At 58.6% G+C, this 60,948-nt stretch overlaps 3 protein-coding genes across 8 annotated transcripts; 1 reads left to right on the top strand and 2 right to left on the bottom strand.

Moving 5' to 3' along the window:
- Window positions 1–861: 861 nt before the first annotated feature.
- MRPS2 (mitochondrial ribosomal protein S2) lies at window positions 862–4,078 on the bottom strand. Its single transcript, NM_001098877.2, has 4 exons — window positions 3,960–4,078; window positions 3,772–3,867; window positions 3,218–3,347; window positions 862–1,909 (listed from the first exon to the last, which is right to left on the bottom strand). Exons 1-4 carry the CDS (start codon window positions 3,997–3,999, stop codon window positions 1,294–1,296), a joined length of 882 nt encoding a protein of 293 aa, NP_001092347.1. The 5' UTR covers window positions 4,000–4,078; the 3' UTR covers window positions 862–1,293.
- Window positions 4,079–4,146: 68 nt separating this feature from the next.
- PIERCE1 (piercer of microtubule wall 1) lies at window positions 4,147–10,556 on the top strand. 3 transcript variants are annotated; one of them, XM_010810613.4, is made up of 3 exons: window positions 4,147–5,149; window positions 6,099–6,177; window positions 10,255–10,556. In XM_010810613.4, the coding sequence occupies exons 1-3, from the start codon at window positions 5,007–5,009 to the stop codon at window positions 10,363–10,365; spliced, it is 333 nt and encodes a 110-aa protein (XP_010808915.1). In that variant the 5' UTR covers window positions 4,147–5,006; the 3' UTR covers window positions 10,366–10,556.
- Window positions 10,557–14,211: 3,655 nt separating this feature from the next.
- Window positions 14,212–22,661, bottom strand: PPP1R26 (protein phosphatase 1 regulatory subunit 26). Of its 4 annotated transcripts, none has more exons than XM_024999728.2 (3): window positions 22,492–22,661; window positions 20,449–20,569; window positions 14,212–19,636 (listed from the first exon to the last, which is right to left on the bottom strand). In XM_024999728.2, exon 3 carries the CDS (start codon window positions 19,199–19,201, stop codon window positions 15,680–15,682), a length of 3,522 nt encoding a protein of 1,173 aa, XP_024855496.1. In that variant the 5' UTR covers window positions 19,202–19,636; window positions 20,449–20,569; window positions 22,492–22,661; the 3' UTR covers window positions 14,212–15,679. The 4 variants fall into 4 exon arrangements, with proteins under 4 accessions (XP_024855496.1, XP_005213589.1, XP_010808947.1 ...); XM_005213532.5 differs by lacking the exon at window positions 22,492–22,661 and adding an exon at window positions 22,122–22,211; XM_010810645.3 differs by lacking the exon at window positions 22,492–22,661 and adding an exon at window positions 22,112–22,198.
- Window positions 22,662–60,948: the final 38,287 nt, after the last annotated feature.

The following is a 60,948-nucleotide window of genomic DNA, read 5'->3' as shown; positions in this document are numbered from 1 at the left end:
GGGGCCGTGCGGGCCTCCAGGGAATGGGGCGGTTGGGCTGCTCCTCCCGGCCCAGGCCCACATCTCAGCTGCCCGTGCCCCGTGTCGCCTTCCCTAGATGCCCTGCTTCTGAAGGGTGCAAGGACCCTCTGCCCTGGGGAGGCCTGTCTACGGCCAGTGAGCCACCTCACATTGCACTGGCCCCAAGGGCCTTGGCTGTGCAGGCTGGCACCCCCGGGCAGAGAGACACTGTCTGTGCAGAGCTCTACCACCGAGCTCGGGCACGCGCACCCGCACTCTGACGGAGGCGCTCTGCGGTGGGAGAGCCCGTCAGGGCCCCTCAGTCTGCGGCCTCTGAACGTCTCCATCTCCTGCTCCCGAGTTAAAGCAGCACCTGCCAGCAGCTGCTCTCAGGCTGCCACGCGACTCCCTCACCTTCCGAACGGGAGACCCTTCCAGAAGACACCGGGACCTCCACTGTGCACACCCGCCTCAGACAGAGTGGGCCCTGGGGCGTCCTGCTGCCCCCGTGCGCGGCTGTGGCTCCCAGATAGGCGTGTGTCCATCCACCCCACCAGACCCTGGGCAGCAGACAGGCTCCTGGGGCGTCAGGGGTCCTGGGAGCCCCACCCCCCGTCCAGGAACGCAAGTGCTGCCCAGGGGGGTCCCCTGATGAGGAGCATTAAGAGGTCCCTGTGAACAGGGGCCACCCACCCCGCCCACATGGAGGAGGCCTGTCCAGGGCGTGGGGATGTCACCAGGCCTCCACGCCCCGCTGAGCCCACGGCCACAAGCCATGGGTCCACCTGAGGCTCAGAGACCCGGGGACGGCAGGGCCTCGCATGCCCTGTGGGCACCGATGCAGAGAGACGACAGAGAACAGACTGTGGGGCCAGGGCCCACCCTGCCCGGACCCAAGCTTTATTTCTGCGGCAACCATGTTGTCTGCTTTGCCCAGCCTGGCCCAGCCCAGACGGGATCCTCTGAGGTGCTCACCCTGCAATCTCACGTTACAGAACAGCCCCTGAAACCAGGTGGCCGCACACCCCGACCCGGGTCGTGAGAAGGGTCGACCTGCTGTGCGGACGCGCCTAACACGCGGGCTCATCTCAGGGTGGAAACAAGGGCTTCACGCTCCAGGGACACAGTGTTTTCCGAGGAGTCTTTTTCGGACAAGCCCCTTGCCGGGTAAGCCCCCCGGGGCGGCCACTGCTGAGTGCAGTTCCTAGCAGCAGGGGCCCAAAGCCTGGAAGGTCTGGAGGCCCTCCCAGCTCGGGACAGGCTGCTCCTTCCTCTGGGAGGAGGCTGGGTGGGTCAGGGGGAGTGGCCCATGCCCAGCTGGGCCTGCGCTCCAGGGGAAGGTGCTCCCGGGGCAGCAGGGTTGGCCGGGTGGGGGCCCGGGGCACCCTGCAGCCGGTACAGGGCCTCGAGCTGCCGGCGCTTCTCCTTGGCCCGGGTGACCGCCGTCTGGAAGAGCTGGCAGAAGAGCTGCACGGCCGGGGGCGAGTCGTCGTTGCCAGGGACGGGGTAGGTGATGAGGCAGGGGTTGCAGTTGGTGTCCACGACGCCCACGGTGGGGATGCTCATCTTGGCCGCATCCCTCACGGCCACGTGGGGCTCGAAGACGTTGTTGAGCGTGTGCAGGAAGATGATGAGGTCCGGCAGGCGGACCCGGGCGCCCAGCAGGAGGGGCGCGTTGGTCAGCAGGCCGCCCTTGAAGTAGCGCGTGTGGGCGTACTCACCGCAGCTCCGGGCCGTGCTCTCGATCAGGTGTGAGAACTGCCGGGCACGGCTCACGAACAGGATGATGCCCCCGCGGAAGGCCACGTGGGCCGTGAAGTTCAGGGCGAGCTGCAGGTGCGTGGCCGTCTGCTCCAGGTCAATGATGTCCTGGCCAAGGCGGCTCCCGAAGATGTACGGCTCCATGAACCTGCCGGACACACGGCCAGCGTGAGCTGCCCGGGCCACCTCCCCCGACCCCTCCAGGGCCAGTACCATCTGCAGCCTTCCCCGTGATGACACAGTGAGAACCCGGCCCAGGAGTGACCACCAGGCGCAGTCAGAGGGCTGGACCAATAGGGCAGGCTGGGCTGTAGGCCGTGTCCACGTCTCGGGCAAGACGACTCTACCCTCTGAACCTGCACCTCGCCACGACCCTAACAGAAAGGACCCAACAAGGACGTCTGGATGCTCACACGTTGACATCCAGTGTCCTGCCCGGGGCTGTATGTCTGGCAGCCACCCTCGTTATTACGGCTTTACCGTGGAGACCACCCAGGGCCGGGGCACCAGCAGGGCGGGGGTGCCGGCTGGAGCAGGAACCAGCCAGGCCTCGGAGGGGAACCCTGCGGCCCAGACCTGCGGGCCTGGACAGAGGGGCTGGGTGCCAGACTGTCCCCTCGTGTTCCGTCTTCTCCCACCCCGTTCACGTTCCTGCTCACCGCCGTCTGGATTCTGTCCTCCCCGCAGACGCCGCCCAAGGCCCCACAGGCCCAGCCTCCCTCAGCGCGGGAGACTTCTGGGAAGAACCCCCAGCAGCACACCCTCTCGCTTCCTGGCCCCTCCTCCTCTCCCAGACTCTGGGGTTCCGGTCGCCGGGCTCCTGCCCAGGACCTCCCCCGCCCCTCTGCCCAACACGTCCTCTGAAGGCCCTGGTGTGGTGCCCCTGGTCCAGGCTGCTTCCTCCGAGGGCACCTGTTTGACACTGCCCTGGGGTGACCAAAGCATCACCCCGCTCGGGACCCAAGCTTCTAATGTGAAGAACGCAGACACCCGCTCTGCTCGGCTCCCCTCTGATCATCCCAGGCCCAGCCACTACTGTGGCTCTGCCCAAGCAGCTGGGCCACCGCCTTCCCTGAACTTCTGCAGCGCCCCCCCAGTCCACTCTCAACCAGGCCCTCACAAGGGCCACCTTTAAGGACGGCCAGTCACTGCTCCTCAGCCTGCCCTTGGGACGTCCCTCCAAGAGGGTGGCCTTGCCAGCGCCCATCCATCGCCGGCTTACAGAGCTTACAACCAGCCGCCCTGCCCCTGCGGAGGACCATGAGCCCCACGGGAGGCTTTGGGGGGAGGAGCAAGCTGATTCTGAGAATAAGCACCCGTCCCTTCCGGGGACTCTACGATCCCATGCGGAGGGAAAGGGAGATACACTCTCTGAAAACAAACTGAAGAGGGGGACCCGGACCTCAAGGCGGGGCGCGAGCGCCCTGGCCGAGCCACGGCCACCAGGGCATCTCACCTGTGCCGGCAGCCGGCCTTGTGGCCCAGATGCACCCGGGCGTTGAAGAGGCTTCGCACGGAAAACAGCTCCTTGACGTTAAAGAAGTCGGAGTGCTTGAGGGGCTCGCTCAGGATCCGGGCGCTGCGATCTGGGCGGGGAGGTGGAGAGCATGCAGGCCCTGGGTCCCGGCACCCCAGAGCCTGGGGCCTGCGGAGGGCGGCGGCAGATGCTGGGGGCCCCCGCGGCCTTGTGCGGAGGCTCGGGGCGGGGAGACCGGATCTGACCATGGCTTCGCTCCCGGGTGAACCCGGCCAGGTGCCCACTCGGAGAAGAGGAAGCCGGCTGACGTCTGTGTCTGCGGGCCCCGTAGTCCCACGGCCGCCCGCAGAAACTCCCTCAAGGCAGCAGTTCGGGGCCGGCCGGCCTTGGCCCGCTCGGCGGCGGGGCGGGGACTCGGAGACCTCGGCAGCGCGTGCGGCGCGTGGGGCTCTCCCTCCCGGGTCCGGGCCCGCGCCCCCCGGGGCCGCACGAAGACCCAGGCGCCCGACCCCCCGGGCCGAGGGCCCACTTACCGCTGTCGCGCTCGGGCTCGCGGGCGGCGGCGGCCGCAGCGCTCCCCAGCGTCCTGCCTCTCTGCGCGGCCCGGCCTCGGGGCGCCGCCCGGACACCTGCGCGGACAGCGGACTCAGGGCGCGCTCCCCGCCCCGCCCGCCCAGCCCCGGAGGGGTCCCCGCCGCTCCCGCCACCCCGGACCCCTCACCCGCTCCAAGCAGCCGGGGCAGCACCGCGCCAGTCGCCATGGCCCGGATCCGGGGCGGACGGACTCGGAAACGGGCGGCCGGAGGGACGCACGCACGCACGCACGCACGCACGCAGGACGGGGCCCGGCGGCGCAGCCGCACGAGCGGCTCCTCCTCCCGCCGGGTCCCGCGCCGCCCCCGCCGCAGCGCCGCCCGCAGACCCGGAGGTGCCACTGCGCCGCCGCCGCCGCCTCGTCCGGAAGCCCGGCGCGCCCCGCCGGCCGCCCAGAGTCCGAGCGCGCGGTCCCCAGGGAGCCGTACCCCGGGCCCGCCCGGGCAGAGCCGCAGGGAGGGCGTGGCGTCCAGGGCCGGTGGTCCGGTCGGGCGCGGGGCCTGGAGGCCCGTCTCCCCGCCCCGTCCCCCGTCCCGGCGTCCTCGCCGCCTCCTTGCACGGGGCCGGGCGGCCGAGGAGCCCCACGCAGTCCGGGGGTACCCGCCGGGCAGGGGGGCCGCGCTCCCGTCCGGCCAGTTGTTACAGCAATATGTGGCTTAGAAGGGCTCCATCAGGTCAGTCCAGTGTGCTGTCCAGCCTTAGACGCAGCGTACCGGCGAGTCTGCAGGCGGAGTGCGGGGGTCACGGCGCAGCCCTGCCCGCGCGGTGAGCGCCGGGTCCCCGCAGCAGAGCGGCCTCGGAGCACCGAGCCCCACTGATGAACCCGGGCCGGGGTCTTCGGTGCCCCGAGACCCGCCCCGCGTTTGGGTAAACGTAGCGTGCGTTCGCGCCGGTGGCTTCAGAGCACAGGGGCCTCCGGACTGCGGCCCCAGCAAGTGATCCCTTATTCTCACAGCCAGGCCAGGGTCTCGGGGCTTGCCAAGGAAGGTTCTAGAACTCGGACTTCTGCCCAACCCGCCGGCGGGGGCGGGGGTGGGTGGCTCCCGCCCGGGGGTTGCGGCGCCTTTAAGGACCCCGCCCGCGCATCGGGTGGCCGGGCCGTCGCTTAGTAACAGGACGCCGCGCCGCCGCCCGCTCCTTCCGTGCCCCCAGAGCGCGGGGCGACCGAGGCGGGATGTCGGAGGAGGACCCCAAAGCGTGCGCGGAGCCAGAGGAGCCCAAGGCCGGGCCCCCGCCGGAGAAAACCAGCGACTGGTACCGCGTGAGCGAGGACCTGCCGGCCAGGTTCAACAACCCGGCCTGGTTTCGGGGCTACAGGTGAGCACCCGGGAGTCCGCTCAGGGTCTGCCTTGCGTGCAAGGAGGAAAGACCAGTGCTCCTGGTCCGGCGGGCAGCCAGGTGCCCAGCTGGGCCTGCGCTCTGCTCAGCCCACAGGCCCCAGCCTGACCCCAGAGTCGAAAGCGAGGTCAGCGGACACCATCACGGGACCCTGGAGGGGCAGGTGGAGGCAGCGGGCCTCCCGCCCGGGCCGTGGGCGGGGCGTGCCCCGAGGGGCGTCAGCGCGCGGGCACATCGCGGCCACACCCCCTAGGGCGAGGCCGGCCTGCTGTCCTGTCCGAGAAGAGGAGAGGGTGGTCTGCTGGAGATGCGCGGGCGATGCGCTCATCACCGGGCTGCTGAGGGGCGCGCGCCCTGCGGGCTCTAAGACAGGCTGAGTGCCTTTCCTGACCCCCACTTAGCCCCTCTACAAGCCCCCGGGATCGGCTCTGTTAGCATCTTCATTTCCCAGCTGGGAAATGAAACTGGGAAGTAGAAAGATATGCTCTTGCCCATAGTTAGTATGAGGCAGAACTGGGGTGTCGGAGCCCACAGCCCCTCAGTTACACGGCTGTACCACCAGCTGATATCAGGGCTGGAGACAGCAGGAACATTTTCTCCTGGAGGCTCAGAAGTGGAGGGGCACCACGCCCCTGGCCCCCCAGGTCTGGACACCCCCCCAGGAATGACAGCATGGGCCAGGTCTTGCTGGGGCTGAGGGCCAGCACTTTCCACCTGGGAGTTCTTTATGGCTTTGGCAGAGGTCAGCAGAGGGGTCAAGGGAGGCTGAATGAACCTGCCAAGAAGGCCAGCTCTGCACCCCAAGGAGCCCAGGTTCACGGCTGCATTGCATGCCTGCAAAGCTCTGTCAACCTAATACGGTAAAGCTGTGGCTTGGGCAGACTTAGAACAAATGAGTGGAAAATAAAGTGTTCTTTTCATCTGCCAGGACCAAGGAGCCCCCCTCAGTGTACAGGACCAGTAACCAAGCTTATGGTAGCAGAGCCCCCACTGTGCACGAGATGCCGGTAAGGAGGAAGCAAGGAAAGGCTCTGGAGGGGGGTGCGTGCGTGTGTGTCCGGAGTTCCAACATCACAAATGGAAAGGGATCACCCCACATCTTTTTAGAACAGGACAGGGTAGAAAAAATGAGTGAATGAATTTAGCAAACACGTTTTAAAGGCTGGGAAAGGGGCATGGTGGGCTTGCTTGCATGTATGTGCTTGCTCAGTTGTGTCCAGCTCTTTGGGACCCCATTGACTGTAGCCTGCCAGGCTCTTCTGTCCTTGGAATTTTGCTTGCAGGAATATCCTGGAGCGGGTTGTCATCTCCTCCTCCAGGGGATCTTTCCAACCCAGAGATCCAACCCGGGTCTTTTGTGTCCCCTGCATTGGTTGGTGGCTTCTTTACCATCTAAGCCAATGGGGAAGCCTGTAGACTGGTTTACAACATCCCAATGCACTGGCCCCATTCATTCATACGACGAGCCAGCTCTTATAGGCAGTAGATTTTGAGGCAGATAAATGAAGGACTACTTTCATTTTGGAGTAATACCTAACCTGTGACCCTAAGAGGCAGCACTGGTGGTGAAAGCTTAGGTTCCAAAAGGACTGGGGTCCGTGCACCTTTGGGGAAGCTGAGTCCTTTTTGATTGACTTCACATGGCAGGGGGCCTCCTCGAGTCCTCCGATGGCCCTGCTGCGTCTAGGAGAAGGGCCAGTGGGCTGGTGTGAGCCACCCATGGGTACCCCAGACAGTGGACCACCCGCCTGGGGGGCCACGTTGGTTTTCTTCCAAAATATCCCTCATTTTTAAAGCAAATCGTGGTTTATGTTTTTGACTTAAACTCTGCTGGATCCTTGTTGCTGCATGGGCTTTTCTCTAGCTGGGGTGAGCGCGGGCTGCTCAGGGCGGTGGCCCCTCGACGCGGAGCACAGGCTCTAGGCGCACGGGCTTCAGCAGTTGCGGCCCCGGACTCTAGACACAGGCTCAGTAGTTGTGGATCATGGGCTCAATTGCTCTGAGGTGTGTGGGGTCTTTCTGGACCAGAGAGCGAACCCATATCTCCTGCACTGGCAGGCGGGTTCTCTACCACTGAGCCCCTAGATACTCCTCATTTAAAAAGAGCTGGATAATCGCTTCTTTACTTACTTCGCGTGAGGGAGTACAGCTCTTAACAAAAAAGAGATTGTTTACCTACAAAGTTTCCAGAGCACTAAAGGTCATGCTCCCAAAGCCAAGGTATCAGGTGTTTCCATGCAGAGGGCCCCCATGCTCACTAACACAGGCCCGGACGTTTTGCTTTCGTGCACAGGTCTTACGAGGCGGAGGCAGTGGGGCCTGAAGCACGGGCTTCTCATGAGGCAGGTTTAGCAGGAGCTTTTCTGCTTATTGTCGACCTGCTCTATCAGGAGCCTGGTTTCCAGTTTCTGGCCTGAGTGTGGCTGCTGGGCTCATTGAGCAGGACTGTTTCCTTCCCATGTGGGAACAGAAAATAAAAATGCGTGTTTTGCACTTTAAAACATAGACTGAAGGGAACTATTCTTCCTGACACCGTAATGGTGGATTCAGGTCGTTCCTTATTCAGTTGTTACAACCCAGAACGTACAGCTCGAAAAGTGGACCTGAGCGTGTGGTGTGGACTTGGTTAATGAGAACCCGCCCACACTGGCTCAGTCACTCTACACGCTGCGCTGTGAGACACACACACCACGGCAGCTGTGTGCTGCAGGGAGGCAAGTGGGAGCTGCTGCTCTGAAAAATAAGTGCCCGGGGATGCCCTGGAGGCCGAGTGGTTAGGACTCCATGATTCCATCGCAGGGGTCGAAAATTCGATCCCTGGTCACGGAACTGAGGTCCAGCAAGCTGCACAGCATGGCCCACAAACCAGCAAAGCAGAACAAAACACGAAACACCAAAAACAAACACACACACACACCAGGCCAACAAAACATCTAAAAAACCTTCCAGAATACACCGAAGGCCATTTTTCTTTGCATTTGCTTCCTGTCGAGGAGACAGAATATCAGGGGGGCTTCTTGACACAGGGGCACTCTAGAATGGGCCACCTGTCCCGCAGTGGTCCAGGCCCCTTCCGTCAGAGGCGCCCAGGTCACCTGGTGACGCTGGGTTGCTGAAATGACCACTGCCCCTAGGTGCCCGCACACACCGGCAGCACCCCCGTGTCCAAACGGCAACCCCGCCCCGCAAGGGCAGCCCCTCCTGAGCCCCCTCTGCAGGTGCGCTGGGGCCCTCAGAATGGTTCTAAGGTTCTGCAAAAGATTCTGATTCCCTGTCAAGGCTGAAACCTACTCAGGCCACTTCTCTTCCGTAGAAAGCTCAGGTTCAGAGAGGCGCATTGACTTGCCCTGGCTGCACAGTCGGCAGAAGCAGAGCTGGGAATGGCTTCGGCCTGACACCCTGTAGCCAGACCCGGGATGGCACTGCCTCGCCCGGCTGTTACAGCCCCCATAGCGGCGGAGGGAGGCGCCATTCGTCATGACTCCCTGGCGTTAGGCATAAACCGGGGCGGTGCTGGTGGTTCAGTCGCCCAGTCATGTCCGACTCTTGTGACCCATGGACTGCAGCCCACCAGGCTCCTCTGTCCGTGGGATCCTCCAGGCAAGAACACTGGAGTGAGTCTCCATTCCCTCCTCCAGGGGATCCTCCCGACCCAGGGGTCGAACCTGGGTCTCCTTCATCGCAGGTACATTCTTTACCAACCGAGTCACCAGGAAAGTCCAGGGGCAAACGAGGCCATCCTGCAAACCTGCTCCCCCGCCCCGCCCCGCCCCGCCCCGGCCTCTCTGTTTTCTAGTTTTAGGAACAGTGTTTTCTCCCAAATCCTTATTTTCCTTTCACAGGCGCCTGATGACCAATTGCTCGAGTGCCACCACGTGCCACTAACCCGTGTCCCCTTCTCACTTCCAGAAGGTGTTTTATCCAAATTCGTATAAGTTTTCTAGACAAGTTGCAGTGGGCGGAATGTTCCAGAACAACACGCTCAATGTCTACATGGAGAAGAGCATTGTGACAGGTCCTGACAACTACATCACCTCCTATGACCGGCTCAACTTCCACCCCAGCTACAGGGTCTGCAGGCCGTCCATCTGTGACTGAGGGGCCTCCCGGCTCCTCTGGACGGCTGTCCACCCTAGTCCTCGATGGTTCGCCCAGGCGTAAAGGGACGCACTTGGCCACTTTTCCCGAAAACACTTTTCCTTTCTAGATAAGCAGGCAGACGGGGCGGCGATGCTCTGCTTTCTCTGTTTTACGCCTGAGACGAAAAAGAGCTGATGGCTTGACTTTCCATTAAAACTCTTGCCACGGCCTCACTTCCTGACTCATCTGTAACCCGGGCGCAGGGCGCTGGGCATCCTGAGACCCCGAGCTCGGCCTGGATGCTGGGAAGGCCTGCAGCGCTCCACCTGCATCCTAATCTGGATGCATCTTTGTTTTTATGCTTATGACACATTGTGGGGGTTTTCTGTTCTCAAGTAGCCTGCTGGGCCGCGGGGGGAGGGCTGGACCCCCTGCCCAGGGTATGGATGAGAGTCGGTGAGGGAGCAGGGGCGCCCTGGAGCAGGGAAGGCTCCAGGTGGGACTGGGAGAGCCCAGGCCAGGCTTGGAGTGACCCTGAGCACTCCCTGGCCATGAACAAGGCCCAGGTGGAGGCAGAAAGAAGGCTGGCGAGTGCCGCTCGTTGCTGAGGGGCGATGTGTGTGAGGGGGCTCCCTGCTTGTGTTCATCCGGGGAAGGCCGTTGGGGTGATAACCACATGAGGCTTCCCAGGTGGGGCTCAGTGGTAAAAAATCCTGCCAACGCGGGAGGTGTGAGAGATGCGGGTTTGATCCCTGCGTTGGGAAGATCCGCAGGAGGAGAAAAAGGATTCTTGCTTGACAAACCCCACGAACGGGAGCCTGGCGGGCCAGGGTCCATGGGGCTGCAGAGTTGGACACGACTGAGCCTCTGAGCGGTAGCTACGTAAGTGGATTCCTATCTATGTAGTCACTTCTCAGTCAACATTTACCATGATTTAGACCGTCCTCAGTTAGCATTTTCGGGGGCTTCCCTGGTGGTCCAGGCGTTAAGAGTCCGCTTTGCAGTGCAGGGGACTCGGGTTCTCTCCGGCGTGCCCCAACCCCGGAGCCCACGCAGCACAACTGGAAGCTCTGCGAACAACCCCGCCAGAAGTAAGACCCGAAGCAGCCGCGTAACTAAATGTTAAAACCGTTTTCTCCGACAGAACGTATGTTCCAGACATCAGTCCCGCTTCCCTTGTGACCGCTCACTGCAGGAACCCTGGGAGGTGTTGGGACTGGAGAGACGAAATGGTTAGAGGCTGTTGACGCTGCTTGTTTACCGAGGTTTTTATCCAAAGAAAGTTTTTACTCATGTATTAATTTGGGAGGAAATGAAATACCGTGGCCAGTTATCTCTTCATTAAAAAGTTTGTGAAGCAAAAGTAAACATTCCAGCAACATTCTTAAGCTTCCGTTTGCGATGGAAACGGTTTCTAGAGAAAATCCGTCCCTTTAATAGAAGTGATACAAAGCTGAGGCTGGAGCCAGGATCTACTGATAGGTCGTGTCCTTTTCCTTTGCTGGAAAGCCAGCACAGGCTCCAGGCATCAAACTGAAAATGCATTTTTCACAGCTTATCACTAGAAGTGTCAAGACACTCAGAATGCTTCTGCATTCTACCTCTATTGAAATACAAAAGGGGGGATAAAAAAGGACGCATCATCAGTCCAGTTTTGAAACTCAACAGAAGAGAAGCACCGCCTCCTCTGCGCTGGCCAGGAACACGGAGTCCTCAGGGCGGCCGTGGCCGTCAGGCCCCGGGACCGTCTGCCCCGCAGCCTTGACCGTGAGCAGTGCACTCCGGGGCGGGACAGCGTGCAACGGTCAGGGCCCAGGCTGGGCCGGCATGTCGAGCCGACGTCCGCAAACACAGCAGGTGCCAAGTGGGCCGGTGAGCTTCAGCGAGTTAGTTCCAGCATCAGAATCAGGCAGTGAAGTGCTTTCATTAATCCTCACAGCCGCTCACCAGTATTCCTGTACCAGTTGCTAATGAGTTAATGGGAAGTTAGACTCTTGTACGTTGAATAAATGTCTGGAAAGGTGGACGACAGAAATACCTTCTGTATCACACACACACCCGTCTTCCTGAGAAGTCACCCACCGCCTCTGGCGCAGGCTCCCAGTCCCCACGCCCTCCTGGGGCTGGGCCCCTGCAGACGCCGTTGGCCACGCGTCCCCCACCCGTGTGCTGTCTCACGGTCTTCAAAGGGCTTCGACGGCCTCGCCTCATCGACGCTCGTGCCTGCAGCAGGTCTTACTCCACCTCCCTCTGTGGATGGGGAATTAGGGCCCCGAGGGGCTGCCCTGTCGAAGGCCCTGGGCCCCCGCCTTGGTGGTGGAGGGGGGAGGGTCCTGGGAGGGACGAGGTCATCAGCGTCGGACCCCATAGACCCGCCCTGACTTCCTAGTGTTTGCACGAGTCATGCAGGAACTCCAGTGATGATCATGAAATTTATCCTTTTAGTCACTCAGTCGTGTCTGACTCTGCAACCACAGACCATACTGCAGTCTTTATGTGCTGGGGGAAGGGAAAAGAGTTTGGATCGACAGGCTAATCTTTCGGCACAAGACCGTGCCTTCTGCCCGGGGTAACAGCATATGGAATGGCTGGTTGAAAAATGGGAAGAAAATCACACCCATCACTCTTCTGACCGTGGTGCTGAGATCTTTCAAAATCGTAAATCCAATCAGAGCAGTTACGGGAAAGGCGATCGAAACACTTAGGATAACAAACACCAGTTTCCACTGATCATTACATTAACTGCACGGCCATAGAGGAACCCTGTCTCCAGTCACGAGATGCTGTTATCGGGCCTCTCTGCTCCACTCTTAAATGAAACGTTGACAGTTTCACAGCACTTTGCTCATCGCTTAATTTAGCTGCTGAGTCGGCCTAAAACTAGGAACTTCTTACTCTAGAAGTCTGTTTTCATTTGTTTCCCTGTTTTTCTTCAGTGATATTTCACCTTTTATTTACAGTTAATTAGAATAAATGGTTTCCAGTACATAGTAAAATATGTTGATGTTGGGAAGACAAATCCCTCTGTCCAGCACACAAAATACCAGAGATCTCAAAGATTCAAAATAGAAATAATGTGTTTCCCTCCCCGGCAGCCTTGCCTGGTGCTGCCCTGGAGGTGGTCTGCAGACAGCGAGGGTGGGCTTGGTTGCTGTTTCTCCCCGTCTACACCGGCCCTAACATTAATTTTGAGGAAGGGGTGGGGTCAAGGTGGCAGTGCTTTTTACATGAGCAGATAAAGTGCTGGTATTTAAACTGAGTATCTGCGGCGTCCCTGGCGGTCTCGTGGTTAAGAATCTGCCTGCCAGTGCAGGGCACAAGGGCTGGGCCCCTGGTTCAGGAGGATCCCACGCTCCACGGAGCATCTAAGCCCGGAGCTGCAGTGCCTGAGCCGGCACGCCTGGAGCCCAGCTCCACGGCAGGAGGGGCCGCTGGAGCAAGGATCCTGAGCTCTGTGACCAAGGGGAGACCCCGCTCGCCGCCACCAGAGAAGCTGGTGTGCAGCAAGGGAGACCCAGCAGAGCCGAAATAGCAACAGGAATTAAAAAGAAAAACTAAACTCAGCGCCTGGGTAAACCTGCCGACAACTCGGATTCTGAGCGACAAAGTCAGGAGCAACTTCTCTCAAGGAAGACCCCGTCCTCTGTGTGGACACGTGGGTGGTGAACATCAGACGCTCACCCTCAGGGCTCTCCCCTCCTTCCACCCCATTCCCGCTGTTAGGGCTTCTGAAATGGGGTGGTTCCTGCAGAAGCCCGGAGCAGCAGACACCTCCAAAACCGGGTCTCTCCCCCTTCTTTGCGTTAAGGGGAGGGAACCTGTGGCCCCAGCATGCAGCGACCTCCCTTCACTGGGAAGCGAGAGGGGCCCTTTGGGTCGGACTTCCCTGTAGGTCCCCACCCCTTTTTAAAAAATCATTTCTTTCTGGCTGTGCCCGGTCTTGGTTGCTGTGCAGGCTTTTCTCCAGTTGCAGGGTGCGGGGGCCGCCCTCTCCTTGCCGTGTGTGGCTTCTGTTGCTGAGCATCGGCTCTAGGGCGCTTGGGCTTCAGTCGTTGCGGTTCCCGGGCTCCAGAGCTCAGGCTCAGTAGCTGTGGAATCCGGGCTTAGTTGCTCCGTGACAGGTGGGATCCCGCCAGGGAGTGGACCTGTGTCCCCCGCACTGGCAGGCAGATTCGTGACCACTGGGCCACCAGGGAAGCCCTCCTCTGCAGGTTGCAGTACTTTCGGCTTGCTCTGGCCACACGCCCTCCCAGCCTCTTCCTACGGGTAGGGGTGCATTGGCTGCCCGGAGCGCTGTGACCTGCGGACGCGCGGTGGGGCTGGGACCAGCGGGGGAGCTGGACTGGGGCTGCAGATGAAGCCGTCCCTCCTCAGACGTGCTCCCGCCGCCACTGCAGCTCCCCTCTTGAAAGAAATCGACTAGTTTTGGCTGTGCTGGGCCCGCGTGGGCCTCCCGTTTCTGTGGTTTCTCTTGATGGGAGGCACAGGCTCTAGGCATGCGGACTCAAACCCGTGTCCCCTGCACTGGCAGCTGGGTTCCACCAGGCAAGTGCCACTCCAGCCCCCTTTGCAGACAGGCTGCAGGGGACCGCCCACCTTGGCCCCAGGGTGCGCCAGAGTTGACCATGTCAGTGGAGAGGGGGGAAAGGTGGGAAAACAAGAGCTTTTATGCAGCCTGGCTTGTGGGCAATCCAGGGGTGGGCCCACGCTATCATGGCTACGTCCAGTTTGTTAAAACCAGGCCTGGCCTGCACTGCCCAGGAAGCAGCCAGAACAGGGAGGGGGAGGCGGGGGCAGAGGAAGGTGGGAAGGGCCTGGGGGACGGCGATGGGGCCAGGAGCAGAGAGGTGCCCACGGCTCAGTCCTCGATGGCAAGGGTGGAAGCCCGGCAGGTCCTGGACGCTGGGTTCTCACGTCCACATCCTGCAAAGGCCGCTCTGCAGAGGACAGACCACATCAGCTGAGGTGTGAGCAGCGCTTGATTTATTAGCATTAAAAAAACCCAGTTCATATATACAAAACAAGCTGATTTTTGTTGTCAAGTGTTAAAAGCACTCCTTTAAAATTAAATACAATTTAAAGCATGGATTAATGAGTTGATTTCCTGGGAAGCACTTCAGTGAATGAATATTTGCCAATGGAAACATCAGATGCACACCACGCGGGCACCAGGGGGTCATGGGATCCACAGGGCTGCTCATCACAGCGTCTGACCCCAGACACTGTAGGTGCCACACACGTCCCCGGTGGGTATTCCCGCTAAGACCCAGGGCGGGGGCACGACCTGTGAAAATTCACTTGCACGTTAGAATAACGACCAACTTCAGCTGCAACTTAAACCTCGCCCCAGGCCCACCGCAGCTGCACCGATGAGCCGTGACAGTCGGGGCGGCCGGTGAAAGTTCGCTGGACAATGTTGTGTGAACGTCCATGCTCGGCTGTGGGCCCCGCGGCAGCTGTGAAGCAGAAGGCACAGGGCACCAGGCTCGACCCAGCTGTGCGCGGCCCCGCCAGGCAGACACACAGAGAACACGGGGTGGACGGGCGCGCCAGCCCGCCAACGGAGCCCACCCACAACCCGCCCAGCCCCCAGCAGGCATGGGGCTCAGTCCTCAGGACTCCAGGAACCAGCCGCTCCATGGGCACTGACGAGGGTGAGGACACTGGAAACACATGGGCTGGCTGAGACCGGCCGGAGCTGTGATTAAACGTGAAGAACGGCAGCTTCCGTGTAAAAAGTGGTTTACTGAGCTGGTGGACTCGTGTCAGAACTGAGGAGGCCTGGACACTGAACAACAGAGGCTCCAGGTGTGAACGGCCGGCTGGCGGTCTCACTGGGGGTCTCCGTGTGCGCCCCGGGTGGCTGGTTTGCTCGCCAGCCTTTGTGCTTTGAAACGCTTTTCTGCTTGAGGACCCCATCGGGCCTCCGTGGGGGAGGCAGGGGCCCTTTCATGTGAGAAGTGCTGCCCAGCAGCGCCCTGACAGGGACTGCTGGGGTGTCTGGTGAATCTCGGGCAGGGCTCCGGCTGCTGCCTTCCTGAGGCTGGCATTGTGGTCGCAGCAGGCCGTGCCCACCAGCGGTCAGCCCCGAGTGCGGGGACGCACAGAACCGAACGTCCGCTGATCCAAGACTTGTGCGGAGACCACGGAAAACCGCTGCGAGGAACGCCCTGCAGGATCCAACCGCGGCGTTCACCAAAAATAGTTTCTACAGCACTTTAAATAATTTACAAAAAGGCTACAAAAATCATATTTACCAGGACACATCTGTTAAATAAAAACACGGTTTCACGTTAGTGTACAAATGTACAGGCTGCACAGGGACCTCCAGGGCCCCCGTTCCGTCAGGAGCGTGGCCGCGGGGCGCGCGCGCACGCCGAGCTCACAATTGCGTCAGGAGCGTGGCCGCGGGGCGCGCGCACGCCGAGCTCACAGCTGCAGCACCGGGCCCTGGGCCGTGGGCCCGCCGCCCTCCTCCACCGACGTGTCGCTGAGCTCGCTGGCGTCGCTGCCCAAGGCCTCCGGCTCCTCGTCGTCTCTGTCCAGCCCCCTGCGCCCGAACCGCAGGTCCAGGACACTCTCTTCCGGCCCCGACCCCCTCCTGTCGGACAGGCTGAGCCCTGCCCGGGGCTTCCTGCAAGGCCAGCGGCCGCCTTCCTTCACCAGCAGGCGTGGGCTTCCAAACACCGGGTTGCGGGTGGCCTGGGCCTCCCGGAAGGCCGAGAAGGATGGACCCTGCAGCGGCAGGCCCAGGCCGGGGCTGAAAAGGCTGGCCTGCTTGGCGCCCCAGGGCATGCTCTTCCCGAAATGGAACAGCTGCGTGGAGAGCAGCGGTGAGAAGCCGGCGAAGGGCAGGCCCCTCCGGGAGTCTGTGGCGAGGCTGGGTGAGCCCCGGGCCTGGCCCTCCGGCCCCTTCTCCCTCTGGCCGCCGAGGCCCCCTCTCCACGCAGCCACGTCCCTGCCTTCCGGGCCCAGTACCCAGGTGCTCTGCAGCCGGCTCTGGGGGCTGAGGTCGGACCAGGGCAAGGTGAGGCCGGCCCGGGGCACCCCATCCCGCTGGGAGCCCGGGGTCCGTGCCAGTGAGCTGTGGCCCTCTACCCGGGCACCAGCCTCTGCGTGGCTTGGGAGCTGGCCGAACGTACCCTCTCCTGTGACTCCCTCGGGCCCCCTGGGGCCCGGGTCTCTGGGGGCACAGATGTTTCTCCTGGGAGCCGGCGACCCTTTGGCAGGGGTAGGCCCGCTGGTGCTCCTGGGCGGCGCCAACTCGCACCGGGCCAGGGCGGCCGGGGGGCAGGGCTGCTCAGGGTGCGGGCTGCTCCCCCCGCCCGGAGCGAGGGCTCTTCCCGGACCCCGGGGTCCCTCGGCCCCTGGCGGCAGGCCCCCCCTGACCCTCTGGCTCCGCGTGCACATGCCTGGCTGGGCAGCTGGGCCAGGGGGCGGTGCTTTCCGGCCCGGGAGCTCCGGCCTGGCCCCAGTTGGCGTTCCCAGAGTGGCTGGGCCCCCTCCTGGAATTTCTGATCCGCTCACGGACTCCTTGGCCTTTTCGGCCAAAAACTTCCTGATCTCCAGCTCGATGCTGTCATCGCTGTCTATGGAGCTGCTGTCATCAGACAGGGAGCTGGGGCTTCTGGCGGCACCGGGAGGCTCGCGGGCTTCCGACTCCCTGGAGAACAGTCCCCTGGGCGCGGCCCTGCCCCGGGTCCAGGGGGCTGAGGGGCCCGAGGGCGCATCCTCCAGCCCTGAGCCATCCGCCTTTGCCCTTGATGTTTCCTGGCTGGGAATGTGCGGGGGTCTCCCCGGGGTCTCCCTGCTGTCTCTTCTGGACTTGGAGAGACAGCTTTTCAGCAGGTGGGGGCTTCGGTCTCTCCAGTCTTTCTGGAAGCCCCCCAGTTTGTCCAGGAACTGCGTCTCTGTGGTGCTGAAGCGGACCCTCTTCTTGCAGCTGGCCCGGGGGTCCCTGTGCCGCTTCCGGAGCCGCCGCTTGGAGCGCAGCAGGTCCTTGATGGCCGTGTCCAGGTCCTCGTCACTGTCTAGCGAGCTGCTCTTCTCCTCGGAGCTTGCCTGCACATCCCCGCGCCTCCCCTCGGCCGTCTGCCTGGGGCCTGGCGGTGCGGCTCCCAGCGGGTCCGGGGCCCCGAGCTCATCGCCCGGTCCGCCCGTCTTGAAGGGGAGAGGCGGCCCGCGGCTCTCGCTCTCCCTTCTGGGGGCCTCGGGGGCTCGCCCCTGGCCAGGCTGCACCCGGCCCTGGCCGCGCTCGGCGTCCTGGGCGTCCTGCATCTCGGCCGTGTCTCTGGGCCGCCTGGGCATGCAGGGCATCCTGCTGCGCCGCCTCCTGCAGCCCGGGGACGGGTCTGGAGTGTCGGGGGCTGGGGCGCTGAGGCTGGGCGGCAGTGGCGGGCTGTGGGCGGGCCGGGCGCAGGTCTCCGTGTGGGGCAGCGGGCCCCCCGACTGCGCCTTCAGGGCCAGGAACGTGCGGATCTCCCGCTCGATGCTGTCGTCACTGTCCACTGCGCTGCTGTTGCCGTCGGGGCCCTGGCGCAGCGGGCTGGTGGGTGGGGGCCTTTCCCCACCATCCACGGGGGCTGGCAGGATGGTCTTGGAGATGTCCAGGATGGCCTCGGCGCACATCAGCTCGGCAGACGTGTCTGCCCGGCATGGGGACCCGTCCACGCCCAGGCTCTCAGCAGCCGCGCTCCCCGGAGGCACGGGAGCTGTGGTTTCCCTGGGGGGCCTGGGCGGGTGCTCAGAGTCCGGGCCGCCCGGGCCGAGGTCTGTGGCCTTGGGGGCCGCTGGCTTCTTCTTGCCGGGGGTTTTGCTGAGGGCCTCTGGCCAGGGGCCCCTCAGGCTGTGAGCAGGGGCCACGGGCCCCTTCTCCTCTGTTGGCAGGGGCCCCTGGTGGCCCCGGACCTCCCTCCGCCGCTCCCGCTGGTACAGCCGGATGGCCTCCTCGATGCCGTCGTCGCTGCTCGAGTCGGGCTCCTCGTGTACCAGGGCCACGCTCCTCGGCTGCCTGCCCTTCCGTGCGGAGCCCGCGCCCCTGCGGACCCTGCCTTTACCGGGTGCGGCCTCTGCAGGGGGCCCCGCAGTGGCAGCAGCAGCCGGCTCGGCGGTGACCTTGCACCTGAGGCCTCTGGGCAGTGCGCTGGCCTTCGCTGACCTGGGCAGCTTCCGGAAGACGAACTCTTTGCCGGTGCCCGGCAGGTCCTGCTGTGGTGCCTTCAGTGGTGGCTCTCTGCCAGGCCTGCAGGTCGCTCTGGCCAAGCTGTCACCGGGGTCTGCCTTTCTGTCAGCAGGGAGGTCACCTTTCTGGGTCTCGTGCAGCCTCTTTTCGCTCAGAAACTGTTCGATCTCTGCCTGGATGCTCTGTTCGAAGGAGTCATCACTGCTCACGCTGAGCGGGGAGGCGGAGCCCTGGACAGGGCTGGGGCCAGCTGCAGGGTTTGGGGGACACGGGGCAGCTGGGGCGCCGCTCAGAGCTGGCTCTGGTCCGCACCGACGGGCCGCGTCCCCGGCTGCAGGCGGCGGGGCGGCCCCGCTCTTGGCCCTCAGGTACTCCTGGATGGCTTCCTCAATGTCCCGGTCCACCGAGTCGTCGCTGTCTGAATCCGGCACCAGAGGCCCGAGGTTGGAGGCCTCCTCCTCCTCCCGCTTGGGATCAAGACCCGTGGCAAGACCATAGGCCGCAAAGGCGGGGCTGGCAGTCGGCAGGGAGCCCCGGCCCCTCTCCGCCCTCTGGCTTCCCGGCCGGGCATGGTCGCCGCTCATGCCCAGGGCTGCCCCGTCACCCTGAAGCCTGCTGATGGCCATCTGCACCTGGGCGCTCGCCGCCACTCTCGAGACGCCCTCTCTGGGCTCCGAGAAGCATCGGGGAAACCTACAGCTCCCGGGCGGGCCGAAGGCCTCCCACGCGGACCGCAGGGCCAGCACAGGAGGTGCGTTCATGAGAAACATCCTAGCAGGCAGTGCGCAGAGGCGGGGCTTTGCTTCTCTGCCTGCTTCACATCCTGCAGGGGGCACGCCGGGCGGGTGCCCCGGGTCAGGTCACAAGGGAGCCGGAGGCCTGGCGAATGTCCGGCCAGCCGCGGGCCCCCGGGCCTCAGCTTCCTCAGCTGTACAGGGCGGGTGGCCGAGGAGACTCATGAGAAAATGCTTCCAAGTCCCCTGGGCCGAGCTCGTGGAAGCTGACACGGGTGTCCTTCTTCCGTCATCCCTCTGTCCATCTTCTCCGGCGAAGGAGCAGAGGAGGGGTTTACCTTCCGAAGTCGTCAAGAGGGGGCGACGGGACGAAGGCGCAAAGCCTCTGGGCGGGTGGAACTGTCGACTACTGGGAGTCAGGTTCAGCGGCACATCACGGGTTGGTTGGCTCTTGACACGAACTAGCAGCTCCTGGAAAGAGAAGTTACGTGATGTGAGCACCTGACACCTTTGGAGAGTTATTTACACAAAAGCCTTTTTATTGGAAAAGGTTGAGTGTGTAGTTGCCGGATGATCTCAGGGGACCGTATGACTATTTGCATGTAATTAGCACAGACACTGCCCCAGTCACATGCCCTTCCTCACGGTGTGTGGCTTCTCTGCTTTCTGCATCTCAGTCCAAACGTGGCTGGGACGGCAGAACCGCTGGGCTGCCCTTGGGAACACAGTGAGGACTTGCTCCCAGAGGCCTTTACACGGGAGGTCTGGGACCACCGCCACGGAGGGGACGTAGCGCAGGTTGTACACAGCGGATTAGAAAGACGCAAAATACACCATTAACTGTCAATTCCGAACACGTCTCTCCGACCTCTCCTGACCCCCCACAAACTGGGACGCAAAGCGACCGAGAGTCAAGAGGAGAGCTTGGCAGCGCTCCCGGAAGCAGGGAGATGGAGTTCCAGCCCCAAATGGTGCCGGGCAAGGCCGTTGCTGCCTGGGAGCCTGGGGGTGGGGGTGGCCGGAAGCGGCCCGGGGGTTTGCTTTGCTTCCCTGCAGATCCTTCTCCCAGAGGAGCTTCCTTCCTGACGCGCACAGAATCCTGTGTTTACATACCACAGCCCTTTCCAAGAAAGCCTGGCCCGGCCACCTAGGCGCAGACGTGCCCAAACAGGTGTGACCAGCGATTAACCAGAGGGTGTGACCAATTCAGAAGGAAGTCCTTTGCTATGGATATTTACGCTCAAAAAGTGAAACTTCAACGTCAAAGAATTTGCTACAATTACCTGTGATTCTCTTCAAGTCCAGGTTCAGTGTAATGTTGGCAGAACGGTTCAAGGACTGGGTCTTCATCTCCCTACGTGTACTCTGTAGCATCTTGGGCCCACTTTTTAAACAGACTTTTGACTGTCAGGATTAAAGAGAATCAGAGACTTAATTCAGAGGCTGAAACTATAGCTGGTAAATATTTGGGGGGAAAGAAAGTGCATTAATTTAAGGGCTCGAAATTCAATTTTGGAAGAACTTACCCTGAGGCCAAATACAGTTAACCACAACAATTAATCGTTCCAACTCCCCTGAGCCATTGGTCTGATGTACCAGGACATGCATAGCTGGGGACGTGAGAAGCCACTTCAGAGTCCTCAGATGGAGCCCCCACGACAGCAGGTGGTCTTTCCCGCAACACCACCCTCCAAGGAGATCCCCTGCTAAGGACAGTGGGGGCCAGCAACGCCGAGGGGGAGGGCTCTTCCACCCGCCTGTGCCCACCTCACTGTGGTCATTGTTCAAGCTGCCCTGGTGAAATAACACAGCACACAAGACATTCCCATGGGCCTTCTCAAGAGTCTAGATCAGGAATATTAACTTGCTGAACAGCAGTGCCGTCTGAAGAGGCGGCCTGGGGATGGATCCCAGTGAACCTGGCTGCAGTGACTTCTACTCCAGGCAACAGAGAGCGTGGGAGGGAAAAACGCTCCTCTCTACTCCGCACCTTGACTGTGGTCACTGCTTCTAAATGGTGTCTCAAGTTCGGACTCCCAGGGAGTGGTTTTCTGAACTGTCAAGATTATCTAGCCCAAGAATGAGGTTAAAAATTCAGAGGGTGTCTCCAGCGACAACTTGGCTTGTGGCTTTAAAACAATGGTCTACATAAGATGAATCATTCTGGAAAACTCCCCTCAACTGTACCTTGGGGGACTCCGGGCTGAAGCCAGGGGGCTCCCACTTTGTCAGACTGCCAGCCTGCACCCCAAGAGCCCCAGAACCAGGTCTGGAGGGTGACTGTGGGGGCCCCAAAGCCGCGTGGTGCCAGAGTCTGAACCGTGCAGGGGGGCCCTAGGCCTCTCTGTACACCTCCTGTCTCCAGGAGGGCAGAACCTCACTAATGCTTATCCCCGGACAAGCCTGGGTCCCTGCACGGATGCCCAGCACAGCTCTGGGTTCCCCACAATGCTGTGCACCCCTGGCTGGTCCCCTAGGGTAGGGAGCTGAGGGTCAGGGTACAAAGCCCAGGAGGGCCTCTCCAGATTGCCGGCCTTAAGTGGGCGTGGGCTGGAATTTCGGCCGGGCTTGCCAGAAGGCGAGGCTTGACAACACAGCAAGGACGGCTCCAAGCAAAGCTGCATGGCCGCTGTCTGTGCCTGGCGGGCCGCAGGCAAGGCGAGACCCTCGGCTGGCCCTGCCCGCCCTTTGCTCCCGGCCTGGGGGCGCTCACTCACAGCGCGGCCTCTGCCAGGAGGCATCCCTGCGCCCGGAGCAGCGACCCGGTCCTCCAGCAGGGAGGGGTTGGGCTGCGCCCCGGCTTTATATTCTGGGCTCCGTGGTTTGGGGGCGAGGGGCTGGACGGGAAGCCGGGGGGGACCCTCCCGGAAGCTGCGTGGGGCGGGACGCGGGGCGCAATCTCTGCGGGAGGGCTGAGCGCGGGGCCCCCCCGCCGCCGGCCCTCACCTGGCCTCACCTGGGCCCCGCGCCCGGCCGGCTTCGAGGAACGCGGGCGCGCGCTGACGGGGGCCCGGGCCAGGAGCTGCCTCTGGGGCCGCGACCCCCGGCCTCGCGGTTGGGTGACTAGCCGGCCCTGGCCGAGTCCACGCCGCCCGCGGCGGCCCCTTCCCCGGCGGCCTGGCGCCGCGGTGCGGCCTGCGCGCCCGCCCTCCGGCCGGCCCCCGCCGCCCACTCGGCCCTGCGCCGGCCCCCAGCCCTCGCCCGCGTCAGTCCCGGGGAGGCGGCGGGGTCCCGGACCGAGGGGCGGGCAGCGGGCGCCGGGGGCGCGCGGGAGGGCGGGGCGCGCGCAGGGCGGGGCGGCCCCGGAGCCCCATCCCCGGACCTACCGGCGGCGGCGGGGCGGCGGCGGCCGCGCTCCGGAAGCCGTGCCCGGTGGCTGGGCATCATGGGAATGGCACGGCCGAGTTCCGGGGGAGGCGCGCGGCCCGGCCGGACCCCCGCCCGGCGAGCGCGCGCCCACCTGCCGGCCGCGCCGCGGAGGAGCCGCAGGAGCCGCGCGCCGCCCCCGCGCCCGCCCGGCGCCCGCGCCCCGCGCCCCTCGCCGGCCCCGCCTGGAGGCGGCCCGAGCCTCCGGAGACGCCCCACCCCTCCCGTCTCCGGCCGGCCCCCGAAGTGCGCCGGGGCGCTTGGAGTGAGTAGTCGGTTTGAGGTCTGACCCCCGTCCGCTCCCGGCCAGAGGCGGGGCCCTCCGGCGCTGCGGGGCCCCTCTCCCCGGGGGCCCCCAACTGATGGGCGCTGAGTCGGTGGCCGGGTGGGCAGAAACTGCCCTGCCTCCGCGGTCCCGGGTCCGAAGTTCAGGACGGGAGGGTGTGGGCCCCCGCCAGGCGCGCAGATGGGCTGCTTTGGGGCTGCTGCTGTTCTGTGGTCAGTGCCGTAACCGGAAACTCCTGCCCGGCCCGGCGCCGCTGTGTGCCTAGCACCGTGCCCCCCTCCTCCTCCGGGCTGGCGGAGGGGGTTCCTTGAATCTGCACAGAGCTCCGGTCTGGCCCCCGGGAAGCCGCTGGCCCCTCTGCGTCCCCTCACCCGCCCCCTGCGCCCCTACCAGTACCCCGAGCTCTGGGCTGCGCGTCCAGCCTTCTCTCTAGGAAAGCTGCCCAGGCCTCCAGCTGCCTTTGCCAAATGCCGCTGTGTCTGCGCTTCCTGCTTCACTTCCACGTTCGGGAGAAGGAACAGGGGCCGCGGATGGATAAGCAGTCCCCCAGGGGCAAGAGTCCTGCTGCGGGGAAGCTGGGTGGCAGGGTTCAGGCCTGCTGTGCAGTGGAAGCCCAGGGCCAGAGCAGCAGAGGGTGGGGCAGGGCAGGGCCCACCTGCCTCTCAGGGTCTCTGAGCACCTGAGTCTGCGCCGGCTGGCCTTGGGGAGGCCGGGTGGAGGCTGGGGTACCCCGGGCCTGGCTGCATGGGCGTCCCTGCAGGAGGAAGCCTGTTCAGACACACTGTCATTGGCCAGTTTGGAGAGGGGGAGGGAGCACTGTCTTCTAGGACCCCGGCCCCACCCCCCCCAGCAGTAAGGCAGGTGGTCTCTGGTCCTCACTGACCGTGTGGCCCTGAAGTTCTCTCAGGGTTTGAGTGATTTTTCTAACAGCTCAGAGATCTTCACTCGAGGCCTGGGGTGTCCCACTGCCCCTCAGGGTCCTGGGGCTGGTGGGGCGGACCCTCACCCGTGCGAGGGGCACCCTCACCCGTGCGAGGGGCACATTGAAAGGAAGACTAGCACTGTGCTTCTGTCCCCCGTGCCAGCCTCTGTGGCCCCGACCTAGGCCTCTCTCAGGGTGAACTGGGGTTTTGTTTCCTGTCTAGAAAGTGCCAGAAATTGGACAGGAGAAAACAAATCAGAGGCTTTATTCCTACAGGGATAGAAGGGGGCTGTTTCTTATCTGCCTAGGGAATTTGGGGCCAAGTGTCAAGAAACCCATGAAAACATTGAATTAATCCTTCAGTAAATTGTTTAATAAACGCTGTCTTCCCATTAGGAGAGTAATACTTTATCACTGAAAGTTTGGGAAAAGTATCTAATGAGCCAGAACTAGGGACTCCACATAATTTGGCTTGAGTTTTCACAGGTTTAACGACTGCCATGATGAACATCTTTGCTGATGTGTCCCTGGAAGCCGGCTCAGTTTTCCCAAGGGTAAATTCCTAGAAGAGACACTGCCGGGCCAAGGACTGGGATGTATTTTGGCCAAAATGCCCTCCGGAAAGGCCCGGCTGAGTACCGTCCGCCCTCTGGGGCTGGCTCGAGTCCTCCTTTGTCTCTGGCAATCTCACAGGTAGAACAAGCCTTTCCACTTGGAGTTTAATCCCTTTACCTCCTGGTGGTATAGAGCATCTTTTCATTTTACTGTTGGCCATTTGGAAAATTGCCGGTATGTGTTCTGTGTGCATTTTTAAGTATTTTTCTGTTGGGGCGTGTGTCTTTTTCTTGCTCAGCGCCTTCCTCATTAGGGTTGAGCCCGTCTCCATCATATACACGCTTATTTTTCAGTTTGTCATTTTCCTCTGAACTTTGGGTTCAGCTTTTGGTTTGTTTTGCTGGTAATGCTTGAGTTTTCAATTTGTGTAGCCAAACCTGTCAAAGTTGCTTTTATGGTTTCGAGCTTAGAGATAAGACCCAGGGCGGCTATCGCCGCGCTGAGGTTTCCTAACCCGTTTGCCAATTTAATGGCTAAACTTACAAATAAGAACTGAAGACCTGGAGGGTGTGAATTACAGGTTCCTGTGGCCATCAGAAGCCCAAGATGTGACGGGTAATAAATTCTGGAAAGGGAGAGGCTTTCTTCACCTCTTGTTGGAAGCCACCAACCTTCAGATATCTGTGTACACACGCAGGCTTGTGTGCACACACACACACACAGGCACACGTGTATGGATGCACAGAGCACATGTGCGCGCGTTCATACTTTAACTTTTGGGAAGCTCTGTCTCCTGCGTGTTGTTAGGTCATCATCAGAGGAAGGGCTGGTTTTATCGAAACTCTCCTGTTGTAAGAGGTGCCGACCTTGGCGTTTAGTTCCCCAGTCAGGCTTCTCACTGTGCGGGTTCAGGGTCTCCTGGGATCAGCCCCCAGGCCACCTTCCCCCAGTTCCTGCAATGGACCCACCTGGCACCGTGAAGGCTCCCTTCCCCAAGGCAGGGGCCCCCCGAGCAGCTCTGCTCAGCCCAGTCCTACGCTTCTAGAAGGACAGCCAGTAGCTCTCCTGTCCCGCAGGTGGGTGAGTGGTGGGAGCAGGGGCTGGGGCAGTGGCTGGGCTTCTGGTCGGGCCCCAGGGCCCCTCGTGGTCACTGCTGGCCTCTGGCCCTCCCCTTGTCCTCCTGTCAAGGGGAGCAGGGAGTTCTTAGAGACGTCTCTGTTATTCTCCGCACGGAGGTGACCTCCAGGGAGGCAGCTGGGGCCCTGGGGGCAGAGTGCGAGTGGCAGAAGCCAGACGCCCCCTTATTTGTCTGTTTTCCCTAAAAGAGTGAAGAGCGCCTTCACGATGAGAGAAACTCAAATGAAAGGAGGCACGGGCCCCCGCCCACACCAGGAGCCCTGACAGCCCCTGGGATGCAGCACTCTAGCCAGCTGGTGTGACAATGAAGGGCGTGTCCTCACCACGTCGGAAACTCGAGGCCTGCTGATCCCGCTCGAGGACTCTGTCCCAAGGTTGCCGTCACAGTCCAGGCAGGCGAATCGCCGCAAAGACGATCCTTCATTTAGCAAAGCAACCCCCGCCTTCCGGCTGTTAGGAGGGGTGGGGGCACTGACCGCAGTGCGCCTGGAGCCTCTGCTGGAGAGGACGGGGCCGGGCCGCGTGGAGCCTAGGCGGGCTCTCCCCGTGGCCGTGGGGCGGCCTGCCAGCAGAAGAGACGACGGAGTGGCGTCTCACCCGGGACGCGCCAGCCACCATTAGCAGCGGGGCCTCCTCTGCAGAGCGGCCCGCGCGGGGGCTGGCCGGGGTGATGCGGGCTCCCTGCTGACCTCTTCCTACTGTTCCAGCTTTGATCGTGAGCATTGCTTTCGTACATACAAAGACCAACTCGTAGCGTATGGAATGGAGCTGTGCGAAAGTTCATGTGTGTGAGCGTAGCCACACACACACAGCACCCAGACCAGGTCCGTGTAATAACTCTGCCCACTCAGTTCAGCCTTGGAGAGTCTTTCTGTAAAACTGTTTTTTAAAATCACTCACCTCAAGAGTTTGGGACTGACGTATACACACTATCATGTATAAATAGGTGACCGGTGAGAACCTGCTGTATAGCTCTGCGCTGTAGTCATCTAAATGGGGAGGAAACCAGAAAAGAGCGGATCTGCGTATACACAGAGCTGATTCAGTTTGCTGTGTGGCAGAAACTAGAGCGATATTGTAAAGCAGCTAAACTCCAGTGAAAATTAATTAAAAAGTCTCTTGCCTCAGAAACGACTTTTATTCAGTTTGTTTCTCAAGTGTCAGATTTCTTAAGAGTTTTCCTGGTGAGATTTTCACCCAATTTATTATTTACCATCTTAGTGACCAACTTGACTTTAAGATTGTCCGTTAATAAGGCAGCTAAACTAGGCAGAAATGAGCCCCTTGAGGGCACAGTGCTTGTCCCAAATGGAATGAAGACATGTTACCTCCAATTTATTCTCAGAAGAGCGGGGTATTTCCAACCCCAGGTTTGAGAGAAAAAAGATATTGTCTCTGATTCTTTGCAGAAAATAAATTGGATGAAGGCCCTCATTCCACAACTCTGGGAAGCTTGCTTTTGCCTCTCCTTGGGGCCTGGGGGCACCAGGACGGTGCTGGGAGGTGGTCGGACTGGGGCTCAGGCTGCATTAAAGTGGGGAGACCCCTTTAAAGGCAGGAAAACATGCTGGGCAAAGGCAGAGAAACGGAGGCTGGCAGGAGCCGGACATTCTGGTCCAGCTGTGCTCTGGGCCGGAGACCCCTGAGGACGGTCCACTCAGAGGTAAGGACACAGGCCTGGGTGAGGGGAGCTGGCGGTGACGTGCGTACAGGGAGGCCGGGGGCAAGATGACCCCTCAGTGCCTGCTGAGGAAGCAGCTGGGCCTCGACACTCCTTACACGGGGCCCCTGGGAGGGGGCACCTCGGTCAGGAGCATGGCCAGTGCAGGCCCCCTCCTGGTGCCTCTACCCTGAAGGCATCTGGGCGGTGGCTCCGTGTCTGCACAAGCAACTCCTCGAATCCCGTACATCAGAAACATGGCTGCCTGTCCCTGCTTCCGGCCAGGGGTCAGTTAACTTGTTACATCTTATAGGAGTTTTATTCCAGCTCTGTTCAGTGGCGGAGGCTGCTCCAAATTGGTCAAGTGGTGATGAGGTGGTAAGACTGGGGCGTGCAGATCTGAACTGGAGTGTTAAACGTCAGGATGCGCAGGATGGCAGATGTCGCAGAGGAAACCGATTCCGGCGGAGCTTGTCCCGAGGACGCCTCTGTGCTCCCGGGAGATGATTTGGTGCAGAGTAAAAATGGGAGAGTTCACACTTCAGTCTCAAAAATCTCCCCAAGTCTGCAAAAATGATTCTATTTCAGCTTTCTTTTGGCAGAAAGAAGAGGAACCTACTGCACGTTCTCTGAGTTTGGGAAAGGCAATATGGAAAACTCGACCTTTTTCGGTACAGAAATCTCCTTCTGTCCTGAATCACGTCTTCCCTTCCTAGGACGTGGGAGGGGACGTGTGTCCTCAGGCTGAGGAAGGATCCTGGTGTCCTGGTTTCTCGGCCCCAGCTAGTTGGTGCCATCAGAGGACAGTTGGGCATTCCCTTGCACCCCCACCCCCTTCCAGAAGGTACCATCTAATTCCACACTAAAGCCACTTTCAGAAACATCCCCTCCACGACACCCTGTGTGGCCCATCTTGGGAGTATATAGAGCGATAGACATGGTTGGGAAAAATGTCAGGAACCTGCAGACCGGGGAAAGGACACGAGGCCTCTGCTGGTGGGTGGAGACCTGCTGGGAGGGGCCCGGGCGAGGTGAGTGCCCCTGGGTGAACAGCAGCTGCATGGGAGGGTGGCTCCAGTCGGCTGGCTCTTGGGCTGAGCACGGAGCTGGGGGCAGTGCAGAGTTTTCCCTCCCTGAAATCAGAGCATTGGACTCAGCTTTCCCCTGGGAGCCTGGATTTTACTTTCTTAGTTTCTAGAGTGGCAATGTTTCACTGCCCTGGGGGTGACCACTGAGTGTGCCTGTTCTTCAGCCTTGACGGGGCGCGGTGAGGTCATCTGTAGGCCACGCAGTGCCCAGGGAGCAGACAGGCCAGGCGAGCAGACTCCCCACCCCCATGGAGATGGCGTGTGTGGGGGGAGCTGGTGGGCACCATGGCGAGTGTGCAGAGGAGGTCCCCCAGCATGTTCCTCTCTGTTTATAAAGCAGGACGAGCCACTTTTTGAAGAGCAGCTGATGCACTTTACCCTACGTGCATAAACCAGTCTCCAGCTACAACAAACAAGGGTTTCCTCTGCTAGGAGGCAGAAGGAGGTTGACCAGTAAGACAGACATAAAACTCACCAGAATTCTTAGAGTGGGAGCCAGGGAGAAGGAAGCTTTAATCTGGGCCACCCGGCACCACTGAGGTTTTATACCAGAGACTCGCTGGGGGCCGGGCTGGCTGGTTACGTGAATGACACGGGCAGAGGTGACCTTCTGTCACCTTCGGCAGTCCGCTTGCTTGTAGCCTAAGGATGCAGTGCGTTGGGCTTCCCAGCGACCACGAATCCACCTGCCAATGCAGGCAATGCAAGAGACATGGCTTTGATCCTTGGGTCGGGAAGATCCACTGGAGTAGGAAATGGCAACCCACTCTAATTCCTGCCTGGAAAATTCCAAGGACAGTAGAGCCTGGCAGGTCCGTGGGGTCGCAGAGCTGGACACGACCGCATACACGGTGGGTTAGCTTCATCCTGAATGCACACAGACATGGTGGAGATGTGTGTGTGTTCGGTTTAGCTCAGCATCTTTTAAAGGCATTCAGGGAAAGGAGTCTGACCACTGGAGGCAGGCTCAGAGCGGATTGTCTGGGGCGGGGGGTGGGTGGCCCGGCCCCAGGGGATCCCCAGCACTGCCTGTCTCTGCAGCCTCCGTCCCCAGGTACAGAAAGGGCCCAGAGCGCTGTACAAACCCTCTGACTAAGAAGCCACTGCTCTGCTCTGGGAGCCTGGAATGGAACACACAGTCACAGCCTGAGGTCTTCGGGGCCGAGGGGCTGCCATGGGCTCTACGGTGACAGCCCTGCTCTGACAGCCACCCTGGACGCCAGGCCGACTGGAGAAGGGACTCAACCTAAAACCTTGAAGGAGGAGCCCAGGCGTTTAAAGCTGACGCCCAGGAGAGAACACATGTTTGACAACTGGTTTCTGCTCTGAGTCGTCTCTTGTGCCTTTGGCTGAACTTCAGGGGAAAAGGGTGGAGCTTGGTTTTGCACCGAGACCTGGAGGAGAAAGAGGTCTCTGATGAGCAGACTAAATCTTCCCGACATGCCCAACGCTGCCCTTGCCATCGGGGTAGAGGGTGGTGGCAATGGCTGGGGACAGTGTCCCGCCATGTAGTCTGGGGACCCCCGCTTTGGGCCTCAAAGACCAGGGAACTGAGGCTGGAACATTTGTGACTGGAAAAGGAGAGAGCTGCTTTGGGGGGCATTATCCTGAAGAATCCAGAGCTGACTGAGCGGCTCGGTGCCGGAGGTCACTTCCAGAGAAGGGTCCGAGGGCAGACCCCGACTCTCAGCTGGAGGTCCTGAAGACAAGACGGGGCTGCTTCTGGGGCTGCCCAGCTCAGGGGGCTGGAGACCCCAGGCTTTAAGGACAGGCCAGAGGCAGAGAGAGCTTCATCTAAGACCCAGACTCATCCATCTCGGTAAATACGCTAAAATTTTAGTAAATGTATTGCAGCCTCAACCTTGACAGTACCGTCTCATTTTTCCCACCACTTGTGTCGAGACTTAGTTGGAGACCTCAAGTGGACAGAATAACATTGACCTTTGAACCTGAGACCTTGACCTGGGAGGGGAGGGTCAATTTTAAAGGAAAAATCTGCGCTGGTTCTGGACTCCATGTGCCCTCACAGGAGCTGGCGCCCGGGCGCTTGCCCACCCGCCTCCCTTCCCAGACCCAGGAGCTGCCCACTTGGTCCTCTGCCTTGAGGGACGTGGACCTGCCGTCTTCCTTCACCGGCGGGACAGCTGCGGGTGCCCTCCTGCTGGTCACTCAAAAAGAAAACAACTCAGTAGAACTTGGAAATAAGTCAAAGTCCGTGAGTTCACTCTAAGATTTCTAAATAGCCCAAATCGTCACCTTTGGAGAAGAATCAGCTCCATACGTTGAGGATGTGAAGAGGAGAAATCCAGCGTTTTTCCTGCCTTTCCCGAGTGAACTCTGCCCCTGGGGAGCCAACAGTATATCATCGTTCTGCAGCTCCCAGGGGATTAATGGGGATGGCAGCCACTGGTTCCTAAGAGGGGGTGTTCAGACCTTCTGTGCCCAAGGGTGGCTGAGGGGATGGAGACTTCCACCTTGAGGGGTCCACTCGTTGGATGGAGGCTGGCTGACCGAGCGCAGGGAGGAAGCGGCCGGCAGCACCCCAGCGTGCGGAGAACCTGGCCGGGAGACCAGTCTTCCCCAGTCGGCTGCGAGAAGAGGGCAGCTTGGGAGCAAGCTCTGGCGTGTCCCTCCTCCCCACCCTGAGGACTCCAGGGGTCTCATCAGCTCTTGTCCAGGAGCATCTGGTGGGGTACTAGAGTGAGAGCCCTTGAAAATGTGCCCCTCAGCCTGTGGCCCCCGGGAGTTCTTCACTCAGGACCCCACGCTCCTCTGACCACAGCCCCCCACATCCCCATCCCAGCACCCTCCCCAGTCATGGCTGGGGCCCCTTCTCATCCAGGTGTCTGGGCTTTGACATTCTGAATTCCCATCTCTGCAGGTTTTGAGGTGGCCGTTTGACCCGAATCTCAGTCCTCCAGGGGATGGAAGAAGAGTTGTTGCTTTGTGTGTGCAGCTTTCCTCGTCCTGAGGATGGGGTGACGGCCTCCCAGCGCTCTACATGTTGAGGGCTGAGCTGAAGCCAGACGTGCCCCTCTGCGGCTCCTGCCACGTGCCTTCGGGATCCACGCTTCCTCTTTCCCTCTCGTTTGCTCCTTTCTTGCTGTCACTCAGCCTGTCAGTCGTGTCTGACTCTTTGTGACCCCATGGACTGCGGGACTCCAGGCTTCCCTGTCCTTCACTCTCTCTCAAAGTTTGTGCAAACTCATATCCATTGAGTTGATGATGCCATCCAACCATCTCATCCTCTGTCACCCCCTTCTCCTCCTGCCCTGGCCGCTCAGATGATAAAGAATCTGCCTGCAGTCCAGGAGATCTGGATTCGATCCCTGGGTCGGGAAGATCCCCTGGAGGAGGGCATGGCAGCCCACTCCAGTATTCTTGCCTGGAGAATTCCATGGACAGAGGAGCCTGGCAGGCTGCAGTCCATGGGGTTGCAAAGAGGCGGAAAATAATTGGGTTTCCTATAAAGCTGTCAAAGTAGAGGAGAAAAAGTCAAGGAGATGTGACATCTAAAGAGTGAGAGTCCCTTATGGGGAATGCTCTTCCACGCTGGGCCCGAACACTCCGATGCCGGGAGCTTGGGTGACCAGCAGAGAGGCATTCTCTGCTGATTCCTCCCAGTCTGGCCTCGGCCTCAGACGCCCCGGCTACCCCAGGCAGCAGATGCAACCTGGCCAGGTGGCCTTTGTCTGGTCAGGTGACTGAGCTCTGGGGCCAGGCTGGAGTAGCTCAAACCACCTACTTCTTTACTGACACTGCCCCATGGTGACTTCCGAGGGTGGGTTGATGACCAACATTTGGGACTCTCTGGAGGACACACCTGGGAGGTGTGGGCTCTGCCTCTGTCAACGAGAATCTGGAAGGCAAACCTCCTGGTGTGAGCAGGGCCATGTGGAAGGAGTGTCCAGGCTCAGAGGGCACGTCCTCCGCCTCTACCCGGGAGACCCAGGGGGGCCTGGCAGAATGACAGCACTCATTCAGAAAGCGGATAAAAATAGCCAAGCAGCCAGTCGCCTATGGGGAAATCCACAGTGACCCAGGTAGACTGGTGGCTGCCGGGGGCCACGGTGGGGAGCTGGGGGACAGGAGGAGGATGACGGCTGAGGGGCCTGGGGTGCTGTGCTGCTGAGTCCTAAAGTCAGCCGTGGTGGTGGCCGCCCATGCGGTGACTTCACTAAAAGTCACTGAACGTGATGTTTGCCGAGGTGGTGACTTCACGAAAAGTCCTTGAGCTGTACTCTTTTTTTTTTTTCATACGTGGAGTGTCATTCACTTATTACAATGACACAGCTGTGAGTAATTTTTGAAACTCTTGGAATTGGCCTCTGTGCCTTGGATACATTTTGCCAAGTTCAGTAGACATATATTCTTATGTTTTGGAGATTTTTTGGATTCAAATTTTGGGAATAGCTAGGAGTGCTTTAAAGCCAAGTCCAGTGAAGGGCATGGAGGGACTGAGCGGGTCACTTCCATGTTGGGTTACCAACAAAGTGCAACTTATAAACTGTTTCTGCAGTTATTTCTGAAAGAGAAGTTAAAAGCCTCTGGACCGAAGCAGCATTATTCAAGCAAACTTACAAAAGTGATCTCTTTGAAGGACACTGCTCATTTGGCAAATAGTTTGTGCCTGTATTATTCCTTCCATTTTCTTTGGATTTACTTTACTATTCTTTCTCTGTTTTCTGTTTTTAAGATGGATGCTTAACTATTAATTTTTAGCATTTCTTATTAATTTTGCATACCTTTTAAGGCTATCTGTTTCTAAGCACAAGTTATGATACATTAATTTGTAATTTGATTATTATTTTAAAATATTCTCATAATAATTTAATGGTAATTTCCAAGCATGAAAGTTTCCTAATTTTTCTGGTTATTGATTTCTAGCTTAAGTTGTCTCAGTCACATATTGCTTTGTGAGAAACCGCCCCAAAACATAGAGATTTAAAATGACAACTGTTGTGGTATTTATTTCACTTGTGAATTGAAGTTCAGGTCGTGCTCTGTGGGGATTTTTCCAGGGTGAGGCGGGAATTGGCTGACGTGCGTGTGTGTGTGCTCTTTGCGACCCCAAGGACTGTAGCCCACCAGGCTCCTCTGTCCAATCCCTATGGGATTTCCCAGGCAAGAATACGGAGTGAGTTGCCATTTCCTTCTCCAGGGGCGCTTGTGGTAGAGAACTCGCCTGCCAAGGCAAGAGACATAAAAGACGTGGGTTCCATTCTTGGGCTGGGAAGATCCCCTGAGAAGGAAATGGTCAGCCACTCCAGTGTTCTTGCCTGGGAAGTCCCATAGGCAGGGGAGCCTGGAGGGCTACCGTCCATGGGGTGGTAAAGAGTTGGACACGACTGAAGTGACTCAGCACACGTGTTCTCCAGGGGATCTTCCCAACCGAGGGATCAAACCCTTGTCTCCTGCATGGGCAGGCAGATTCTTTACAACTGAGCCACCACGGAAACCCCGGAATTGTCTGAAGTCTCATCCACGTGCACAGCTAGTACTTCACGCGTCAGTCAGGGCCTTAGCTGGGTCTGAACACCGTCATGGGGCCTTGCTGCGTGTCCTCGCTGTGTGTCCTCGCTTCCTCACGACACTGAGGCTGGGTTCTCAGGGCAAGACGGTCTGAGAAGGAGCCAGCTGGCGGCATCAGCTCTGCGACCCAGCCCCGGGTGTCTCGGCACCAGTCCCACCAGGTCTGGTCCTCGAAGGCGAAGACCTGCCAGGTTCCAAGTAAGGGGAGCCGGACTCCACCTCTTCACAGGTTCTGGGTGATCTTAGACAGAAATACTGTTGTAGCTTTTTTTGTTTTTAACACAATCTGCTTCACTACCCTTCATGATGTCAGCCCTTTTACATTTTTGAGAATTCCTTTCTGGCTCAGTATATGGTTAATTTTTATAAATACTCGGTGCGTTTGGGAAGAATGTGTGGCGTTGTAAGCAGCAACCAAGTCTCAGTTTTGTTGGCCATGTTGATAAAATATTCTATATATCCAGACTGACTTTCAGGTGACTGCTCTATTTAATTACCCAGAGAGAGTGTATCAGAATCTCCCATGATGTGTAATTGTCTACTTTTCTTCGTTTATTTGAAAGTGTTTGCTTTATGTATTTTGAGGCTACTTTATTAAGTACATAAAAATTTAGAATTATTATTATTCCTGATATATGGGTTACTTTATCAATATGAAGTGTTTCTTTTTATGTCTAGTAATGCTTTTTGCTTTAAAGTTTATTTTCTGATATTAACATAGCTACCCAAGCTTTGCTTCAATTAGTATTTTATGCTGTTTATCTATTCTTTACTTTCAACTTTTAAGTATATTTATGTTTTAGGTGCATTTCTTGTAAAGAGTATATAGTTTCCTAATACCCACCTCATCTATCTGAAAATTCTAGTAGACTGTTACTATTATTATTTTTAGCACTTCAAAGGCACCATTTCATTGTTTTTTGTGTGAAAACCCAACAGCCTTCTTTATTTCTGTGGCTTCTTATGATTTTCTCTTTATTGCAGATTTTTAAAGAGGTTTATACTGTGAATGTCTAGTTGTAGATTTATTCTGATTTATTCTTCTTGGTTTTCCCTACTTTCTTCAATTTCAGTCTGAATTTGGCAATAAGGAGCTGATGATCTGAGCCACAGTCAGCTCCCACTCTTGTTTTTGCTGACTGTATAGAGCTTCTCCATCTTTGGCTGCAAAGAATATAATCAATCTGATTTTGGTTCCAAATAGGGAAAGGAGTATGTCAAGGCTGGATATTGTCACCCTGCTTATTTAACTTATATGCAGAGTACATCATGGGAAATGCTGGGCTGGATGAAGTACCACCTGGAATCAAGATTGCCGGGAGAAATATCAATAACCTCAGATATGCAGATGACACCACCCTTATGGCAGAAAGTGAAGAGGAACTAAAAAGCCTATTGATGAAGTGAAAGAGGAGAGTGAAAAAGTTGGTTTAAAACTCAACATTCAGAAAACTAAGATCATGGCATCTGGTCCCATCACTTCATGGCAAATAGATGGGGAAACAGTGGAAACAGTGACAGACTTCATTTTTGGGGGCTCCAAAATCACTGCAGATGGTGACTGCAGCCATGAAATTAAAAGACGCTTGCTACTTGGAAGAAAAGCTATGACCAACCTAGACAGCATATTAAAAAGCAGAATCATTACTTGCCAACAAAGGTCCATTTAGTCAAAGCTATGGTTTTTCCAGTAGTCATGTATAGATGTGAGATTTGTACTATAAAGCTGAGCACTGAAGAATTGATGGTTTTGAAATGTGGTGTTGGAAAAGACTCTTGAGAGTCCCTTGGACTGCAAGGAGATCCAACCAGTCCATCCTAAAGGAAATCAGTTCTGAATATTCATTGGAAGGACTGATGCTGAAGCTGAAATGCCAATACTTTGGCCACCTGATGTGAAGAACTGACTCATCGGAAAAGACCCTGATGCTGGGAAAGATTGAAGGCAGGAGGAGAAGGGGACGACAGAGGATGAGATGGTTGTATGGCATCACTGACTCAATGGATATGAATTTGAGTAAACTCTGGGAGATGGTGATGGACAGGGAGGCCTGGTGTGCTGCAGTCCATGGGGTTGCAAAGAGTCAGACACGACTGAGCAACTGAACGGAAGTGATGGATTCTCCTTGGGATTCACAAGTTTTCTTGAATCTATAGAGTGATGTCTTTCATCAATTTTGCAAAAGTTCTCAACCATTACTTCTTTGACTATTTCTTCTCATTCTTTCTTTCCTCCTCTGCTGGGGTCGTAGTGAAATGTGCGTTTCTGTCCCCATCCACTGTGTCTCTCACACCCCTCTGTATTTTCCGATCCTTTTGTTTTATGCATCTAACGTTCATTTACATTTGCTTGCATATTTACCGTTTTCGTTTTTCTTCATCTCTTCCTCCTCCATCTGAGTAGCCTTGATACTTAGAAAGGTTTGAACTTTTGTGTTAGTGTTCCCTTTATTGTTATAACTCTACATATTAAACTTTATTCCTCATTTTCTGTAGACAGTATTTAACATCTAATCCTCTAACACACAATTGCAGTTGCTTTTTTCCATTTCCTGACATGCCATTGGCAACCTTTTATTTTCAAACTTGACGGTAATTTTAGATGTATTTCTGTGAGCAGCATAAAATTGGGTTTGCAGGTACAACCCAATTTCTCCTCTCGATCCCGTTTCATTGCCTGTGAACAGACACCCAGGAGTGGGACTGCTGGGTCACTGTAGCCTCTTTAGCTTCTTGAGGACCCTCCACCCAGTTTTCCACAGCGGTCGCTCCAGTTTAGCTTGCCACCAGCGGTGCACGAGGCCCCCTTTTCTCCACATCCTCCCCAGCACGTGCCGTCTCTAGCTGCTCTGACGGCAGCCGTCCTGAGGGGTGAGGTGACGCTCACCGTGGTTCTGACTTGCGTTTCCCTGGTGGCTCGTGATGTGGAGCACCTTGCCACGGAGCCCTTGTCCGTCTGAACGTCGTCTTTGGAAAAACCTCGGTTCCCCTCCTCTGCCTTTCAAAATTTGGATAGTCCTTTGCTCCTGTGTATGAGGTCCTTATCTGTGTTGGATATTAACCCCTTTCAGACGTATGGTTTACACGTCTTCCTTCCCTGTCCGGAGGTTGCCCTCTCATTTGTGGATGGTTTCCTTTGCTGGGTGCTTACCTTTGGCGCCATCCTCATGTTGATTTTTGCCCTGTTCCTTCTGCGGATGCTCTGGAGGAGTCTCAGTGGACCTCCCGGCCTCACAGCCCCAAGGCTTGCTCCTCTGCTGTGCACCTCTCCTGCTCACACAGCTGGTCTGCAGCTCCATGCGTGTCCCCTTCCTTCGAAGCAGCCTGGGCGTGGGGGCCTTTACCCACCCTGGACGTCCTCCTCTTCCTGTGGCTCCCACACTGGTTCCACGCAGCTGTCCCCCTTCCACCGCGGAGGGCTGCGTTCTGCCAGCGCTTTCTGGGCTCCTGCACTCTGGGATCTGCCCACTGCCGCGGAGCTGCCCTCCTCCTGCCTGTATGTCTACCCTCCCCACATGTATTTTCAAAGCCTGTGCTTTACACTTCGCTCCCGGTTTTCCTGAAAAATGAAGTTTTGAAAAAGATCTTGTTGTTTTAACGTGATACCTAGGTAGACAAAGGCATAAATTCTGGTTTACACAGCCATTCTCATAGCAAAACGCTCAAACTCATGCTTTTCAAGTAAATATATATATATACGTATTTGGATTTATTTCGTTGCCCCAGGTCATGGTTGTGGGCATGTGGTATTTTCAGTCTTCCCTGCGGCATGTAGAATCTTATTCCCTGACCGTGGGCTGGACTTGGGCCCTGCACTGGGAGCACAGAGTCTTAGCCACTGGGCTTCCAGGGAAGTCCCATGTTCTGGCTCTTTTTTTAGGCAGCACTCATTTTTCCTGCGCTGCAGTCCATGGGGTCGCTAAGAGTTGGACACGACTGAGCAACTTCACTTTTCACTTTCATGCATTGGAGAAGGAAACGGCAACCCACTCCAGTGTTCCTGCCTGGAGAATCCCAGGGACGGGGGAGCCTGGTGGGCTGCATAGTCCAGTCTATGGGGTCGCACAGAGTCGGACACGACTGAAGCGACTTAGCAGCAACAGCAGCAGCGTTTTTCCTGAAAGAAAATTTTGAAGTCACCTTGGCTTTAGGAATATCTTTTGCAGCACTTTAGCTTGATAAAAACACATTTTATGATTAAGTTCCAATAATTTAAGCAAACCCTTCTGGTAGAACCAAAAGGTAGAAAGAGGACACCTTTCGCTGGATTTTATTTAAAAAATTAAAAATAACCAGGCACTTCCCTTTCTCTCTTCCTTGCTTAGAATTGTGCTTATCTGTATAAAAGCCTTGGAGGGGAATAATGACTTTTCCTTTCTGATACTGAAGGAGGAAACAGAACAGGCTCTATCTTGAAAGCAGGACTCCATCTTGGGCCAGACTGTGGACTTTGAGCTACATGCCCAGTATCTATGGAAACGACATACCAACAGGGACACCAGGCCCCCGGAAGGAAGAGCCCCAGAGCCTAATTATCTGTGTAACTGAGTAGAATCATACATTCTGTTATGCTTATTGGGGAATGACCACAAGCCTATTGATAATTGTCCACGGTTAACTACCTAGGTTTAAGGCATATAAATCACAGGTTAACTCTGATTGTATCTTTCTTTTTCCTTTGTTCAGACTAGTTTCAGGGAATTTGGGTAGGGGGGTTTGGGCACATACGCTTAAGGTATAAGGTTTTCACAAAAACTGGCCAGGGTCCTTGGCTAAGAGGAGACTCCGCGACGGGCCCACCAGTGTAATCAACTGCACTCCACTATGTGCATTGTCCTTCTGAGAGTTTGTTTCCCGGAACGTGTGGCTACAACATTTGACAATACTTGATGGAGTAAAAAGTGCAGAGGTCATCTCGCCATGGCAGAAGAATCTGAGCCTTGTACAGGAAGGTTCTGGATGCTCCCAGCAGCTCATGGAGTTAGACGTAGGAAAGTTCCCACCCCACCCCCAAATGAGGAAGGGAGGTGGGGACTGAGGGGCGCCAGTCCCTGAGGGCTGAGAACCCCAGGAGCACGTCCACACTGCAGTGAGAGCTAGGGCTGGGGCTGTGTCCTCAGAAGCGACCCCCTGGGGCTCCCCTGGTGCTCCCGCAGCTAAGACTCCACTCTTCCAGCGCAGGGGGGCGTGGGCCCCGGTCGGTCGGGAACTGAGAGCCTGCGGGCCCAGCGGCGAGGCCAAAAAGTTAGAATAAAAGAAGCCGCGAGCCCCTGGCTCCCGCCCCAGCTCCAAGCACCTCCTTTGAAGCAATTATGCTCGGAGCGTTTCAGCGACTGTCTCTCTAGTAGGGAGGCTCCTTGGCTGTTTATATTCAAGATGAAAGGCTCCGGGTTAACATTTCCCTCACAGGAAATTCATTCAAACCGTGTTCAGTGGGGGGAGGCTGTCGAGATGTATCAGGAGTGACAAATCTCAGTCAGAAATAGAGCCCTGGGTGGACTGTCTGATCGCTGTGGGCCGGGGGTGGAAGGCGCGGAGCTGGAGGGCAAGTGGCTGCCCAGCCTGCCGTCTGAGGATCTGTTCGTGAAAGTGTCCTGCTCACTGGACCTGCTTCCTCGAGAATCTGTTCTTGGCCAAAGGACCGTCCAAGCAGGTAAAGGAAGCTATTATTTTATCTAATGAGGCTCAAAAAGACTCACATCTAGTATTTCCTCTGAGTCAGTGGTGCTGGACAGGAGGGACACATGATGGTCACAGCCGCGGCCGTGGCTGTGAGGGGCTGGCAGGGTGGCACTCTGCCTCACAGTGCGGGCACCCCCGGCGGTCCCGAGAGAGGAAGTGATCTCGCTTCAGGGAGCGATCCCGCGCCCGCGTCAGCCCCGCCGCAGCCCTGCTTCAGACGAAGCTCTCTGGAGAAGGGCAGTGGGAGTCTGCATTTTGGAGCAAATAACGGGAGTTTTAGAGTTTGTGTAAAAATCTGTCTCTCTTAGAAAGGTCAGAGCCTGCTACCCACTTAACCGCCCTCCTGGAGCAGCCTGCACCTCGGCCGTTCACGGCCGTGCCTCTGTCTGGGTGATCTGAGGCCGCAGGAGAACGGACGGGTCTAAATGTTCCAACCCGAAGGCAGGTCTCAGCTGGTGGATGCACACATCTGGCACGAAGACGCTCGGTCAATATTTGTAGAATAAATAAAGGAGGGGGCGGCTGGCCCGGCTGAGAGGCAGATGGAGCTTGCAGCAGCACCTCCGTCCTCACCCTGCTGGCCGAGGCTTCGAGGTGGGAGGCCTTGGACGGTCATCGGCCAGGGCCCCTCGAGGAAGCCTGGGGGTCAGCTTGCGGGCCCAGGATGGGAGGCCAGCCTCCAGGGCCCCTCCCAAGGAGGCTGATGCGGGGAAAAGTGAGAAACAAGCCTTGGGGTTCCGCACCCTCCCAAGACATTTTCCAGCTTCAAAGAGGTAATTAAAAATGCTCTTTGGAAGAGCAATTTACATTTCAGTGCAAGCATTTCCCTCTGTTAGATGGCTTTTAAGAAGATCTTTTCGCCTTCCTCACGGAAAAGATAGGAAGCACACGTTCCGCCATCCGCCTGGTCTTGGAAAACCTCCGGTGGCCACGGCAGAGCTGGGCCGGGGCAGGCGCCCTGGTGTGAGTGTGGGAGGTCAGAAGACCAGTGCGTGTGCACACGTGGGCGAGTGTGTGTGTGTGCACACGCACCCTGTGCGTCTGGGTATGCGTGCATGAGCGTGTTTGCAGCTTCTAAGGAAATGGAAGTGATGAGCCGCAGTCTTACAGGTGAGTCCTTCCCGTGTGTGCACGTGTGTGTGTGAGTCTGCATGGGTGACACGCGCTGAAGGACGGCTTCTATCCCGGTTGCTGACGTGGGACGTTGTCCACCTGGGCTCTGTGGCCACGTCTACCCTTTCCTGGCCTCAAGGGGAAGGTTCAGGAGGGAAAGAGACGCTCAGAGGCTGCGAGACTAAGAGGCGTGGAGTTGCCCACGACCTCCCCGTGGCCCCCGGACCGGCCTGAGGCTGACCCGCCGCTCTGGGACCTGCCTTCCTGGGCTAAGCTGGCCTGGGCCGTGTCTCTGCTCCTCACGACGGAAGGTGCTGAGCAGTAGAGCTTTGTGGCGGGGTTTGGACTTTCCGAGATACCGCTGTTCACCAAGCTTTACATGGGCGAGCTCTGATGTCTGCAAAACGTGAGTTTTTAGATAGAAAAGATAGCAGTTTGAGGTTGTTCAAATTGGAAGAGCCGGGGCAGCCGTCCCTCAAAGCTCTCTTGATAATCTGGTTTTCTATTTTTGTGAGACACACTGCCTCAACATTAACTGTGAGAGAAGACAGCCATGCTTTCATGGTGCTCATGGGGGGCGTGGGGGGCAGGGGGCGGCTTTGCCTCTGCTTCAGGTCGTCTGGGCCCCCGCGGGTGGTGCCGGCGCCCGAGCCTCAGGTCCTGAAGGCTCCGAGGTCGCGCCTGCCTGGGGCTGGTCCGTAAGGCCTGGGATCCTCCAGGCGGTGGCCGGGTTTGGAGCGGGAGTCTCTGCCCGGGAAGGTCAGGGAGCTGGTCGGGCAGCTGTGGACAGGTCTCTGAACAGACATCCTCGTACCTTCTTCCTCTGTTGGAGGAGCCCTCGTCCAGCTTGAAGGAGGCGACAGAGACCCCACCTCTTAGCAGGGAGAGGGTCCGCGGCTTTGGGGCCACGTTTTACAGTGGCCATCCGGAGTCCCTGTGACCTCTTCGAGGCTGGGGTACAGGCTCACGTGCAAGCTCTGATGAAGGCACCTTCTGGCCTTGCTGTCTGGGGGCACGGTGGATGCACGGTCCGATAACTGTTTTATCCCCCCCAGATCTGGAGCTCCCCACGTTCTAAATTACCCCGGGCTCCATAGCTGGGCTCAGAGCGCCCTGCGGGGATTCAAGCTCTTCGAAAGAATTGAGGTGAAACTCATGTAACAGGACACGCACCGTCTTAAAGCACTTGATTAGGCGGCGTTCAGCGTTTAGCGTGTTTCCATCACTGTAGACGGAAACCCTGCGTCCCTGGAGCAGGCACCCCCAGCCCCTCCACCCCAGCCGCTTCGCTGCTTTCTGCCTCTCTGGATTTGCTTGCTGCGGGTTTTTCGCCAGAAGGAATCGTGTGCTATGTGGTCTTGTGTCATCCTGTTTTCGAGGGTCATCCTTGCAGAAGAGCGCCATCCTCTCTTAAGGCCGAGTGGCGCTTTGCCCAGTGGGCACCGACTGCGTTTTGTTCACTTATCACTCAAGGGGCATTTATGTTGTTTCCACGTCGTGGCTGCTGTGAATAGGGCTAATGTGAACTTTTGCATAGAAGTTTTTGTTCGAATGAGTCTCCAATTCTTTTTGGAAAGCGCTGAGAGAGAGAGGAGCCGATGCAGGGAAGGGTCGCGAAGGGGGGCTGTTTTGTTTCTGGGCAGCTCCCCAAGCCCACCTCTGGCTGTGCCTCTTAGAGGGAAAGCCGTGAGCCAGACCCTCCTTCCCCGCAACCAGCCCACTTTTGTGGGAAAAGGAGTCTAGAACCTCTAGCAAAATCTCCCTTGACATGCTCCCTTCCCAATTTTGAATCAGTCAGTTGTTCCATGTCTGGTTCAGTTGCTCCTTGACCTGCATAAAGGTTTCTCAGGAGATAGGCAAGGTGGTCTGGTATTTCCATCTCTTGAAGAATTTCCCACAGTTTCTGTGACCCATAGAGTCAAAGGCTAACCCTAACCAGCAGTCAGTGGAGCAGAAGTAGATGTTTTTCTGGAATTCCTTTGCCTCTTCTATGATCCAACGGATGTTGGCAGTTTGATCTCTGGTTACCCTGCCTTTTCTAAATCCAGCTTGAACATATGGAAGTTCTCAGTTCATGTACTACTGAAGCCTAGCTTGAAGGATTTTGAGTATTACCTTGTTAGAATGTGAAATGAGCACAATTGTACGGTAATTTGAACATTCTTTGGCATTGCCTTTCTTTGGGATTGGAATGAACACTGACTTTTTCCAGTCCTGTGGCCACTGCTGAGTTTTCCAAATTTGCTGGCATATTGAGTGCAGCACTTTCACAGCATCACCTTTTAGGATTTGAAGTAGCTCAGCTGGAATTCCATCACCTCCACTAGCTTTGTTTATGGTAATGCTTCCTAAGGCCCACTTGACTTCACATTCCAGGATGTCTGGCTCTAGGTGAGTGACCACACCATCGTGGTTATCTGGGTCCTTATGACCTTTCTTGTACAGTTCTCCTGTGTGTTCTTGCCACCTCTTCTTACTCTCTTCTGCTTCTGTGAGGTCCTTGCCATTTCTGTCCTTTATTGTGTCCATCTTTACACAATAATTGACGTAGAACATTATATTAGTTTCCGCTGTACGGTGTCGTGATTCAGTGTTTCTATATATTGTAAAGTGATGGCGGTTCAGTTCAGTTCATTCGCTCAGTCGTGACCGACTCTTTGCGACCCCGTGGACTGCAGCACGCCAGGCCTCCCTGTCCATCGACAGCTCCCAGAGTTTGTTCAAGCTCATGTCCATTGAGTCGGTGATGCAATCCAACCCCATCTCATCGTCTCTCATCCCCTTCTCCTCCTGCCCCCAATCTTTCCCATCTTCAGGGTCTTTTCCAATAAGTCAGTTCTTTGCATCAGGTGGCCAAAGTACTGGAGCTTCAGCCTCAGCCTCAGTCCTTCCAACGAATATTCAGGGCTGATTTCCTTTAGGATGGACTGATTGGATCTCCCTGCAGTCCAAGGGACTCTCAAGAGTCTTCTCCAACACCACAGTTCAAAAGCGTCAATTTTTCGGCCCTCAGCTTTCTTTAGAGTCCAACTCTCACATCCACACATGACCACTGGAAAAACCAGACTTATTGACTACAGTAAGTCTAGTCATCACCCATCAGCACGCATAGTTACAACATTTTAATTTTCTTGTGATGAGCACTTTTAAGATCGATTCTCTTAGCAGCTTTCACAGGTACAATGTAGTGTTACAAGTATGGTCACCACGCTGTGCGTCATGTCACTTTGTAGCTGGAAGTGTGCACCTTGGACTCCACTCACCAGTGCTCCCTGTCCTCCGAGGCCCCTGGTGCAGAAATGCCGGCTGGGCCCACTGGGTGTCAGGACTCCCCCACGGAGAGACGGGTGCAGGGGGCAGCGTGCCCAGCAGGGGGCAGCCGTGCCCGCAGGTTGCCGGCGCTGAGATGCCGGGAATCAGCCCTCAGCCCTCAGCCCACCCTGTGGAGCTGGGCCGCGCCAGGCCCCCTGGAAGCTGAGCGGGAGGCCTCTGCTGCTCACCCCCTGCCTCTCGTTTCTGAAACGTACATTTGCGGTTTCCTTTTTCTCACTCTCTGCCCACTGCCCTTTCTACCCTTAAGTCCCATGCAGCCCCTCCAAGCCCCATGTGGCCCTCTGGATTAAGAGTGACTGATGTACCCCGATGCTGACAGCTTAGTAGGGAAACACGCAAAGAGCTCATTCATAACTTTTATGTTGGTTACACATTGAAATTCACAGATGATAGGTTTGGCTGAGTGAGATGTCTGATCAGAACTCTCACCTGTTTCTCTGTGCCTTTTCAAGCACAGCTCTCTTCCACTCCCCAGGCAGGCCTCTTGCCCTGCGGTCCCCTGTCAGTCTGGGGGGCAAGGGAGGCTTGTGACCGCAGCTGGGGTGCAGCCGCGTGGCTGTGGGACGGCGTGCCCGATGGAGACCTTGGCCTCCTGGCCTGGCTGCAGGGCTCGATGCCAGGTGCCTGCCTGGGCCGTGGGGTCCTGGCTGCTCTTGCTGCCCGGCCACCAGCCTGGCAGCACCAACGCCACGCTGGGCCCTCTGCACACGAGAGGCATGGGCTGCAACCTGTTGGCCAGTCCCTTCCTGCCGTGGGCGCCCTGAGTCAGCACAGAAAACCAGCCCCTGGGCAAGCCCAGCATGTCAGCCTCCAAACCCACTGGGGGCCCTTCCAGGGGCCAAGGCCTGGACGTGGGGCAGACACCTCAGCCAGAAAGCCTGGACCTCGGTGTATCCCCAGGAGTGCTCCGGGCTCTGAAGTCCCCAAACCTGCCCGGGCCAGGGAGCCTAATCATGCCCTTTCTTGGTGGCTTTTCCTCGGGAGATGGGAGATAGGAGACGGGAGACGTGGAGGCGAAGTCTTCCCCACCCTTCAGCCTCTCCTGGGGGCAGGCGTTCTGGCGTGTGGGGTCACTGGCCTCGGCCGTGGCGTGGGCAGTCCCCAGCTGCTCTCGCCCGCCTCTGCTGGGGCGTGAGCCCTCTGCTCCCCCTCCAGCTGTGGGCACAGCCTGCTTCACCCCGAGAGGACAGAGGCCCCAGTGCCCAGGTGTGCGGGTCCATGGGGTCACCCTGCCCCCTCCCGGCCCAGAGCCGGGCCCAAGCCCCCCCGGGCTCATAGCCCTCCTGTCACCCTGGGGTGTCTCAGGGTCCCCCCAGCTTCCTACCTGCCGGATGTACCCCATCCGTAGGATTCTCTCTCTTCCCTCACAGAGCCCAAGCTCTCCCAGCCTGCTGGGGTGGGGGGAGGGGGATGGATTTTGTGGGCAAGACACTGCGATCACTAGCCATTAAAGGAAAGCTGGACCAAGTAGAAGACGTCAGAGTTAAGAATCCTGTCTATGGGGATTTCCCGGGTGGCCCAGTGGCTGAGTTTCTGAGCTCCTAGAGCAGGGGGACCTGGTTCAATCCCCGGTCAGGGAATTAGACCCTACATGCTGCAACTAAGACTTCACACGCGACAACCAAACATCCCACGCACGACAGCAAAGACTGGAAAGCCTGTGTGCTGCTATCAAGACCCGGCACAGCCAGATAAATTAATACGTTGTGAAGAAAAAAGAATCCTGTCTATGAAGAGACAGTAAAGAACAAAGAGCAAGCTATGGACTGAGTGAAGAGATTCTCACTGCAAATAACGGACAAAGGATGCGGATCCAGCATATGTACACAGTCCTGACCGACCAAGAAGAGGACACACGCCTCAATAGCAAGATGCGCAGAAGCCGCCGGCAGGCGTCTCAGGGGGGAGACAGCTGACGGCTCGGACGAGGCCCGCTTGCGACTCGTCTCACGTGCAGTCTAGAGCCTGCCGGTGGCGAATGCGATTGGTCTCTAGGACCTTCTCTCGCTCGTGGGAGGACGAAAGGGGAAGTGTTAGTCGCTCAGTCGTGTCCGACTCTGCGACCCCATGGACTGTAGCCCGCCAGGCTCCTCTGTCCACGGGATTTCCCAGGCAAGAATCCTGGAGTTGGCTGCCATTCCCTTCTCCAGGAGATCTTCCCGATGAGGGCTCGAGCCTGGGTCTCCTGCATTGCAGGCAGATTCTTCACTGGCTGAGCCACCAGGGAAGATTTGGACAATCACTTTGGGAGCATTTTGCTCTGTTGTAAAGCTGAGCGTTCATGTGTCCCATAGCAGGCCACACGCGAGGAGCACGGCTTGTGCGTGAGGCAGGAGACACTACTGAGCACCCGGGCGAAGACGGGCCGGTTGCAGCCCTGGGACAGCGGAGGGGCCCGGGCAGCTCAGCCTCACAGCGGCGGGCGGGTGTTGGATGGCTGCCGCACACGTCTGGGCGGACAGCACTGTTCAGCAGCAGCAAAGGCAACAAGCACAGCCTTTCAGGCTGGTGGTTACCCCGGGGGTGGGAGGCAGGTGCAGAGGGAGGGAGCCCGTGAGGTCCCAGGGTACTGGTGCTCCCCGCATTCTCAACACTCCTGAGCATGCCGGTGCACCCACAGATCTGTAGGTAGGTAGAGGGGGCCCCTGTGGATGCGTCTCATCACTGCCCGCCTCATCCGCTCTGAGCCTGAGTCCAGACGGTGAATGGACACGAGTGCCCCCCTGCCCCATAAAGCGAGTGCCTGCTTAGCGTTAAAATTCACAGCAAGGCCACCCGGGCCGCCCGTGGTCACCCTGCGTGTGTTTCTTTTCCCAGTTTCCCGGAGTCCAGCTCGGTGTCCGTGGGCGGGAGCCTGGGAGCCGAGGGAGGGCTGGCCTGAGACCACACGGGGGACGCCTGCCTGGCCCTCCCAGGCTGCTTCTGCGCTCCGGTTTACAAGACGACGGTGAGTTCCTGGGCGCAGAGGCAGCGTCGTCTCCCCGGGGTTGCTGGGGCCTGTTCAGCCTCGGGGAGGGGAGCCGGGGTGCTGGCGAGCTTCCTCTCCGGGCATTACCGAAATCGCTCGCAGCTCTTCCTGCCCGATGCGAGCTGGAGGGAAGACTGCCAACTTCTGTCTTTCTGGAAAATCCATTTTGTGAGCGTCTGGTTCTGACCCACTCGTGGACACGGCTGTAAGCGGCTTCGTCAGTTGAACGATTTTCTGTCTCTGAACAGAGAAAACAGTCTGAGGACAGGTGAGTGAGGGGGGGAGGGGACGGGGCTGATCACACCCACCCAGGGCTCCCTTTGTAAAAGCCGGATACCTCCCGGAGCCTGAAAGCCCGGGGACTCTGTCTTTGCTGAAGCGAAGTGACCAGAAGCTACAGCATTGCTTTTGTGGGAGAAAGGATCCCACGACTTTCCCACGCCTTCTCTCAGCTTGCTTTTTCCTTCAGCAAATGGCCCCAGAGCAGGTGCGCCCGGCAGGGAGAAGCAGCCCCCTCACCCTGGGGTGCTCAGCAGGGAGGGGTGACCCTGCAGTAACGAGGCGGAGGTGGCTTAGGCCCTGATGCCCCCCCGGTCACCCTGGGGCCCCTCTGGCCACGTCCGGTGTGCATACTCCCACACCCGCCGGCGGCCAACACCAGCCCCCACGAAACTGCAGAGGCCCCAAACAGTCCCTGATCCCCTAGAAATCCTCCTCTAGAAATCTCTGCTCCTGGGGCCCCCCCGCTGGCTTGGGGCCCCCGCTGCCCCTCACCCCGTGTCCCCTGTCACTGGGCATGCCCTCGCGGCCTCCGCTCGGCTGTCTGCTCCTGCCCGTCCCGCTGCCCCAGGCAGTCACCCTCTATCCCACCCTGGACCCCGCGACAGCCCCCTCCTGGGCAGGGTCCTCCCCCCTCGCCAGCCTGACCACGTTTGCCCTCTGTTCAGAGCCCCTCAGCTGCTGGAGCCCAGGCCTGCCCAGAGTGGCCCTGCCGCCCCCTTCCAGACCCTGCGGCCTGCCCAGCCTGCTGCCCCGTGCCCTGCCCATGGCCCTGTGGGACACGCCCCTCCTCAGGCTGGGGGCCCCATGCGCATCCTTCTGTGGGTGGCCCCTGCTCACTGTCACCAGTGAGCTCCCCCACGTGGCCGCCCAGTGGGCCGGGCCCTGGTGGGGTCCCTGCACACGTCGGGGCTCAGTGAGTATGTGGATGCGGCCAGGGCCCCTGGGCCCTAATGGGTCAGAAGAGCGGCTGCTCCTGGATGAGGACCTCTGTGTTCATCCCTCAGTGGGGTCCCGACCTTTCACCCCGTGAGGTGCTTCTGCCTACGTTGGGCAGCTCACTGCAGGGTGGGCTCTCTCGGGGGGCGGCGTCCCCTTGCGGACCTCCGTCTGCCCTCCTGAGGCCAGAATCTTTGGCCTATCCCAGTTGCCTGTGGGGGGAAGGGAGGGGTCCCTGCCACTGCCTTCCGCCTGGGATAGGGGTTGGCCAGCCTGCGACTGTCCCCAGGGGGCACGGGGACCTCCCAGGTGGTTGGCCTGGGGAGGGGGCTGCCAGGGAGGGGGCAGGGAGCTGAGGCCTAGCTGTGAGCGTCTACACAGTCATAAGCGGGCTACTGCAGGCGTGCCCTTGTCTACGCAGACGGCAGGGCCCGGGTAAGGGGGGTAGCCGGGCTTCTGCAGCAGGAGGGTGGTGGGCCAGGGTGGCCACCTGGCGGGGGGGTGGGGCTGGGGTCATCCAGGGACGGCCCAGGGGGACACGGGGGGGGGAGGGGCAGACCTGGGCGTCTTTCTGGGGCTGAGACCAAGCTCCCCGGAGGAAGGGAAGCCGGACCCTGAGGCAGCAGAGGGGTGGGCTGGGGGCCGGCAGGGACACTGGGCCCGTGGGTGTGAGATGGAGCGAACTTGGGGGTGAGGGGTGGCGGGCCCCTGGGAATTGGGTGGAGGAGGATGGGTGTAGCCACGCTGGGGGCCGGCCTCGGGTGCGGGCTCACCCTTGGGATGGACCTGGGGTCGACCCCCAGGAGGCTCAGGGCCCTCCCACATGCAGCAGTACCCGCCGGGGTGCAGCCGGGGTGCAGCCTGGGGGCTGCTGGGCTGGGGTGTTCTCCAGCTGAGGGGTGTGGGGAGGGTCCCCAGGGGCATGCCTGTCCTCAGAGACGCCAAGCAAGTCCCTCTACTGCCTCCCTGCACCAGGACCCCGGTTTACTCTGAGGACCCCCGCCGTGGGTCCTGCCCCGGGCCAGCCATCTCGGCGGCCCCTGGCCCTCTCGGCCCTCCGGCCTCTGCAGCCCTGGGGGCTGGTCTCGACAGTCACGTCCTTAGGGCTGCTTCCCGGGGCTTAGGTCCCAGCCCCCCTGCTCTGCCAGCACCTGTATCCCTGTGGCCTTGAGGGTGACATGGTCACCACCCTGAGGGGGCAGAGCAGCAGGGCCCCCTCGGTGGGTGCTGATGGGAACGGGCTTGCTCTGAAGATGCACGAGTTTTTGGGAAGAAGACTGGGTGCGGCCCCCACATGGGGCCTCAGCACTGCCCCCACACCGTCTGCCCACTGCCCACCGCCCAGGCTGCCAGGGCTGAGCCCCTGCAGGCCTCACCAGCTCTTGCCCCCTTAGCAAGAGGCACCTCCAGGGAGCGGGGAAGGTCCTCTCAAAGTGTGTCATCTTGGCCGAGGGCTGAGTGTGGACCAGGCTCCCGCGTGGTGGGGGCCAGGGCTCCGTTTGGGTTGGCAGAGCCCCCACCATCCGCCACAGCTGCGCCCCAGAAGCGCGGCTCCTGCAGCTGACGTGGCTTCAGGCAACCTGGAGTAAGTCGGCGTCTGGCCTCCCTCCCTGCTGGACGCCTTCCAAACGGATGACGAATGTGTTCTAATTTGTCCCCACTTGGCATGGAATCCCCACCCCCACCTCAAGAAACTGGGTCGCCAGCAAAGGCGTGATGGGCTGACTCCAGCTCCCCGCCCTTCCTGCACGAGGACCCTGGTCTTGTTAGCACACTGACGGTCCCTGCGCGGCTCAGGGCAGTCCAGAGACGGCCAGGCCTTGGGGAGCTGCAGGGCAGCCCAGGAACGCAGGTCTCTGCCCTCAGGAGGGGGTCATCTCCACTCCTACCTCTTGGGGAGATGACGGTGGGGTGCAGAGTGGGGGTGTTTCTGGGGACCCCTCAGGGTGCTGGAGCTGAGCCTCCCCTGCCAGGTGCTGAGACCTCTCTGGGCTGGGCTCCCTCTCTGTGGGCAGGATGGGAGTGTCCCGGGGTGACCACACCTGTCTCAGATGTGCCAGTGGTAGGGAGATCATGAGTTCCCGCTGCCCACTGGCTTCTGGGGCTGCGCCCTTGGCTCTGGAGGGTCCCTGAGCCTCCTTCCCGCCTCCTCGGCTAAAGGATTCTCCAGGTTCATCAGCAGGTGACGGGCAATCCTCCACAACGGCTGTGCGCTTGGAGGCAGGGACGTTGCTCAGCGGCCCATGGCACAGCTGGGGTCAGCTCCAGCCTCTGCCCTCTGAGCCAAGGCAGGTCACCCCACCCCTCGGAGCCTCAGTCTCCCTTCTGGAGACTGAGAGGCAGAGACTGAACAAACAGGCTTGTGTGGGCTCGGACGAATGGGGCATGTGAAGATGAGCTGATCAGATGTGGGGAAGGAGAAATGGGGGGCTTGGCCGTGGGTGAGGGCCGAGCCCTCTAGAGTGCTTGCGGGCAGCCTGAGCTGGGCGAAGCTTAAAGCCCTCAGTATTTGGGTCCTTGAATTTTCCTTGGTGGAGGGAGGGGCAAGTGGGGGCCCCAACTTCTCGGTGGAATCGACCTCAGCAGGCATCTGTGGGCTCAAGGTGCTCTTGTGTCCTGAAGACTCTTGGTGGGCTTGTGGCCCTGGGACTGTGGGGAGACCCCGAGGTCAGGGTGGGGGCTGGGAGCCATGCAGACCTCAGACTCCCCAATGGGCATCCCTGGTCAACACCCTCAGGACAGCGGGGCTGCTGGGCTCTGGGGACTTAACCACGCCTGGCTCCTGGCTCTGCCCAGCAAACAACCCTGCTCCCCCAGACCTTCTGTCCCAGGGCCTCCTGCCTCGGCTCCCAGCCTCTGTATACCTTCTGCTTTTTTGCATCTCAGGTTAGGCCTCCACTTGTGTGTGGGGTGTGTTCATTGTCCAGGCATATACCCACTCATCCAGCCAACCATCCATCTTTCCATCCGTCCATCCATCCCCTCGTCCTATAAATACTTTCCTTGAGCAAGTCACACAGTCAGTTTAAAGCTGGGAACAGGCAGGCAGGGAGAGATCCAAAGAGGAAAACCAGACGGTTTCTGCTCTAATGGAGCCGAAGGGTGACGATGGGTAAACCCTCTGCATCCTGGAGTGGAGTGGGCAGGGTGAAGCGGCTCAGCTGCTCAGACCACCACAGAGCTTGCCTGTTGGGAGCAGGGGCGATCAAGGAAGGCTTCCTGGAGGACAGGCAGCCCGGCTGAGATCCTGGAGGCCCGTCTCCCGGGCCGACCGGTTCTCCCCACGTGTCTCCTGATGGGGAGGGGGGGCAGCTCACAGACGTCCGCGTTGCCTGCCCACGGGTGGGGCCCCCAGCCTGCCCACGAGCCATCTGCCGGCTCCTGCCTTCTCCGAGCGACGTGCTGGAGCCCGTGGGCTGCCTGGCTCCCGCATGGTTGCTAGCTGCACATGTGGGCCTTGGAGGTCCAGCCCAGGGGTGCCGCGCCCCGGAGGAGAAGGCACTGGGCCCGAGAGCCAACGGGGCGCGAGGGACGGCCCTGCTGGGGCCTGGCGCTTCACCGTCCGCCCGGTGCTCCCAGGTCCAGCACGTCGTCCCTTTGTCAGGACCATCCTGGGGGGCCGCCAGGCGGAGGTCACTGCTGGAAATGGAGGCTCAAGGGAGGCGGTGCTCCACCCCAGGGCACAGAGCCCCCGGCGGGGCCAAGCCCTCTCCTCCGTCGTGTGCGGCCCACCAGGAGCGCCCCCAGCAGTGTCACAACCAAGAGTCTCCGGCCTCGCTGAGTGTCCCCTGGGGGCCTTTCGTCCGCAGCAGGGGACAAAGCAAAGCCCCGCCACCTTCCTGGAGCTGAAAGTCTTTGAGGGGACACAGAGAAGGAAATGGCCAGGTTGGGTCGCTGAGGGACCCAGGAGAGGAGGGCGGCGGGTCTCACTCAGGGATGGGCATTCCTGGAGTTTCTGGAGCATCCGTGGGTTGTGGCAGAAAAGGAAAGTGAAGGGCTCCATGAGGAGTCTCTGTGTTCTGATTCGGGTCAGCTCTGTCTTTTCTCAGAAGCAAAAGCAAAGGCTGGGGCTTCTTTTACTAACTGCCCGTTGGACTCTTCCTTCGTCGTTGAATGTTACCACGGCCGGGTCGGGCTTGCGGGGACCCTGGGGTGCTCTCGGGTTTCGTAGAGGACACAGCGGAGGGCAAATAGCGCCCTCGGGAGGGACCACCTGCTTGGGGAGCGGCTCTGAGAAGCCGCTTGGAGCGGAAAATGCTGGCATGGAAGTGTGCAGGCGAGCCTTTGGTGGGACTGGGTGTCTCCTGGGCCTCGGGAGGGACGGGGGTGCCCGGGAGCTGAGGCTGGCTTCAACCCCAGCAGCTTGTGTCAGCCAGTTTGATGTGGGACTTGGAGGGGCCAGGAGCCCTCACATCTGGGTCCCACCGCTCTGGGCCAAGCCCCGTGATTCCTAACCCCAAGTCCTCCAGGCTCAGAGGGCTCACTGTCTAAGGCACAGGCCAATAGGCAGCCTCATCAGTCGTCATTCTCACCCCCGGGGTCCTCCCTGTATAAAGGCACCTGCTTCATCGAAGGCTGAGACTGTCCACAGTGGCCACTGGTCATGCGGCCCCTCACTGGTCTGTGCGTCAGGGCACGGCTGGGCCCACTGCCTGCAGATGTCCCGGAACATCCCTGTGCCCAGCGTGTGCCCGGAGCACAGTAGGTGCAGGGCATGGCTGTGCATGGACGGGAGGGGTGGACAACCGGCCCCTCAGACTGGCCCCTCCTGCTGAGTCCGGCCTAGCAATGCCCTGGGTGGGTGAGTCTGGTTGTTAGTCCTCCCCGACCCTGCCCAGCTCAGCAGGTGGCCTCTGAGCAGGCGGGGGCAGTCCTGAGGTTGGGGCGTCCAGGGCAGGGGCTGGGGAACACCTTGGGGGTCCCCTGGGTTGGGGAGGCTGGGAGAACCCACTTCAGACTCCTGCTGGTGGAAGCCACAGAGGCTCAGGGCTTCCTCTCCTTCCTGCAGAGCAGGGAGGGGCCGGCCCAGCACCCCCCATCCCCAGGCCACAGGCTGCCGTGTCTCTCCAGGGGTCGCCGTGTCTCTACCCCACTCCCTGCCTTCCTTGTGTGTGCAGAGGATGCACTCTTCTGGGTGCAGGGGGTGTGGAGCTCACACAGGCTCACACCTGTCTCCACCACAGGGTCCTGGGGCCTAGGCAAGTCAGGGGACCTCTAGGACCTCAGGCTTTTCCTCTGCACACTGGATACTTGAAGGGTCCTGTCTGCAGACTGCTCTGAACCAGGACGTGCTGGTGGCCTGTCCCCCCAACAAGGGGCTGCCCTCCTGGGCTCTCCCCTGGGCAGAGCTCCTGTCTTCACAGCTAGACAGTCGTATTATCTTATTCTATCACTTTGGACTATAAAATGCCCGTCTGTACCCAGTAAAATCCTGGCTCAGAAGGTGCTGGCTTCTGCCTCCCTTTTTAGTAGTGAAATATGGTGTTTAAACGTTTCATGGTCTGGTGGTAAATGTTTATGAGAGAGGCCCATTGGCTAGAGGTCAGTGGCTTGGCTGGGTTTGTCTCTCCTGGGACCCAGAGAAGCCAAGGAGAGCCGGGGGACCCTTTGCCCCAAGACAGCCGCCTCTGGGACCCGACCCTGCAGACCAGGCAGAGGTGGGGACCAGGCCGGGAGTCGGAGGGGAGGTCAGGCTGGCCCTTTTGTGATAGCGGCTGTGTACTCAGGTAAAGATGATGATGATGATGAAATAACATTCCCGAGAGCCTGGTGGAGCCCCTCCCTTCGCTCTAGGCCTCCAGACTCTCCCTGGCTCCTGATCCAGCCCAGGAGCTGGTGACCTCAGGGGCACAGGGGGATGCCCAGCTCTCCGTGGGGCTCTGTCCTTCCAGTGGGCTCGTACCTTCTGTGCTCTGGGCCTGCTGGCCCCGCCCTGGCCAGTCTCAGAGAAGCCTGGGTGGGCCTGCCATCTGCAAACAGCCTTACACCAAGGGTAAAGGCAGGCCTTTCCTACTGACCAGTGGAGGCAGGCTGAAACGTGAGGCCCAGTGGGTATGACACCCTCCCGTTTCTTGTCTCCCCTTAAACATAGGAATGATGATGACGATGCTGGTGCTCCCACCCAGACGTGGGCCCAGCTCAGCGCCCCTGCTTTGGGCTCAGGGCCCCCTTGAGGTCCCAGTGGATGTCTGCTCAAAGCCTTAGCATTCCCCTCTGCTGCTCCCCAGATCTAGACACAGCCTATGAAACCACGGTTTTCAGGACCCTGCACGCCAGGCCAAGGAGGACAGGATAGCTGAGAGGTGCAGACGAGCTGGGCGAGCCCCACAGCTGCTCCCAGCTTGTGGCCAGGAGGGGACCACAGGAGGACCCCGGGGAAGCCCTGGGTTCAGGAACCCAAGAGCCCACGGAGACCAAGGCATTTAAAGTCACAGGGCAGAGCCTCAGAGGAGAGAGCTGGTGGAGATTTGGACCCCCACATACTCATGTCACAAGTGAGGAGGGTTGCTGAAGTTTAGGAGAGGACCAGCCACCCAAAATGATGAGAGGAAACAGTCCTCAGGCTGACAGCTGGGAGGAGGTGTCCTTCCCACCAACCAGAGGAGAACCATGGTTCGTGGGTCCCTGGGGGAAGCGCTCAGCAGGGTCAGGCCTCAGTTATGAGGAATAACTAAAACCAGGTTAGCCACTGTCTGGTCCTGCGTCAGTTCAGTTCAGTTCAGCCACTCAGTCGTGTCCAACTCTGCGACCCCATGAATCGCAGCACGCCAGGCCTCCCTGTCCATCACCAACTCCCAGAGTTCACTCAGACTCATGTCCATCGAGTTGGTGATACCATCCAGCCATCTCATCCTCTGTTGTCCCCTTTTCCTCCTGCCTCCAATTCCTCCCAGCATCAGAGTCTTTTCCAATGAGTCAACTCTTCGCATGAGCTGGTCCTGCATAATGAAACTTAAAAACAAGACCCAAGAGGATAAAAGTGTTTCAAAATAAATTCACCCACAAACAAAGCTCTAAAGAATTGATGCTTTTGAACTGTGGTGCTGGAGAAGACGCTTGAGAGTCCCTGGGACAGCAGGGAGATCAAACCAGTCAATCTTAAAGGAAATCAACTATGAACTTTGGAACTCTGTTACTGGAAGGACTGATGCTGAAGCTGAAGCTCCAATACTTTGGCCACCTGATGCAAAGAGCTGACTCATTGGAACGATGCCAATGCTGGGAAAGATTGAAGGCAGGAGGCGAAGGGGACGACAGAGGATGAGATGGCTGGATGGCATCACGGACTCGATGGACGTGAGTGTCAGTGAACTCCGGGAGTTGGTGATGGACAGGGAGGCTGGCGTGCTGCGATTCATGGGGTCGCAAAGAGTTGGACATGACTGAGCGACTGATCTGATTTGAAATGTCCAAATTTAAATAAAGCTGTAAACCTGCAGAATCAGTTTGCTCAATGGACCCCGAGCACAAATTACATGAAGAAAACGACAGGAAGGCACGTTTTAATAAAGTCACTCAACACCTGTGAGGAAGCAGCCAAAGAAAAGGGACACATTACACTCAGAGGAAAAGCGATGAAGGAGACCGTGGGTTTCTCATTGGAGGTCAGCAAGAAACGGGGGTAGGTCTTTAAAGTGCTGAGGAAAAGAATCATCAGTCTAGAGTTCTATACCCTACAAAAGCATTTTCCACAAAAACGGAGGTGAAATAATAGATTTTCTAAGAATGTATCTAAAAATGTATCACCAACCATCCACACGACAAGGAGCACTGAAGGCTGTTTTTCAGGAACAAGAGAAGCAAAATGGAATTACGGATTTACCCAGAGGAACAGGCACCCCAAAGTGGTGATTTCGTGTGTAAACACGGTCTGCATCTGTTGGCCTGTGATAATGACATTAGATGCCTTTTACTGAATACTCATTTGCACCCAGCCCTGCACATATCGTACCACAGTCCATTTTTCCTCTCCATTTTGCAGATCAGGAAACTGAGGCTTGGAGAGGTCACATGACCTGGACGACACCGCAAAGACCGAGAGTCCACCTGGAGCCGAATTTGGCTCCTTTCACCCCCTAAGCTGGGTGGCCCACTACTCTTCTTGCCTTAAACCCTTCCTTTCTATTCTTCCAACCCTCACTTCATCCACGCAGTGTCTCCCACCCTGCCCCCGGCTCAGTGCCCCGGGGTCCGGCCAGCGGCAGGCTGGGAGGCTGAAGCCCCTCCCCTTCCAGCCCAGCTCTTCACAGCACTGATGGAGCTTTCCTGAGTCTTCAGGAGATGAAATATGACAGGGCTGTCGCCGTGGCAACCACTCATCATTTATTGATAGCCTGAAAACCCACTTGCTCAAATAGCTGGCAGTGATCTGCTGATTCTGTTCCCACTGGTGGGCTTGCTGAGTGGTGGGCTCCGCACCAGGTACTCTTGCTTTGACTTGGAGTCAAGGGGAACAAGGCAACGTGGAGGGCTGCCCTCTGGCCTGGCTGCTTGCCGCTCACCATGCTCTCTGACACCAGAAACCACCTTTCCCGCTTCTTCTGCAAGTGCTGAGTCACACCCGGATCTCTCAGAACAGACTCGACCCCAGCCTGTGGGCTGAGTGCTGTCAGTCCCCCAGCTTCCATTTCTGAATCCCACCAGACAGTCTGGCTTTCTGTACCCCCTACCCAACCCACAGAGTCCATGGCTCCACATGACTATTTTCCACCAAAACTTAGAAACAAGTGCTTGAGAGGAAATAAGAGTGGCTACTTGTCAGCATCTTGGCCAGAGATGGGCTGGGTGTCTGCCCTTCCAAAGAAGCTTTGATAAAAATAAATACATATGTAATAGGCTTATTAAAAATTTTAAAACTGTGGTAAAATAAGCTGCAGGGGGCATGGGTTTGATCCCTGGTCAGGGAACTAAGATCCTGAGGACCATGCTGCATGGCCAAAATTTTTTTTTTTAATTTTGTTTACTGATACTGAAACAAATTATATAAAAAAGGCAATATATACTCAAAACTCATCACTTTCTAATTATTTACTACATTTTATTATCATCTATGCTCTTGAGGTTAATCATGTCTATTGCGTCTGTTTGGTAGAAATATTGTATGTAATGTTTTGCTGTCTTGCATCCCTTCCCAACTTCACATTCAGTGACTTAACATTGGTAAATTGAAATCAGCCATGGTGGGAGGATTTATACCATGGAAATTGTTGATCATATAGACTTAAGAAAATGGTGGAGAAAATGTTAATAATACAGATTCAATTTTGGGAAAGACCCAGATGCTGGGAAAGTATGAAGGCAGGAGGAGAAGGGGACGACAGAGGATGAGATGGTTGGATGGCATCACCGACTCGATGGACATGACTTCGAGGAAGCTCTGGGAGTTGGTGATGGACAGGGAAGCCTGGCGTGCTGCAGTCCATGGGGTTGCAAAGAGTTGGACACGACTGAAGGACTGAACTGAACTGAATTTGAACCCATGCTGTATTAATAATTGTTGCATTGTGATGAGTGCAAAAAGCTGAGGACACACTCGTTCAGCATTCAAAAACCACTACCTGACTCAGCAAAGAAATCTGTCCCTGACGAACAGACGGCGTTCTGACACACGCTTTGGTGTTTCTCTTTTGTCTTGCTCCTGAACACCTGAGACTATCCAGCAGCATTCACCCTGGAATTGTACTCCCTCGTTTTGTGACTCGAGGGCCTTCTCTGCTGCACTGGATAACAGTCGAGCATTTCTGGGCTCCCCAAGTGGCACCAGTGGTAAATGACCCACCTGCCGATGTAGGAGATAAAAAAGTGGGTCTGATCCCTGGCTCGGGAAGATCCTCTGGAGGAGGGCATGCCAGCCCACGCCAGTGTTCTTGCCTGGAGATCCCATGGACAGAGGAGCCTGGCGGGCTACAGTCCGTGGGGTCGCACAGAGTCGGACACGACTGAAGTGACTGAGCACAGCACGGCACAAGCATTTATACACGTCCTGATTTTGTCAAGTCATGGTTGAGTTGCTAGCTTGACTATGAACACCAGAGTTCCATGAAGGTCCCTGAAAGCACTGTGAGACCCACCTGTCAAACACAGCGTCCACGATCCTAGCTCAGGCAGCTCTGCGTGCGGAGCTCAGGGGCGTCACGCCATGGTGCAGCCATCGCCATGCCCATCTCCAGGGTCCTTCATCTTCCCAAGCCCGCGCTCTGCGCCCACTGGACGCTCACGGCCCTCCCCACCCCGCCGCCGCGTCTGCTTCCTGTCCCTGCGGGTTTGGCTCCCCTCGGGCCTCACGAGGGTGGGGCCCGCAGGACTGGCCCTCCTGTGACTGGCTCATTTCACTGAACGCAGTGGCGTCACGGTTCACCTGCGCTGTCACCTGGGTCGGAGTTCCATTTTTCTTTGAGGCTGAATAACGTTCCTGCCACAGATGGGCCACGCCTAGCTTCTACGTTCATCCACCATCGGTCGCCAGAACCTGGCACGGGCTTGTGGGAGGAGCGGGGCCCGGGAAGGGGAGCAGATGGCATTCTGCTCCTTCTCCTCCTGGCTGGACTCGGTCCCATGGGCGCTCCTCTCCTGCCCTGCTTCTCATTGCCGATGAGGGATTCACGGTAACAAGCGGTCCGTCCAGACCCTTATCTGACGTCAAGCCCTTGTCTTTGCGGGTGAGCCGCCTGAGAGAGGAGGAGGTGCCAGCTGACTGTCTGAGCCCCACCTGGTCTCCCCACCCACCCACCTGGCTCCAGCTGAGTCCAGAGGGGGCCAGAGGCAGAGGAGTGCCCTGGGCGGTGCCTTGTAACTGCTGCCCAGGCCGTCTGGCCACGATAGGCTCCTCGCAGTCCTTGGGTGGTTCTGGAGGCCTCATCTCTGAGGATCTCTCAGAGTAGGGAGTCTGCTGGCCGGCCGACCATCATAGTCCCCTCTCCCGGGGCCACGTGTCCACTCCAAGTGGTCTTTCTAGGAGGGGTCTCTTTTGAGATGACTGGAGCCCAGCTGCCCTCCTGGAGAGAAGCCCACCGGAGTCCTTGCCCCATGGCTGTGACACATGGCCCAACTCCTCGTCTGTCCCTGGGATGTTCCAGGCACAGCCCCTCACCTGGGATGGTCAGGGGCCCAGCCCTCATCCCCTCACTTGACCTGCAGTGATAGGAGGATCCCTTACCTTCCTGCCATGGGTGGCAGGGGCAGAAGACAGCATGAGGCCGGGTTTTCTTTGGGGAAGTGCCCATCCCACTTCTCCAGCCTCTCATGGACTCTCCATGGCTCCTTTCAGGGTTGGGAGGGCTGGGTGCTAGCAGGGCTGCCCCCAGCCTCCAGGTGGGCCCTGCCCCGGGGGTCTGGCTCTAGGACATACAGGTCGCAGGCCTCAGACGGGCACTCAGGCGGTGGTGCTCATCCCCAGGAGTGCAGTGGAGCCGCCAGCCTCAGAGTGGGCACCAGCTGCGAAGGGGGCCACAGGCACCCTCCTGCCTCCGTCTCGGGGAGCGCCTCGCCAAAGAACGGCCGCGCTCGGGGCCCAGAGGGTCACTAGGAAGGGACAGCAGCCCGCGTGAGCGTCTCAGGGCAGCAAAGGTCCAGCCAAGTGGCTGCAGACGCCGCCAGGGTCAGCGGATCCACGGGGGGCCACGGGCCTGAGGACGCTGCCCGCAGCTGCACCTCGGGCGCTGCTCCCGGCGTGGAGGAGCTGTCGGGGGGCAGCTGCGTGTGAGAGCCTCAACCGACCACGGCATGGGCCCTGCTGGCTCCTGCTGCCAGCCCTGCTTCAGGAAGGAGGCAGAGCGTCCGCCCCGTGCTGGGCATAGCAGGGGTCACGAGTGGGTCTGCAGAAGGGAAGTTAGGGGTCCTCGGAGAGCCCAACAGGTGTTTTGCAAGGAAAGAGCTGTCGGTCAGGGTCACGTTTAGAGCTGTCAGTGTCTAGCTCACCCAGGTGGATGTGGGAGCTGGGCTCCGAGCGGCGATGGCTATGCCCTTCTTTGCAGAGATGTGCTGAGAAGCGTGGGGGTGAGGCAGGGAATCATTGTGGTCTCCGCAGAGTGGGGCTGGAGGCCCTCTTTCCCTGGGGGGAGCAGAGGTGAAGTCCAAAGCCTTCACCCCAGGGACCCCCCCCACAGACGGGCTGCTCCACAGACCCAGAGATGTACGTGGTCATGTGGGCGGGTGGGAGGGGAAAGCACTGTGTCCTTGGCACAGAGAGCCCGGAGGCCCAGGTCCAGGGAGCCTCCTGTGCTTTGGGGGGTCCTTCTGACTCATCAGTGACCCTGACAGGTGGGGAACCCTGGCCTGCCCGAGCTTTTGGGATCAGTGAAAGGTGCCCGCCGATTGTCTTACCTTCCTGTTGGGAGCCGGAGTCCAATCCCCCACCTCCCTGAAGCTGTGCGGGTCCTTGAGACTCCCGTGGCTGGCGGACTTGCAGGACTGGGGCCGGGGGGCTTCCGGGGCTCAGTTGGAGGCTGGGTCCATCTGGGCCTCTTGGAACCTAACCCTGTGGCCGGAGCTGCCGGCTAAGAAGGCTGACTGCGCTGCTGTCGGGACCACATGACTCCCAGAGGAGGGGTGCCCAGCAGAGCCCCCGCTTCTGGCCACCCGCTCCAGGTCGGGGGTGAGCTCCCTCTTTCGTGGAGCAGCAACAACACACATCCACGCCTTCTCTGAGGCTGCGCTGGCTCTGCTGCCCTCTGCATGTATATTAACTACCTGGGCCCCCGGGACGCCTCACAGAGCAGCACATCGATCCACAGAACGGGAGACATGTCGACGGGGTCAGCTGAGCAAGGTGACCGTCAGGAGCTCAGCCGAGCTGGAGAGCCTGGAGCTGCTCCTTCCACAGCCAAGGAGGCCGAGTGGGCGTGAGTCCACGTGTCCCCCAGGCTCGGGCCACACCTCCAGCAGAGGGGAGGGGATGCCCCGAGGACCAGCCAGTGTGGGGGCTG

Source organism: Bos taurus, chromosome 11 (genome assembly GCF_002263795.3).
Source record: "Bos taurus isolate L1 Dominette 01449 registration number 42190680 breed Hereford chromosome 11, ARS-UCD2.0, whole genome shotgun sequence".
Classification (NCBI taxonomy): Eukaryota; Metazoa; Chordata; class Mammalia; order Artiodactyla; family Bovidae; genus Bos; species Bos taurus.
This window is presented reverse-complemented; position numbering and strand designations above follow the sequence as displayed.

Bases quoted from the DNA above. Each gene is read 5' to 3' on its own strand.
- PIERCE1 (XM_024999217.2), top strand. From the start codon at position 5,007: ATGTCGGAGGAGGACCCCAAAGCGTGCGCGGAGCCAGAGGAGCCCAAG. The intron at 5,150-6,098 runs GTGAGCACCCGG...TTCATCTGCCAG, and splicing joins GCCTGGTTTCGGGGCTACAG to GACCAAGGAGCCCCCCTCAG. The intron at 6,178-9,082 runs GTAAGGAGGAAG...CACTTCCAGAAG, and splicing joins CCACTGTGCACGAGATGCCG to GTGTTTTATCCAAATTCGTA.
- MRPS2 (NM_001098877.2), bottom strand. From the start codon at position 3,999: ATGGCGACTGGCGCGGTGCTGCCCCGGCTGCTTGGAGCGG. The intron at 3,868-3,959 runs GTGAGGGGTCCG...CTGTCCGCGCAG, and splicing joins GCCCCGGCTGCTTGGAGCGG to GTGTCCGGGCGGCGCCCCGA. The intron at 3,348-3,771 runs GTAAGTGGGCCC...CTCCCCGCCCAG, and splicing joins CGAGCCCGAGCGCGACAGCG to ATCGCAGCGCCCGGATCCTG.
- PPP1R26 (XM_024999728.2), bottom strand. From the start codon at position 19,201: ATGTTTCTCATGAACGCACCTCCTGTGCTGGCCCTGCGGTCCGCGTGG.